The sequence below is a fragment of the Pinus tabuliformis genome, chromosome 7 (assembly GCF_031772625.1).
Source record: "Pinus tabuliformis cultivar Carrire ecotype Pingquan chromosome 7, CPIR1, whole genome shotgun sequence".
NCBI classification, from domain to species: domain Eukaryota; kingdom Viridiplantae; phylum Streptophyta; class Pinopsida; order Pinales; family Pinaceae; genus Pinus; species Pinus tabuliformis.
The window spans coordinates 1,501,431,663-1,501,503,751 of NC_142293.1; the positions used below are offsets into that span (position 1 = coordinate 1,501,431,663).

General features: G+C 39.1%; 1 protein-coding gene across 13 annotated transcripts; it reads left to right on the forward strand.

Moving 5' to 3' along the window:
* Positions 1-17,695: 17,695 nt before the first annotated feature.
* On the forward strand, positions 17,696-56,191 carry KAI2 (alpha/beta-Hydrolases superfamily protein). Of its 13 annotated transcripts, XR_016267095.1 has the most exons (6): positions 17,696-18,289; positions 52,971-53,412; positions 54,207-54,324; positions 54,797-54,865; positions 55,080-55,141; positions 55,414-55,921. XR_016267095.1 is itself a non-coding variant. In XM_089459942.1 (4 exons), the coding sequence occupies exons 1-2, from the start codon at positions 17,925-17,927 to the stop codon at positions 53,407-53,409; spliced, it is 804 nt and encodes a 267-aa protein (XP_089316068.1). In that variant the 5' UTR covers positions 17,696-17,924; the 3' UTR covers positions 53,410-53,412; positions 53,730-53,768; positions 54,207-54,659. The 13 variants fall into 13 exon arrangements, 5 of the variants coding, with proteins under 5 accessions (XP_089316068.1, XP_089316069.1, XP_089316066.1 ...); XR_016267094.1 differs by having other exon boundaries at positions 54,797-55,141; XR_016267092.1 differs by lacking the exons at positions 54,797-54,865; positions 55,080-55,141 and having other exon boundaries at positions 55,859-56,191.
* The last annotated feature ends 15,898 nt before the right edge of the window (positions 56,192-72,089 follow it).

A 72,089-nucleotide genomic window follows, 5' to 3' on the forward strand; every position in this document is an offset into this window, starting at 1 on the left:
AAGGGAACAAGGGAATAAATAACACACTATTTGTTTCTTGTAGATGTTATTAAAGTGTTTGGTTGTTATTGAGTCACTACTATTTTATCGAGTACATAGTTTGGCCCTAAATCTTTAGCAACAAATTGCCAATTACAAATTCTTTTTGAGATGGAGGTATCACATATTAACATAAAACACAATGTTGTAGTAGACAAAAGATCAAAGGAAGCATTGCTCTAGCTAGTAAGACATTTAATGATTACAAAAAAAGTCATTAATATCCTTAGGATGGATGCCACCAACATTTTCTAAAATAATATTGTTATATTTATTTGGCACTTTGTAAAGTTTCCATTGGCTAACTATTTATATTTTGACTTAATGAAATACCATAACTATTAACAAATTAATATGAGAAAACAATAATATATATAATTCAATTTCTATGAAATAACAAAATATATATATATATATATATAATAAAACTTTAACCAACAAAAAAAAACATACACGTGTGAGTATAATATAGCAATGTCATAGTTAACTATAAACCATGTATTTGCATAGAATATAAAAACTAGTTATCTAATTCTATTGTATAATGATAATCTTAAAAGATATAAGATTGACATTATAAACTTTTTTTTTTTTTTTTTCCCTTTTCTTTTTTTTTTTTTTTTTTTTTTGCTTTTTTCTTTTTTCTTTTTCTTTTCCTTTTTTTTTTTCTTTTTTTTTTTTTTTATCCAAAGGTGGCAAAACCTATCAACTCAGGTGTCAAACCAACAATGAGGACAACCATCTCTGGCTGCTATCGGCGAGTGTTAGCTTGACTCATCACTCTTAAAAAGGAAAACCATGCCACCTGTAATAACCTGCTAGGCTTCCACTCCTGCCAGATGCCTCTGGGTCTTGGGCGGTTAACCTGTTGACATTATAAACTATTACATCTTTAAAACGCGTAGAAAATTAAATATACTAAAAATTAAAATACAATAATTTTTTTGTGGATGTAGACTTTTTTTCATAAATATTATATAAAATTTGTTATAATAGTGTAATATTTTAAAATATTATAAATAGAGGTGACAAATTAATACTAAAAATGGAAAGGCTCATAATTATTTAATATTAAATATTTATTGTTAAAATAAAATATTTAGAATTTTAAATATTTTTTTTTGTTGTAATTAATTTAATATTGAGAACGTTGTTTATTCAGGCAACAAATTTGTTTGGATGACAAAAAGTCTTTGGAATTTGGCAATTTTATTTTAAAAAATTATGTCAATAGAAGTGTTTCAATTGGGTTTTTGATGGTGGAAATGGATTCAACACCATAAAAAATTTCTAGAACACCCAAACTCTTGAAGCATGATTGCTGTAGCTTGGATTTACAAAAAATTCTGCTAGATTTTATCAAAATTTTGTCGAAATTTCAATAGTTTTCTAAGCAATTTTGAAGCCTCAATAGACTACGACAATATTGAATATGACGAATTTTAATAGTTTTCTAAGCAAATTTGCAGCCTCATTAGACTACGGCAATATTGAATATGACACGATCTAACTTATAGACGAAATAGACTTTTCTAAGCAAATTTGAAGCCTCATTAGACTACGGCAATATTGAATATGACACAATCTAACTTATAAACGAAATAGGCTTTTGGCCAAAGCAATTTCAAGAAAGAATGTGATTTTTTGTTTTTTAAAATGCATTTTTGAACCATGGAAAACCTCTAGCTCAAATTTTTAAAAATCTTTGCCACATTTTGATTAAAATTAACTAGAAAAAATGTTTAAGATTACATATAAATATTTAACATTATTAAACATATTTTGATAAACTCTTTCGGATTAATCACATATTGAGTTGTTGGTAGATATTTGGACACATCTAACGTGATTCATCTTCAAGACAAAGGTGAAAAATTCAGTTAGTAGAGTTAATTATTAGAAAATAGTTGTTAGGAATTAGCCGTTAAAAATTAATTGAATAAATTAATTATTATTTTGTTATGTTTTATTTTATTTTATTAATATTTTTAATTAAAATAATATTGAATTTAAATTAATTTAATAATAATATAATAAAAATGAAATATTTGTAAGTATATCATGTTCAATATATTTATCAAATAATTACTATTAAAAAAATTATTTAATAATTAAATTTAAATATTATTATATTAAAATATTGAATAATATTTTAATAAAAAAATAAAAATAAAAATATATTTCCATATAAAAAAATAAAAAATAAATTAAATTAATATTGAAGACTTTTTTTCATAGGATGGTTATAAATCCTAAAAATCTTCGACTCTTTTTTCATGGTCATTGTTTCGGGAGAACAAGTTAAATTAATGTTAAGAAATTTCCCTTCGATGGTGATGTAATAACGGGTTTGAATTCTAAAATTCACTTGCTGTCTTTTTCATATGACGTGACACTTGCTGACTATTTGAGTGGGTTGGTAGAGGAAAGATCTCCCATGAACGATCTATCAATGATTATGGGAGAAGCAGCATTCCATGATGAGAATTTTGAAAATAATAATTGTATTCCATTCTCTGGATGGATAAGAGACACCTATTTTAAAATATTTATTTATGTATTTATTTTTAAAAAGTTTGGTAGAGTGATTATATATGTGTGGGGGGACAAGGAACATTAGTGATTGTTTTAAGTGATAGGTGATATATTTTTTTGCATATAGTTTATTTTAGTTTAATTTTTTTTTTATTTAAATCTTTTTAATATTTATATGAATATTGGTTTTACAATTGGTAATGTTGGTTTTGGAATTTAGATTTTAAGAATTAAATTTAATTTTTAATGATTTAAATTTTTTAATATTTATATGAATATTGATTTTATAATTGGTAATGTTGGTTTTGGATTTAGATCTTAAGAATTAATGTTTATTTAATATTGACCGAGTATATAGTGTTAAATTTTTCTTTTAATTTAGTATTGGGTAATCTATTTATCTAGTAGATTATAAATTTACTAAATAAATATACAATTATATTTTTAATATAATTAGTGGAAGTAAAAATTATACAATTAATTTCAATCACAAGTTACACAAACAAATTCTACCCAATTAACAATTATTAATTAAATCTAAACTTATCTGGGTCTCGTCATGGGATAATGGTCCAACTTAAAAAATTACAAATACAAAAATGTTCTGGATTTGATCTAGTAGATCAACCCCTAGATTTGTCTGTGATCTCCTTAGTTGATCTGGAGTTCCAATACTGTACTTTTGTACTTCCTCAGACCCGACACACTAGAGTGTCACACCCCTCACTTGAGAAAATCTCTCTCTCAATGCCTAGTGTCATTGTATGGATGTGTCTTTCTCCTCTCCTTAGCCTTGCTTTTGTAACTTTACATTAACCTAAATCCCTAACCCTAATATCCAAAGTGATTGATGACCAAGATTAGATCTTTCCTCACTTGAGATTAACGACTGGGACTAAAACATAATCACTAAAGTAAATTGATTTTTCCTAAGTTTCTTTAGCTCAATTAACCAACATAATAATTATCTATTTTCTCCTCAGTTTAAATTTAAGCTAAGTTACATTAGCAACATGCTCACACTTGACCAAGTGTCTTAAGGAGATCTTAGACAACTTCTACATGCCTAGACATAGGCATGTGCAAAGGTACCTTCTCGAGATACAACCATCAATACTCCCTCTTACCAAGGGAGGTACTTATGCCCCTTGGAACTACATCTACTGCAATGATTTCTCCCTCTGAACTGGATTCCTTCCCTACCACCTACTCTAGACACATCCTCGAAGTCCTACTCCCCTTGGACTAGCTCTTAGAAGTCTCCCATTCCTGAACACCATGTAAGGTCATCTCATACCAAGAGACCTTCTTGAAAAACTTGGAGGAATTTATTGATTCCTCCTCTCCACTTGAACCTAAAGGTTGACTCCCTCTAAACAACTCAACCTTCGAAGCTTCCCACTCCTTGTTCTTTGTCACTGCCATGCTTCTTTTCGTTACTCAAATAGGTTGGTCCTTTAGCCTATAAAGGTTGCTCTCTCTAACTCAAATGATGTTTCCCTCGTCAAATCCACATCCCATGGGTTTATTCGGTGCCTATTTGTCCTAGAATGCTACACAAAACCCTTTCTTCTCTATCATAGATACTAAGACTAAAATCCACTTGAGTTTTGGCACCCATAACACGTCCTTCACTTCTAATCTACCTCCTAACTCAAGTTGGAATATCATTGTTCGATCCCCCTTCATTGCATGTTTGGTATCAACACCAAAATCCACATGTAGTTTTGAGTCACACTAGGTTAAGCTATCAAATTGTTTGTGTTCCCATGTCATATGTCGTGTGGCTCCACTATCTAGTAGCCACACACCAACTAGTAAGGTGCTTGAGGAAAGGTAGGAAATAAGTGAGAACTCCATTTCAAACTCATTAACAAATTTCTCCCAATATTTTGTCAACACAACTATAGTTGACTATGTACACTTTCCACCCTTCTTCCTCTATGGACACTATGAAGCACAGTGTCGTGTCTTATGAAAAGAAAAACACTTGACCTTGTTCAAGTCCTTCTTCTTCTTTGGTTGTGAGGTTGACTCCTCACTCCTCTTACTTGAACCTTTTCCTTTACTCTTTGTTTCCTAATTGGCAAGAGTAAGATTCTCATCATCCTCACTCTTATGTTGTCCGCCAAACAATAATTTATCCTTTGAGTGAACTCATCCCATAGTCTACTCCAATTAGGTAGCTTCTACCATGCTAGAACACTTGTCACAAAACGTATCCCATTGTTCTGTGAACCTGCTTAAGCCCATTCTTACAAGCTCATGATGTAATACAACTATCACAATAGCTCCAAGCTCATCTGGAACTTGTTGAATCCTAGTGAGAATATCATGCCATTATGTCTAATTCTATTATCTTATTGTCCCTTAATTTTTCCCTCAACACCATTTTATAGTTCTATTTATCACTATGGTACAAACTCATCAGAGGGGTCCACATCTCATGGGCATTCTTCTTTCTTGATATGTGAGAGATCACATGATCCTTCACTACATCCATGATGATACTTCATGCTCTCACGTCCTTCAAATTATGGGAAACCATTGTCATAACATATGTAAGAGGTGTAACCCGAGTTTCTACAAACTCCCATATGTTATTCTCCATGAGAACCAAAGCTATTCTCTCTTTCCATGAATTGAAGTAATAGGCATCCTCCAACTGATCCTCGCCTCTAAAATTGGTTGCTTCCATCTCCAAATCAAATGATTAAAAGTTATGCCTTAGTGTCTCACCCTTGATTTGTATAGTCTCCCTTTAAATAGTGACCTCTACTAATCACTAGCAAATCTAGTAACTTTGTTGATTTTTATACTACCATGTTGCACGTAAACCTTGTCATTATGACTGGGGTTCTGCCAACACTAGTATGTTCACTATCATTTTCCCTACAAATCTGCATACACTACCAATGCACCATCTATGGCCCCTTTCTTTGTGGCACCCCTAATTCACCTTTGAAGAATTGTTGTCGCTTCTTCCTATCGTAACACATTGTTGTTGTCACAACTAAGCTTCGACCTATGCTTGGTCAGTATGTTATGTTGGCTACTCTAACACTTTGTAGCCTCTATAGGAACTCTCACATGCTCGCTGGAAGTGTTTGTTTGTTCCAAGGGCCCAATTGCAACCTATTCTCTTTGTTGCCTCCATAGCCTCCTTGTTGGCATTATGGCTCAATTGGTTGGTTGGCCTTGATGTCAACCTAGTAGTGTTGGTGTTGGAGGATGCATTGGTGTTGGTTGGAATTGATGTCAACCTGGTTGTATGTGTCTATGCATATGGTTAATTGGTTGCAGACCTTAGCTTGATGGTTGCAGTTGTTAGTGCAGGTTGTTGGCTTGTGTATGGATGCCTTGGCAGGATGTGGAGCTCCTACACCTAATTGACAGTATTGGAGACTGTCAAGTCATGACTATGGTACTAGGTGTGTGTATGGATGGTTTCCAACTTGTATGATTAGTTGCAAGGTCTTTCATTGATGGTTGCAAAGGTTGGAGTAGTTGTGGTGAAGTTTGATGGCTTGAGTGTTGAAGTAGCTGATGGATGGCATAAAAGTCAACCTAGTTTGATTTGTGATGATGATGTAGTTGCTATAGTGGATTGATGGAATGTTGCAAAGGCTACAATGGCTTCCTAATGATGATCAAGCAGTGGAACAGGTCTGGTGCAAGTTTGAAGGCAGATACTTATGTTTCAAGCCAATTTCAACCCCAGTCGCATGGAAGGAAGGTCATGGGAGCGACTGGAGCTTGCCAGTCGAATCCTTACAGTGTAGAGAGACCAACTGAGGAAGAACAACCCCAATTGCATGGATGGAGGCTCATTAGAGCGACTAGAACAGTCTAGTCACTTGGAGGATGTGTTCATGTGAGCGACCAACCTCTCCAGTCGATTTGGATCAATCTTGTCAATGCGACCAGGACTCAGAGCGAAAATTCCTCCACATTCTTCATGCTCATTGATTATTTATTTGCTCTTTTGACATGTATTGATTGGGACTCATCCAGTAAAAGGTTGAAAAAAGGTTATTGTGCTTCTAGAAGTTGGCTAAAAGGGAATATTCATTAGTAAATGAAGTTAGTGGATTGATTGAGTCAAGAGGCATTGAACCAAACCACTTTCAGCATATGGACAAAGCTCCACTACAGGATTGGAATTAATTGATTTAATCATTTTCAAAAACTACAAATATGTGGAGAAAGGTTGCTCATTTGGTTGGTTCTCTTGTGTGAGAAAATTGACATAGTGTGTTGGAGAGCCATTGGTGAGGAGAGTGAATTTGTTGTAGCATAGTGTGCATGGAGGTATAGTTGTAGCTGAGACAGAAGTATGCTTTAGCCGAAGATCTTATGCAACAGTATGGTGTAGATTAATTGTGTGAGTGTATGGATGGAGTGAGTGAGTGTTGCAGTACTTTTGCTTAGATAATTATACATTTGTAGCTGTGTTGAGTTGTGTGTATACTTCAATTTATCATTTTCATATTCATATCAAAAATAGGTTGTTGGGTTGCTCATGTTGAGCAGGTTGGAGAGCCCAATTTGAAAATGTATGAAATGTGGTTCACATGGAGGTGTTGAAGGCGTGAGGTTTCATTATAAACAATGTGTAGATGAGGTGGGACTATTCTAGCAAATAGATCATAATGGACAGCAGATTTCTCTAGATTCCAATCGGAGTTGGGCAAGGTTTGTTGGTGGTGGTGGCCTCCAATGAATGGTGGTTCGTAGAGTCATGTGAGAAGAGTCTTTTTGTTTGATGTTGCTAGTAGTCTGTCTTAGTAGTCGAGTCTTCCAACTACTGGGTGGTATCTCCTCTATGTAAAACTTGTTTAGCATAATAGAATATTTGAGCAGCAAAGAAGCAGGTGGTTTTTTTCCCTGGAGAGGGTTTTCCACTAGAAAGATATGGTGTTATTTTGTGCATGTTTTCCTTGATTATCTCTTATGGTTCTCATATGTTTTTCTATATGTTAATATTCTAATGGGTTAATGAAGATTGTGTTGCAGTAATTGAAAATTAGTTTAAAATTTAATAAACATAGTCACTACTGATTCACCCCCCCTCTTAGTAGCAAATATATTTCCAACGCTCCTCTGCTAAGATCGATTTCCTCTGCCAAGCTTGATTTCCTCCCTGTGTATAGATAGATAGGTTTAGTCAGCCATGTCATGGTTGTCAATTGTGTTGTTTATGTCATATTACACAATCCTTCTGACCAATGTATGTTGTTCCAACCGATTCAATATCAGTCTCTACCTCTTGCGCATGCTACTTTCATGTTCCTTAACAACAACGTCGTCTTAGCTTGATCTCCCAATTGATCATTCTATTGGATTTGTCTATGTCGTTGAGCTCTTGTTGTTGTGCACACCCTTGTTAGTTAACAACCATTTGGCGTTTTTTATGCAAGTTGTCTCAACCCCACGACAATACAATCGTTAAACCTAGATCTCATTCGCATGGCGTAACAGGTGTGACTTCCCTATCACAACCTCCCATTTTCTGCTCCCATTGTTTATCAACCACTGTAGGGTTGGTTGGGGTTAGCATGTTGGCCACTATGACTAGTAGTTGGCACAATTCCCCCTTATTTTATTTATTTCAATTTAAATTTTGTTTGTTAATCATACCATAAGACCTTTTTTTCTCTCTGTCCATTGTATGATCACATCATACAATATCATACCTTCCATTTAAAAAATATTTTAGCTTCATAATATTGTGATTGAACGCAGCCTCGACGATCCTTGTACGAACCTAGCTTCCTTTGTGATTCAAAGATCTGTTTTTAGAGTTTCTCCCTCTGATACGATGTTAAATTCTTCCTTTAACCTAACACCCAAAAATCTGCATTAAGTAAGTCATTCACGTATGACCATTTCCATGAGAGGTAGTCGTAACTGGGTAATTTCTCATGATTTTTGAATAGTTCACTTAGCACTCATTGCATTGGGTGATGCTCACAGGGGTGAAGGAATGGGATTGAAACTAGTGAAATGAATCACATAGCATCAATCATCACTTCCGGGGCTTGCACCCGGTAACCAGGACTTCCCGGGAGGTCACCCATCCCAGATCGCCTCTGGCTCAAGCGCGCTTAACTGTGGAGTTTTCCCCACAATAAAGCCCACTTAGCTTGCTACCCGATTTGCAAAACCTTAGCAAGTATTGTGTCTCATGAACCATTCAAGTAGAGATCCCTTCACTCTTTTTGAATTTAAGTATTAGGGGATTTACGCAGTGCATTAGATTAGATATCATTTTGGGATTCAACTGCGTAAGTAAGTCATTCATGTATGACCATTTCCATAAGAGGTAGTCGTAACTGACTAATTTCTCATGATTTTTGAATAGTTCACTTAGCACTCATTTCATTGGGTGATGCTCACAGGGGTGAAGAAATGGGATTGAAACTAGTGAAATGAATCACATAGCATCAAAAATCATGAGAATTATAATATTTTTTTTTAGAGGACAAGGAGGTAAAACAATGCAGTACTTGTGAGCAATCTAAAGTAAGATTTAAATTCCATAGAATAATAGAAAAATCCTTATAATTCTATTTTTTTCTTGGTCTTATTTAATTCCATAACTTATATTTGGCCATTTATTTTTCTTTTAGCTTGAAATTTGTCATTAAATGTTAGGCTTAGTTGTGTATACCATTTATTTTCTGTTCTTTCTTGAAATATTTGGTTAAACACTAAGATGAGATGCATAATTCTTTGGATCATTTTGTCAAATGACTCGTTGCATCAAACTTAACTTGATTTTGTTCTTAGTTGCACGCATTACAATAGTTCAAGTTCCTTAAATTGTGTAAAAAAGTAGACACTGTTTAGAATGTTTGCTTTTGCCTTTGAGACTAAATTGTTGTAGCTTGGGTATTAGGCATTTGGGACTTAACAAGGATAGTTACAAACTTGAAACATATTGAGTAGATGATCAGATGGATCGGGTAATACTTTTATTAGGCTACATAGAGGTTTTATTGATAGTTTCCCCACATCATATCAAACTCTAGAGTTTAGGGGCATAAGTACCAAACATAGAAATCATTTAGAGGTGATATGGAGTATATCCCAGATCATAAATACTAGCACCATCTCACATATTGAGTCTTCTTAACTAGGTGTAAATGCCCAACCACGCTTAGTCATAAGCATCTAATAAGGGACTTGCATTAGACATTGACAATGCCTAACTAAACATTAATATGTAAAGTAATTTTATGTCATCTTTGGCTTGATATGATTGTTATTAGAGTTGTGACTTACAACTATCTTGGTTAGCTTACACCTAGGTCATGCTTTCTTTTTAAGTAACGTTGAATGAATTTATAGAGCTATGGGTTAATGGAAATACTGAGATGAGGAGTATTCATTGATAACCAAGAGGAAAGTTAACATTATGGAATCACCAGTTTGTTGTATCCAAATATTGAAGCAAAATAGTATCTTGATTCAGGAACTCATTTGCCTCCAAGCCAATGAGGAGAACTATGGCTTTGTAGTCCATTTGTCATGAAAGGTATGCTTTTCTCATTGGATTTCTTTTGTTCACGATAAGTTAATGATAAAATGAATTATTAAGATATTAGACAAGGCACAAATTTAATTGCAATCCAAAGTTTAAAACATTTTGTAGACTCGTAGAAGTATTTCATCAAAGTTGTTACCAACAAATAGAACTATGAGATGGTAGAATAGAATTATGTATGGGGAAAATATCCCAATCCAATTCTTGAGCATCTCAATTAGCTATGGTGGAGCAAGCATGGAAACTTGAACTTAATTTCTTCTTTGAACCCCGAGGATACATTTTTTTTACTTTTGGAAAATAAGGATTGGGGATTTATATCATTGCCTTGAATAATTAGATATTTTAAAGGTTGGTTCGAGGATACATTTTTTACTTTTGGAAAATAAGGATTGGGGATTTGTATCATTGCCTTGAATAATTAGATATTTTAAAGGTCGGTTCCAAAAAATTCAAAATCCAATTTTACTCTTGTTGTAGGCTATGTTAGCACTCTACAAGATACTACAACTCTAGACACAAATGGTTAGCTATGAATAGGTGACCTACGTTACATTAATGGAGAAGGCTACATGTTTGTAGTGGACAGATTGAAAGAGTTGATCAAATATAAAGGTCACCAAGTATAATTTGCATCTCTTTAAGAAGTATGAACTTATTAAAGTCTATATTTTGCAAATGTTTCAATACTTAATCTCAACCATAACATAATTTTACTTGAACATGTCATCGAAGGTTGTTCTTGTTGAACAAGAAGCACTTCTACTTTCTCACCCTAGTATTACACATGTTGTAGTAGTTATGTAAGTGCAATGTTTCCTTATTATCTTCATGTATTTAATATAGGGAAAATTTATCTATGACACTCAGTTTTTAGCATGCACTTACGATTAATTCTTTCCCTTTGAAACTTTCATTTGCCATAATTGTCATTCGAAAGCTATTGTGGAAACTAATTCCAAGAGGTTAGCAAATTCTAGAATTTAACTTTGGGGCTTCATCATGAAGTCTCGACTTAATTTCTTAAAATATCTATGAGGTGTATTTGTAACCAACTGATCTAAACTTCTCAAGTCACTATGAGGATGCAGATGCCTAATAAGCACAAATTGGCACATGTACCTCCACTTCAATAAGATTGAATTAAAATCATGTCACATTGAGTTCATTATTACATGCTTATGATATATATAAGGCATGCTTTAATAAAACCAACAATCATGATGCAATTGATCCACTATCTATCAAAGGTACATAAATTACAATTATAACCCCAAGTTGTATCAACCACAAATTGTCATTCATGCAAATTATGGTATACTTTATCATTACTCTCTATGGTGTTGAAGAGTCACTTTAAAATTATTGTGCATAGTTGTAAGTTGCCACACAAAGAAGCAATTAAAGTTCCAATGGGATACATTGTAAAGAAAGTGAGAAACACACCATTTGAGACCAATTTTATCAAATTTGTAGCTGAACTAATTTTGTTTTTTAAAGTCTATATAATTATACCATCATTAGAGTTTTTGAGAGTTGCAAGCTAGCAAAAGGACAAATTTTAGTTTTTCAGTTATTTCATAAAACTTCTCAAACGGTGTCACTGTTATCACTAGAAACACTCCTTAATTATTCTTGGTATGGGTTTGTCTTCATAGGTGGCACCATAAAAGAAGGTTAATCGTGTGGCTTTTGTGTGTGAGATTCTAAAAACTATAGCAAGAAAGATATTGAGAAATGGCTTAATTAAATTAACTAATGAATACTATGAAAGGCTTTGTCCTCTCGTAAATTATAGTGGTAAAAACTACCTCTACGATATGTCTTTGTCCTCTTGTAAATTATAGTGGTAAAAACTACCTCTAGGATATGATGACAGAAAACATTAATTTTGTTATATTTAGAACTCTGTTGGAGTAGAGCCACTTAGAAGGATCTTATGCATGAAGCTTGTAAATTGTATGAAATGGAAATTTAACACCTTACCATTGATCATTGAAACCATGGGATGTTAATAACCCTTTTATACATAACAACTTGGTGGTATAATTTATTGCCCACTATATGAGGCATCAAGTCATTGTTGTTAACTCATCTCTTATTTCTTTAAGAATGATAGTTATTTATGATGAGCATTATATCCCATGTACAATTTGTCACTACAACTTTCTCATTGGGGAGCATGAAAAAAACTATTTTGTAATGATTTTTATCATGATAATTACATAACTCAATAGTTAAATTTTAGAAGTACTTGTCTATTGTAAATATGTGGTTTGATAGCTTTATCTTCCACTAGATTCTAAGTTGTCTTTCTTTCTAATTACATTTTCATTTTTCTTCATCCATTCCATTTTATATCATCTCTTTTACACTATCATATCATCAAGGAGCAAACTTTTAATGAACAAGAATCAATTATGTAGATATTTGATAGATTTATTTTGGCTTCAAAGTTTGACTAATTTAAATTATCAAATAAAATAAAAATTGAACTAATTATTGCTAACTAAATAACATTAGGAATTATAACATGAATTAATATAATCTTAATTGACATTAATCATATATTTTGAGACATGCATTACATTCAAGGATTATATTCTTTAGATATAAATCATTAAGCGCTTTATGTATTGTTATTGCTAAGTATAAGTATAAATGAAACAAATGAGATAAATTAGATAACATATTAAAGTGAAATTTAAAAAACATAAAATTTATGTCTTGAAGGTGTACTTTTATTTAAAAGGTGAATTGTATGTGAGGATTTAAACTCTATGAGGATATACAACAACAATACCAAGTTATTAGTTTTTGTTTATGTTTACATATGGCATCAATGCTTTGATATGTTTTTACATTGCGATTCTAAACTCATTCCTTTCCAATGAACTAAGGATTGCATTATCAAACCTTAGAAACCCTTGTGGTGAAGATTGAAATGTCAAAACGTAAAATATGGTCATGCTCATCATCAATCTTTACAAACTCTTAGAGTGTAATTTTAAACTTCCATTGGTCAACAACAACATAGCTAGGATGTTGGAACATAATATGTTTGGCTTGCAATCCATTAGGGGTTCTCTGAGTATGCTCATGGAATAATTGTTAATGTAAAAATGGAGAGTAGGTTTCAAGGCTTTATTAATAAATAAGAAGTTTAGTTAGGGATTCACAATTCCAGTTTATACCTAGGCACTACCCTAAAGACTACTAAGACAAATTTCTGCTCATTTACTTTTTGATTACTTCAACTTAAAGATGCCAAGGACTTTGCCATATGCTGCTCTAGACTTACCCGTTACTCAAATTTCTATACGTGATCAAACAATTCACAAAACTATTAATTCTTAGTTTTTAGACATATAGTAAAGAAAATTGAGACGAATCCACATGCTTTCAACCTAATCTCTACTTCCACATACCAACTAACCCATAATCCTTTTATTGCATTGGCATCTCAATGCTTGGTTTCCATTTTTGGTAAGAGAAGATTTTTGTTAAGAAAGTTGATATAGCTAAATTGAGTTGTAGGGAAGTTTGTGTGAAACACATTGTGTAGGATGGTACATACTAATTGCCCATACTCTTGCAAATTTTGAGAATATGAATAAATGAAGTGGAGATTGAGAATAGAACTAGGTATGCAACAATTATTATCAATAGTCACAATATAATGGCTAGCCTTTAAAACAAATTGCAAATATATTTGATGCTAGTCTTTGAAACAAAGTGCAAATATATTTGGAAATGTTTTCAATTTGGCCAATATGCATGGTTTTTAATCCAATCGGATTGTGTTTGAAGACTAAGACAATTAACAACTCTTAGAGCATAGAGCATATTCTAGATCGTTTAAAAACTTATTCAATTTAATAGAAAAATTAACTAGTGAGAATCATTATTAGATAATAATCTGTAGTTTTTAAGTATTTGAACATTATTAGATTAAAAAAATAAGGTTGGATGAGAGTCCTATGTCAACAATTGCTCAAATGAGCCTTAAACATGGAGCCAAAAGGAGGCATGAAAAACAAGGAAGGTACTTATTAGCTAATAGAACAAGAGTACTTTCATATGCCTAGAGTTCTTTGATTACTCGTATTCAGCCATGGCAAACACTATTTTACAAAACAAGTCCATATTGTAGTTTTCCATAAATCAAATGATGTTAGGAAAACATGAGCAAATTTGAATAGCGCTAGTATTTTGCTAGTCAAATGTCCTAGTGTTTTTGAAATTTTGAAATTAAGTGTAGATCTCAAACCCCTCAATTGAAAAACATTTGGTTTGTTTTTTTGTTTTTGTTTTTGTTTGTTGTTGGGGTGGGGTAACTCCTCCTCCATTTATTTTTGGGAGGGAAATGAGAGAAGAAACTAGTGAGAATTGAGATTCTTAGATTCTTTTTGGGAGGGAAATGAGAGCATCTTAGATTGTTTTTGTTTGTTTGTTCGTTTGTTTGTTTTTTAGTTTTAGTTTTGTTTTGTTTTTTTGTTTTGTTTTTTTTTTTTTTTTGTTTGTTTTGTTTTGTTTGTTTGTTTTTATTTTTTATTTTTTTTCAGCAATGAATCGTTGGGTACCTATTCACTCAAGGCTTTCTAGAGAGCATCTTAGATTGTAATGTTGTTGGGGTGGGGTAACTCCTCCTCCATTTATTTTTGGGAGGGAAATGAGAGAAGAAACTAGTGAGAATTGAGATTCTTAACCTATAGCAGTAACATCAAAAACATAATTTATGACGAGGTGTACACAAATCGACTAGATCTCTAATAGAAATACAATAAATGACATTCCATGACTCGTTTGGTATACAAACCTTGAGAATTTCTTTCTCATAATATAATATCCATTGGCATAATTAAAATCCATAGTTGGATAATTTAACTTGGATGGTCGGGCAAAATAGTGGTTATCCTCTCCACCCAAGTTTAAATCCCATAAATTGACATGTTAAACCATTGAAGCGAGTAATTTATGTGGCATTGGCATGGTACCAATAATTTCACTCTTGGCTTTAGGCTAAGAGAGAGACCCATTTCTTTCCTTGAATGGTCACCAATGACCAAAATTTTTGTGTGTGTGTGTGTAAGTATTGAGACATGAGAAAAAGAAGCTAAGGAATATTTTATAGTTGTAGAAGTTTATTGCATCATATTTTAATGTGCATATGATTACTATTATTCTCACACACATAAAAGGAGGGGAAGTGTGAACAAGTATAACAAAATGAGAGGAAAAATGAGAAAGGAAGCATAATCACTCTTCCACCAATCAATCAATATATTAGTAAGTGGCCCACCACGTTTGTAGATGCCTCCACTTACATAAGGATCATGACACACACAAAAGAGATATATAGGGGAACATTGAGAAAACACATCACCTCACAACTAATCAACTATTATGTCAGCAAAGAGGACCACTCCACTAACGCAAGTATCATGGTCCATGACAGAGAGAGAGAGAGAGAGAGAGAGAGAGAGAGAGAGAGAGAGAAGGGCTAAACAAACATATCACCCCACAACCAATCAAACATTATGTTGGTAAGAAAGGCCACTCCATTGGCATAAGGATTATGGTACACACAAAAGACAAACACACAAAGAGAGAGAGAGAGAGAACAAACAAATCACCTTTTGACTAATCAACCATTGTGTTAGTAAGGGGACCATTACATATGTGGATGTGTCCCCATCAAATTATGTTAATAAGGGGGCCACTACATATGTAAATGTCCCCATTTAACATAAGGATCATGATATCTTTATGGAAAGTATGTAAAAGTTGCATAAATAAGCATAATCGTTCCACAAGTAGTCAAACATAATATTATTAGTAAGAGAACTACTACATTTATAACATCTCCTTATGTTACTTTTAACCATTATATTAATAAAATGTCACTATCACTATCTTTGTGATTGCTTTCATCTTTATAAAGACAACGATATGTTGGAACTTACATGTTTTTGTTCACTACTTTTCACAGTTAAATATAAAATAGAAAAAAATGATGATATATTAAAGATCATTTTTCACACTAATAACTCTTACAATAATTTTATTATTGTATGCTAAGAATTCTTTCAGTGATAACCACATCAGAGATAATATGTTGACGCATTTCGAATCATACAATGTGGTTCATCTTCAGGACAAGATGGAGAATCAAATCATGACATCCGTTTAAATAAAGAGGGTGATGTGTAGACAATTGCTTATGACGGCTAAAATCTAACTACTATTTTTGAATAGAGATTTTTTATTAATTAATAAGGAACAACAGAAGAAGAAGAAGAAGAAGAAGAAGAAGGACCAATCTATTATAGGTCAAACAACAGATGGTCAAAATTAAATATTAAAGAATCAAAGGAATCAACAAGGTACGAATAAACAACTAACTAAGGGGGAGTAAATCAAGGTCGAGACTAATAAATAAATTAAAAATAACAACTAATTCATGATAGAGTTAAATTAATATTCAAAAGAGAAAGTCACACACAACTAACAAAACAAACACAAACCTTAAAAATATACTAATAATTCAAAAAGAAGAAGAAGATTAAAATAATAAAGGGGTCTAAAACACATAAGTAACTTTAAAAATAAAATATAAAAGTTGATTAGAATAAATATACTAAAATAATAAGAATAACTATCAATATTATGAACATCTTTATATATATATATAAATAGTAAAACAAAATGACTAAAATCAAACCAATAAAAAAGGAAAAAGATATTCATTATAATATTATAAAAGAAGGAAGTATAAAGAAAATAAGAATCAATAGTAATTATATTAAATAAAAAGAGACCTATAGGAAATAAAAGAAATTAATACTCAACATTATAAGAATTATATTCTAGCCATTAGAAGCAATAATTTCCACATCACTCTCTTTATTTAATGATATTATGATCTAATTCTCCATCTTATTTTGAAAATAAACCACATCCACATATTATAAAAATAAACCACATCCACATATTATAGGATTATCATTACAAAAATTCTTAGCATACAAAATGTAGATAGCAGAAACATATGGATTTTACTGTTGTTATGTAATTATTTAATATAAAACAAAATCTAAAAAACATAAAATATACCATAGTCAATTTTAATAAATAATAGCAACAACTCTAATATATCTGGCAGGAGTGATGACCCTGCTCCCTTACGGACCACCAGCGGGTTATTTCAGGTGGCGTGGTTTTCCTATCTATCTGTGATGAGTCAAACTGAGATTCGCGGATAGCAGCCAGAGATGGCTGTCCTCACTGTTGGTTTTGACACCTGAGTTGATAGGTTTTTCCACCTAGGTGAAAAAACAACTCTAATAAATAATCACATCAATTACAGTACAATTTTAATAAATAAATAATCGCATAAATTATAGTAACCACAGCCTAAGGTGTCACACTCAAAGCAGAAGCTCATAGTATAGCGTGACAAGAATAACAGAGGAATCCAAAACTGAAAAATAGAACCAATGATGTAACGACACGTGTGAGGAAGTATGATTGAGTTCTCTCAATTTTTTATTTGTATGGAATCCGCAAAGAAAACTGATTTGCTCGCTAATATTGAGATCCTGTCCCGAGGTGGGAGCAGGTGATGATTCAACCTGTCGTCTATCTTTGTTCTCTGCGTGGCCATGTAGCAGTCAGTCATCTTCGCCATGAGGTCGTTCAGCCCATAATATCTCACAGGTTCGAGAAAGATAAGCCTTCCCTGCACTTCAATCTTGATGGTGGTTGTCTATAGTTTTGGGACCTGCATCTAAAGGAAAAAATGTATTTAACAAATGCTCACAATGTTCATGTACTGGGATCCGGCCATGAGCTCATTGTATTGGCTCATGGATTTGGCACAGACCAGTCTGTGTGGAAGCACGTGGTTCCAATTCTTGAAGGCAGATACAGGCTCATCATGTTTGACAACATGGGTGCAGGGACGACCAATCCGGAGTTCTTTGATTTTGAGCGATATTCGACTCTTTATGGCTATGCTTATGATCTTCTCGCCATTCTTGAAGAGCTTCAAGTGGATTCCTGCATCTTCGTGGGGCATTCGGTCTCTGGACTGGTTGGCATGTTGGCTTCCATTGAAAGACCGGATCTATTTTCCAAGATAATCACAATTTCAGCATCTCCCAGGTATGTGTGTTGCTTCTTCTTGGAAGGTTTTCAGAGCTTTATTGATAGGCTTGCTTCTGGGATTCGTGTTGGTTTTCTTTTCTGTGATAGCGGTTTCTCAAATTTTGGGAGGTTTTAGTTGGAATTTTATTTATCTGCATCCAGAGAAGCGAGGTGCTCTGTAGCCAGGGTGGCATTGGTGTCCATTAACACTTTGTGTCTGAACTGTTGCATTGAATCTAGAAGAAGCATTGGGTTCTTTGAATATGGACAATAGCATGAACCCATCCAAATCAGGGTTTGCTATCCCCCTCTTACATATCTCAAGTTCAACCCATGTATATGAATTTCAAATATGGAACCACAATTTTCGCAAAAGGTATGTACCAGACCCGGGATCAGATAGGTCTGTGCTAGAGGTGTTGTTATATTAGCCACTGTAATTTTGGTGATTGTGTATCAGACCCGGGATTATATGGGTTTGTGCTAGAGGTGTTTGCTATATTAGCCTATGGCTCTATGCCCTCTTTGTTGGTTTCAGGGAAATGGTGGACAATATCCTTATTTGAAGGGTCTAAGATGCGTTCTTTTGGTGAGACAGAATGGATGCGGGGATGCCTTCAGTGAAGTTGAGATTAATGGCAGATGATTATCTCAATTTTTGAATGTGGGTGGCTTTGGGTATTGTGTTCTTGGTTACATACACGACTTAGAATGTTCTTTTACTAATTTATTTGCCTTTTCCTTTCCTTGCATTAAGTGGGATCTAAGCGGGATTGATTAGTGGGCAGTCATAGTCAAGACAAGAAATTGTTAGTAGTGTAATGCCCTAGATGGGTGCTCTATTCTGCTAAAAATAAAGAGGGTTAAGATAGGATAAGATGGCTAGAATCATTAATGCTATCTTGAAATTTAGAATGAGGAATATTATACCGGTTAGGGAATTATGAAATAAAGAATCAGAACCGACATATGGCAAGGAACGAAAGCCAATGTTAAGAAGGAGATGCAAGCATTTGCAATTATTGAGATGCCAATTTTAAATGAAGTCATTTTGCATATGTTGGATTGGTCGGGTCACCTGGTTGATTTTGATGTGGTATGGGCCGAAAACAAATAATCTGGTCAGTGGGGGAGCTGAGTCAGCATATGACTTGGCTTGATTCAAAGGAGGTAAAGTATGCCTTCATTGAGTCTGTGTCATTCATGTTAAGTGGCTAACAAGATTCTACATACCACACAAATGATCAAAAAATAGAAAAAAACATAAGTTCACTTACCCCATAATAAACAAAGCTCACCTCATTTTACACTCACAGCTTGCATTTGGGGAGTTTGGCTGCAGTTAAACCAAGACTGAGCCAGGGTACCTAAGAAATAGACCAATGATTATCTTCATGGCTGAGTATTTACTATTTAGATCAGACATTGATGAGTTTTGGTCTATGGAGGCCTTTTAGAGCGTCAATGTATTCCATTATGTCTTCGTCTCTCAGAGACTCAAATTATAGTATGTTATTTTATGCATCTAGCTGTGATTTGCCTATTTTCACCCCTGAATTCAGTGGAAACAAACAAACTTCCATATTTGGTTCCTAATTGTTTGTTGTTCAATTGTTGTGCATGAATTTATATATCTTTTCAAAATTAAATTTCGAATATATTATGTATTTTTCTAAGTTGCACGAAACGGGGAAATGGGTATGAGTTTCCGAAATGGGAAGCGATACGAAACGTGACCTCCCCAAATTTTGGAAACGGGGAAACGCGAATATATATATATATATATATGTGCAATCATAAAGCATAAATGATACATCATAATTTATTACACTTAAACATTAAGATTTAATTTACATCACATTTACTCATGAATGATCACATAATGAAAATAAAAATATCGGAATATCCAAAAGCAACCTTTATTATATATCCAAATCTCAAAATCGGCCTTTATTTATATTAATATATGAGGTTGCAAGTACAATAAAGACTATAAGGCTGCAAGAGAGAGATCCAAATCAGGATTTTCTGCATCCACATCCCATTCTTTAGAAGGACCACTGTTGTATTGGGAGTCTCCTCCTACATAGTCGAACGACCTTAGTGCTCTTGATTTACACGTTTCATACCCTAGTACCCTACATGATCTTGATTATTGGGAGTTTCCCCTGCATAGAGGGCTTGGTTCTCTTGATTAAATACAAGTTCCATACCCTAGTACATGATAAAATCCAATGGAAACATTGCAATCCCTCCAATCCTGAAATCCTGAAAAACAAATAAGTCTGTTGGATTTTGAATGAGATCTAAAATTCTACTTTCTCCATATGAAACCCAATGAGGGCGAAACCACTCTCAAACACCCTGAGTCATTTTATGGTAATGTTAAAAATTTAAGTAAAAGTGATATTCTCCTTTATTTTTCATTTTCATCCTTTTACTTTAAGAATTTAACATTACCATGAATTGCATATCCCTCAAACTTCTTGATGAACTGCATATCAACACTAGGGCAAAAATTCACTTTTATAACTTTAGACACGCATCTAGAAGCAACAAGAAGTCACTAACATACCCTAAAAGTAAATTAAAAAACAAATTAAAAAAAAAATTAAAAAAACACAAGTTAATGAGGAAACGTGGGTCGTACGGCCTTGAAACGCGTTTCTGGCCGTACTGGCCACGTTTCCATTTCGGGAAACGTGGCAGTACGGCCAGAAACGCGTTTCACGGCCGTACCAAACGCGTTTCCGCGTTTCGTACCCGTTTCCGTACGGAAACGGACCTCTATACCACGTTTCCTGCAACATAGGTATTTTTTAAATTTTCTGAGTTTTGTGACCAAGTATTAGTTGCAGGGTTCATTGAGTTTCATCTTATTCCAAGTGGTGCAACTTTGATGCAGCGAGACACTTGTCATACCATCGAATTCCTTGTCAGAATGCATTGAGGATTCTTTATTTGAGAAATTAGCTGTATAATTTGAGGATTGGTTAAGATGCTTTGGCTACAAATCACATCACCAAACTTAAGTTTAAGGGATTAGGTGATTGCAGTAGGGGATAAGATTGAAAATGGGAATTTTATTGCTGTTGCAACTATTATGTTACCTCAAAATGTTTGTTACAAGCCCAAGATATCATCCAAAGTTGAAGTGTTAATGTTTGATAAACTGGAGGGTTACCTTTTTCTTTTTACGATGAAAAAAGAAAATAGTATCTATAATAATAGGAATTTTGAGGATATGTTTGTAGCAGCGTAGAAAATAAAATGAAAACAAAAACTTGACCAACAAGGAGACAAAAGTGAGAGGAAAAACCTAGAAAATTATTTGCCGCTGAAAATCAGGAATAATTAATCAAGTAAAAAAAAACACTCCAAGGTGTACTTGCTCACTGATCGAGTCTCAACATCATAGGTCCATTGCATAGCTTTATTCATCATGCTAGTGTCATTTTTACAATATCCCTGTAGGGTTGCAAAATCTGAGGACTGAATGAAGAAAGAGAGAAGGAAAGGAGCTTAGAAGCCCTGTGAAATCTGGAACTCTGTAATGTTGATTTGTGTAGCTTGGAAGGTACTCCAAGCCCTAGGGTTAAGGGTTTGGAGGGCAAAGCACCACAAGGGTCACTTGTGGGCTTGGAACCCAAGGATGAGGTTATGCACCCAATCATGTTTGGGCCAATTTCGGGAGCACATTTCTACATGTGATGGCATGAGATGATATAGGGCGGAAAGGAGAATCCAACGCTGCGAGAATCGTCGAATCCCAAGTTGTGGAAGTGGAGAAATAAATTTTTGAAGTTGACAATTAATTATTGGTTTTCAAGTCATGTAGGCTTGATGTAATTTTCATCTATTCGTTGGAGCTCCTTTTTAGGCTATAAAAAGAGGGTGATGGCATGTTGTTTTAATCATCCAAGTGTGCAACATTTCTCCAAGAAAGAGAACTCGGTGGAGAGGGATAACTCTAGCCTAGTGTAGCCGCAACGCAGGAAGTTACAGGACAACGAGGGTTTGGGTGACTGTTTTAGGGCCAAGACAAGATCCGAGGTGTTGTTCTCAAGTGCGGAAGAGGGAGGCAGCTAGGACGAGTACAAGAGGAGCAAAACGCTACTGTTTGGGATTGTTTGGGCACCATCCTTGGAAGCCGAGGCTACAAAACAACTGTTGTGCTAGGTCGCAGGCCATAACACACAACTAGGGACTGCGTGAGGGTTGTCAAGGGTGGACAATGCCCTAAGGAGTCAGCGTGGCAAGTGAGGAGGCCTGCCAAGGTGGACCGCATGTTGGGTAGCGGAGGCCCCGCGTAACGGTTTTGGGACCCAAAGTCCACAATTTTGGGAAAAAGTATGGTAAAGACTCCGCGAAGTGCGCAGAGCGCGAATTGTAATGAGTCAAGTCAAAGGGTTGTTTGCCCGAGAATAATGTAAAATAATAGGAAGTGAGTCGGCTTGCCCATGGTCCGCAGACCATGGGAATGTATAAATAGAGCAAGGCTCTATGGCTAGAAGTCAGTTTTTGAGAAGTTTTTGTTTTGGATCTTGGTGTTATGGGTTTGTGAAGACAATATTATCTGCGTTTGTAAGTTCGAGTCAAGGGTGTTGGTAGATAGATAGAGGCTCTGCAGTTGTGTGCGTAGAGGCCTGGTAGAGTCCGCAGCTGTGTGCGCGGACCCCTGCAGCTGAGTGCGCAGGGTGGATCTGGTTGTATTGACGAAAGATTTTAATAAAGATAAGTGGTTTTTGAAGTATCGCAGATCTATTGTGTTTTGGTTTATGCATCTGTTATATGAGTTTATATCTTTTTATAATTGCGTGCACTGGGTTTTATTGTTAAATGTTTGCTTAAAGACTGTAACAAGAAGATCAGATCTATAATAATTTCGTTAATAAGAAATTACACCCACGCGGATCTACGCGGAAGCCCGATAAGAGTACCGAGTGGTGCGAGGCCACAGAACGGTTCACAACCCCTCCAAACCACATCAAGACATCCCAAGGGTGCGGAAACTTGGTTCCAACACCCTCCCCTGCTACCTCGGGTGAGACCTCAGTTCGCGCTCTGCGGGCTGTTGCCGAAAGGGCCAGTAGTTGCGAGATTTGTTTGGCTAATCATTCTTCCGAACCTGAGTTAGGGCCCAATAAGCCAACAAATGGTTCCGTTGCCAGGATCGGGATTTGCCTGAGCGATGTTTCATGTCGGAACATTGGAACCCTACAAAGAAAGAGCTTGAAGATTGGTTGGATCAGAAGCTTCACGAGTTCGTGGTACAGGAAAACAAAAATCCGCGGATATCTGAGGAAAGGTGGCTGGATTGCTACATATACATAGAAATCCACGAGATCTTCTTCGCGTCTTTCTCGACAGAGCTGTATGAGTGGATCGCGAGGCTAGTTGACAGTTAGGGAAGGTGCAGACTGGATCAACCCATCGTGTGGACTCCAGAGTTGGTGCGTAGGCTGGAAGCATCTAAAGACAAAATCGCACGGGCAGTAGATCACTGGTTGGATCGAATAATAGGAGGGTTTATAACCGAGTTTGCGATAGACACAACTGTGAGTTACAGCGAGGCAGAAAGGCGCTTTCTCCAAGGACCGCGGGGTAAGTACATCAAATCGTTGAATACTTGGATTAAAATGCTGTTATGTGAAAAACGGGTTATGCGCATCCATTGATGTCTGGGGTAACAAGGAGCAGAAGAGGCTACCGAGGGATCGAAGGATTAGAAAACAGTGCTCTGATTTCACTCTCGCGAGAGAGTGAGGAGGAGTTCGCAGGGTTCTCTCCGAGAAGCGCAATCCGATTAATAAAGTAGCGCATTCCACTAATATCATCGCCATCCATGACATCACTACTTCACCCACATCCAACCTATCTTCACCTACCCCACCGCTGCCACCACTGAGGGTAGGGATGGCAGGTGCGATCAAGTTGCCGGTACTTAGAGGCGTAGGAAATGAGGAACCAGATCAGTTCTGGTTCGTGGTAAAGGCTGTATGGGAAGCCCAAGGTGTAACAGATGAGAACATCAAAAAGGCTTCTCTGGTTAGCGCACTGCAGGACTGCGCGTTGACGTGGTATATAAAGTACTCTAGCGATCACCCGAATGCGGGAATAGTGGCGATTCAGGACGCGTTGAACAAAGAATTTAGCTGACCAAAATCGGAAACGCAGTCGATCATCGGGTTCAAGGAGATTGCGATGATGCCTGGTGAAACCCCGTGGGATCTGGATCAGAGATTGAAAAGTACAATTCGCGAGGCCAACATGATGCTAATGGATCTAGATCAGCGATTGAAAAGTACAATCCGCGAGGCCAACTGCGCGTGGTTTGTGGCGTCATTGACACCACATCTGAGGATGGCGCTATCACAGCAAAAGATCTCAACCCAAGCTGAAGCATTGGAGACAGCGATGAGGTTGCATGAAACTCCAATACAGGATCTGGGGTTGGGAGTTCAACAAATCCATGCGCAACTACAAAACCTGTGCTTAGAAATGCAAAGTTTGAAGCAAGAAAGGGCACCCCGACCGGAGGTGCGTACAGAAGTAGGATGCATCAAATGCAAAGGTCAAGGTCACGAAAAAGACCACTGCCCCGTATTCACGAACTATCTGGCGGGAGGGGGGCTGATGCCATTAAGGCTGGAGGTACAAGCAGGGCCAAGTGCGGCGCCTGCCCTATGGTGCGCGATTTGTCAAGTAGGAGGAAAGCACGCAACAGACAACTGCCACCTGTTGCAGAAGTATACCCAGACTCCGCAGCAGCTGTATTGCAACTTTTGTAGGTCAGTGGGTCACGATGAGCGAACTTGTCGAAGCTACGAGCTAATGATGGAGAGGACCCTAGCCTATCGAATGCAGACTGAGGCGCGGGGTTTTGACCCAGCCGCAGGGCCCCGCGGGGGATTCCAAGGATGCGGATGAGGAAGAGGAATGGGGCCTGGACGGGGCCGCGGACAGTTGATCTGTTATAATTGCGGCGGGCCGAGGCATTACGCTCGCGACTGTACTAACCCTACGAGAATATCTTGTCCATACTGTGAGTAGTTTGACCATGAAATGGTAGACTGTCCGACGCTAATTGCCCAGATGCGCGAAAAGGGGGTATTGCAGCCCACTCCAACTCAAAATGTCCAAATGATGAAGTCGGAACCGCGCGAAGAGGACCCCAGCATAAACATGGTACTAAGGAGCGACGCAACTACAGGGGGAGATGTGCGGAAACAGCTTGGAGAAGATGGGAAGGGTCGTGATGCCCCTACAAGGGAACCTGACTTTGAGATGGAACAGGTGAAGAAGACGTCTAAGGAAGCTCAGAAGAGCTTCACGGAAGTCTCTACTCTAGGTAGAAGGGATCCAATTGAGCTGGGAATGGATCCCTCTATGCTTACCACCTTTTTAGAGACATGTATGAAGTTTTTGCACGACAATAGAGCCGTTAAAGGACTGCAAGAGCTGATCACTAAGTGCGCAGGGTCAGGGGAGCTGCGCGTAGTCCGGAAACTAGGAAAACATGCTCTGCGCACCGGACGGGAGATGCGAATGATGACACAAATCGATGAATACGAGATGGACCAGGTCATTCTGGATTTAGGGTCGGATGCGAATGTGTTGCCTAAGCAAACGTGGGAATGCATGGGTAGGCCCGCACTACAGTGGTCTCCTATTCAACTACAGATGGCCAACCAGCAAAAGATCTTACCGATGGGACGACTGCAAGGGGTGACAGTGGACATTGAAGGCGTAAGTACACAGACCGACTTCGAGGTAATAGAAATTGTTGATGACAGTAATCCATACCCTGCATTGCTAGGAATAGATTGGGTCATCAACTTAAAAAAACGGAAAATGACATTCGAAAAAAAGTCACTCCGGGTAATAGTTCCGCTAGACCCAGCTGAAGGAGCGCGCTACACTGAACCGGTGCGCAACGAGGACAGTGACGATGAACTGGACTGCATCTACCAGATAACAGCGCAAGACCAGGATCGGGTGAATCCCACAGTGGACGGGAGAATCTCATGGGAGCGCGATAGTTCCTGCACCTCGGATTCAGATGAGGAGATTGAACGATGGCAGAACCGATTGCATGAAGTCACAACACTCAACTGTAACATGATGATTAGATCGCTACGACGCGTGACAACCGAGGTACGACAACAGCCAGCGGACAATGGCGCAACAAAGGAGGAGGATTTTGTCAACCTTTGCGGAACTTCAATCATAAGGCTGAAGCCGCAGGGGGTGACGGAAGAGGCACCGCGCACGGCAATCACACCAGGGTGGTGTGCACAAAGGAAGATGAGGTGGAATGAGCGCGGAGGTAGAAGGCGGTTCCGGGTACAGATTGGAGGATGTGTGCGGTGAACGCAGCCAGGGCAGCCACGATGGAGCAGGGAGGCCACCCATCTACAACGGCGGGCACGGGGGTATGTTGCGCAATCATCGACCTAATTGAATTTGCGCGTAACAAGGGTTCGCAAGGCCGATAAGACTGTAAACAGAGCAGGGTATGCCAAGAGAACTCTATCCATGATCGGACGGGAAGTAAAGAGAATTTCCTCGACCACTGCCCCTGCCGTTCGACCTGAACGAACAGACCTGGACGAAGGGATCCGGCGGTTGCAGGAAGCCATTCGGCGTGGTAGCCTAAGACTTCGCGAACTGGAGGAAGTAGGGGCAAGGCTAAGAAGGAAAAGCACGAGGCTAGACGAAGAAATTGACAAAATAAAAATAGGAGGCACACAAACGGGCCGCGCGAACATGCGAAAGAAGGGACCGGACCTGGCCGGCCCTCCTACGATCCTAGCACAAGCCGTGACCCTGCTATCATGGTTGCGACTGCACCCTACTGAACAAGGGAGTACAAACCACAATAAGCTATTCAATTCGAAGGTACGCGAAGGGTGCCCGCAGCCCAGGCTAGCAGGGAAAAGGAAGGCTTGCACGAAAGGTGCGACCACTTGACTATCTGTAGGAGGCCCAGTCTTAGCACTCCACGCAGTTGAAAGAGGGCGTGGGACTATAAAACAAGCTACAGGAAAGTTGCGCAATTCGACCGTGGCGCACAGGGCCAGTAAAAAGCATAGAACACACCCGCGTACCAGGGGCTGCGCTGCCGCGTGGGAGGGATGGAAGGCGACCGTTGCAGTTACTGTTCATGATAAGATGTCCCATTTAAGGGGCGGCGGGCAATTAAGGCATAGGGGTAACCGCCAAAATCGCATTAATGAGCCACGAATAGGGAGAAAGGCCGAATTTGAATTCGAAATCGTATATAACAAACAAGTGAAGGGGCACACAACAAAGCTTGATCATTCGAAGAATAGGACGCCCTGGGTTCAAACCAAGAGGAGCAAGATGAATGAAAAACTGATGAAAGAAAGCCCGTGGTTTCAGGAATTGCCAAAGGAATTACGAGTCATTACTCAGGTCGATAACCCCCACCAAGGATGTTCCACAGAATCCTACACCGCAGGCAGCCGAAATCCCTAAATCACCTAGGACGCCACAGACCAAGAAGGACCCCTAGGTACCAAGACCAGTAAGGATGTCGCCGCGAAATCCGCGATTTAGCAAGCTCACAATGGAAGAAAAGGGCAAAGCTGTTACTATTGAAAGCGACGAGGAGGAAGAGGAACCTCCGACCTATGTTGAAGAAATAGAACCAGACGAAGAAGGCGAAGAAGATATCCAGCCAGTAAGATGACCCAAGTATGTTCCTCCAAGCAAAGGGAAGGCCAAGGTCCCTACAGATCTGGATGACGTTGACAACATACTCATCACCCCGTCCCTCCCTAAAGGGGTTCCGCTCGAAGGAACGGCGACCGGCCGCATCTCGACTATGAAGTTTGAAGACTGGGACCTTGCAGATACCGATAAGTTTCCCCATTTGGCGACCAACGAACTAATGGAGCAAAGCGTGGAGGGAACTGTTACGACACTTCAGCCGAAGGAGTGGTTGCGAAAGGTGGAGGAAGCTGGGTTACTTTGTCTCCTATCCATTCCACATTTTCACCGGCCCCCATCACAATATTGGTCATCCGACAACTGCTCTGTTTGGTACATGATGGATACTTATGGATAGACAAACCCGTTCCCATCACGACCGAACTTATTCACAAGATCTCACAGCTTCCCTGTGAAGGCAGGGACCCCATGGAAATAGTTGCTATGAGTGGTGATGTGACGATGACGGAAACCTTGAAAAAGAAATACAAATTGGAGAAGAAGCAACGAGGGTATGCTATTGACAGTATTTCGAACAAAGGGGTCCGTGCTGCTACCCAGTTGCTGGTAGGAAAAGTGATGCGGAAATGCCGTGCCAACGAGGTCCCAACAATAGTCGTCGCGCTAGCGGAGCAATGCACAGAAGGGGAACGATTCAATTGGGCGCAGTTCCTCTGTGACGAATTCCTAACCAACTGCAGGGAGGCCCAAGAGGAGGGTAAGACCTTCCACTATGCATGGTTGCTGTTATCCATCATGTTGGTTACAAGTGAACTACCCGAAGACAGCCAGTTCCCTTCCTTGGACCAGGATTGGCCAGAAGCCACCAAATATGCGTCGCTCTGGGCGATGAGGGACGCTGCAAGAATTCGGGGCATCAAGATTTTTTGGATACTAATGGAAGCAAACGTCCAACAATGGATCAACCAGCAACCCCGTCTGTCCGACGAGACATATGACAGTGTGAAGAACATTGCCGAGTTTAAGGTAGACATGCACCATGTATACATCCGGGCGCGCAAGGACCTAGACCAGATGTGGTCCACACTTCCCTTCATTGCCATTGACGAGGCTGTCTTTGCGGTATTGGATACCTGGCCACTAGAGTGGCGCGGACCCGATGTGGTGGGGCGCGATGAGACCACTATCCAAAAACAGAAGGCTGAAGCTAAGCGCGTAGCACAACAAAAGAGGAACAACAAGCACACTGCAGAAGTACGGGTGGCCCGGGAGGCAGCGCAGGCTTCTACAGGTAAGGCACCCGCAGAAGGGGTTGCGACGACAAAGGATGAAAGCGGTCCGAAGGTGACCACAGAGCCGGCCACAGATATAGGGACGGAAGGAACGATGCCAACCACCACGGGTTTGCCCTTAAAACGACCGCGGCCAACAGAACGGACGAAGCCGTGGAAGAAGGCCAAGGTGTCTAAATGGGATGGAGAACTTACCACATTGACCGAGGGTGACCTAGGTGACATAGGGGACACAGTTTGCGAAGTCACCTGGGAAGCAATCGACGAGGCCATGTCGGAGCAACAGATTGTGTTGGGGCACGGGCCTCGCAGTCGGGAACCATCGCTACTTGTGGAGTTACAGGTATGTCAGCGACGGAGCAGCTGCTAAAGGCCCAAATGACTAATATTATCACGCTCCCAGCAGGAGTGTTGATAACAAAAAATGCAGCGGACAGAGCTGTGGTGGGCCGGCTTACGGGGCTTGGATTAAATTTGGCTGCCCTCCTACGTGAAAGCTTGTACCAGCTCTAGGACAACGCAACAATGGAGCTCCGCGCCAGGGAAGGACGCGCGGTACAGGTACTCAGCGAGCAGAGAATTAATATAGAACAGTTGAGCCTCCAACGGGACGAAGTAGTCGCACAAAATCGGCAGTTGGAGCAAATTGTAGGGGAGGCATGTTCGCGTGCCCCTGAGCTGGAGATTGCGGCCGAGTTGCCTGTTGGCATACGAATCCACAAGTTGGCTAGTGGGTTCTGTGAAGCAAAGGAGGAGGCTGCGAGGATTCAGTTGGCTCTCAGCTTGCAGATCGCAGAGCTGAAACTCAAAGCACAGCCTTCTACACCACCGGAGGTCACCGAACAACGGAGAGGCATCATTCAATCTGGACGGGAAACAATAGCATGTGCTATGTAGGAGTGCTCTGACGTGTTGGATCAATCACTTATTATGCTCACGTCCCTACAGGAGGATCCAACCTTACAATGGTTGGAAACAGAGGCAAGGGAGCTACAACAAGCCTATGATAATGTCAAGGGGACCGTGCAGATGGTTGCTATTATGCAGCATTTGGCCAAAATGAGGGAGGCTCAGGCTCTTAAGATACAGGCTGACACCGCTCGGCAGAAAGCGGCAGTGATTAAAGAACGGATCCAACCTTGGCTTGATGAGGCGTTTGCGGTTTCCACCACCATCGAGCGAAAGGTGGCCCACATGTAGGCAACATATGCACCTGGACAGGCGACTGAAGTAGATACTGATGCATCGATGGCTCACGTAGAACAAGTACAACAGATGGCGGAAGAATTTGTTGCAAGTGTAAGCGAAGCACAAAAGTTGTTGCATGACCTTCGCGCAAAGATTGCTGCACCAGCCGAGTGACTCGGGACGAGTCACGTTGATTGTGTTGGGGGCCTGTTGGGTAGCAGAGGCCTCGTGTAATAGTTTTGGGACCCAAAGTCCACAATTTTGGGAAAAAGTATGGTAAAGACTCCACGAAGTGCGCGGAGCGCGAATTGTAATGAGTCAAGTCAAAGGGTTGTCCGCCCGAGAATAATGTAAAATAATAGGAAGTGAGTCGGCCTGCCCATGGTTTGCGGACCATGGGAATGTATAAATAGAGCAAGGCTCTATGGCTAGAAGTCAGTTTTTGAGAAGTTTTTGTTTTGGATCTTGGTGTTATGGGTTTGTGAAGACAGTATTATCTGCGTCTGTAAGTCTGAGTCAAGGGTGTTGGTAGATAGATAGAGGCTCTGCAGCTGTGTGCGCAGAGGCCTGGTAGAGTCCGCAGCTGTGTGCGCGGACCCTTGCAGCTGAGTGCGTAGGGTGGATTTGGTTGTATTGACGGAAGATTTTAATAAAGATAAGTGGTTTCTGAAGTATCGCGGATCTATTGTGTTTTGGTTTATGCATCTGTTATATGAGTTTATATCTTTTTATAATTGCGTGCATTGGGTTTTATTGTTAAATGTTTGCTTAAAGACTGTAACAAGAAGATCAGATCTATAATAATTTCGTTAATAAGAAATTACACCCACGCGGATCTACGCGGAAGCCCGATAATAGTACCGAGTGGTGCGAGGCCACAGAACGGTTCGCGACCCCTCCAGACCACATCAAGACATCCCAAGGGTGCGGAAACCTGGTTCCAGCACCCTCCCCTGCTACCTCGGGTGAGACCTCAGTCTGCGCTCCGCGAGCTGTTGCCGAAAGGGCCGGTAGTTGCGGGATTTGTTTGGCTAATCACTCTTCCGAACCTGGGTCAAGGCCCAATAAGCCAACACTGCAACCCTTGGGGGGCTTGTTTGTTGACTGTAAGGTGGATTGAGGGCTGTAGTATGTGCCCTAACCAGGGTTGTCACAAACAACAAGGACAAACATATTACAACTGTGTTTTGGGAGGAATGTTGGGTCAAAGGAGTTGACTAGTTTGGATCGTAATCATTGTAGCCTGTTGATGTCGTGTGGAGGGTCTTCCAAGGAGGTGAAGAGTCTTCCTAGGAGCAGAATCAACAGTGATTGGATTAGGTGCCATTGATCTGATTGGAGGGTAGTGTGTTGGCTACCCAAAGTAGCCCTAGAGCAACATACAAGAAGGACATTTGTTGATGCGTGATTGGGTGAAGTTTGCAACCTAATGAGTAGCTCTTTGATGGACAAAAGAGGCTACTAGAAGGCAGATTACTGCTCGGGAATTAGGCCTACCTAGAGAGCAGATTTATGAGCACACGTACATGCAACAAAAGTGACATGCAACATTGTTAGGTGGCAGCCCTCCTAGAGTCTCGATGTGTAGTGGCCTTGATGGACTAAGGCACTACTAGTGAGCAGTACGGAAGCAAAGGACCGACAGGACAAGATACGACATCGAAGCTGCAACGAAGTTTGTCATTGTATCTTGTATACCATAGACTGTTGTATTATTCAGATTGGTTTAATATAACAAAGATTGGTGACTGTACGATATTGTACAATTTTGTTAAAAAGTGTGTATATTTGTGCATATGTGATTTACTGCTTTATATTTCCGCTGTGCAAAGTAGTTTATGGTTGAGATTCTTGGTTTGGTAGTGTCAATGATTTTAAGACTCTAACCTAGACCCAAGGTCGTGGAAATTCAACAAGTAAGTGTAGGAATGCTTTGACATATCCTTGGGCATGGAGTCTTCAAGTGCAATTTTAGTGGTCAATAGGGGCCAACCCCTAGTGTATGATTTTTGGAGCCCTCTTCGCTCAATTTGGCACTAGAGGAGCCCAACTCATGCCCTCAAGAGACCTACACATGCATGATGTCAACATTTTGACCCTCTTGTGGGTGATATATTATGATTTGAGATTAGCTATGAGGTTGGCTTATAAGGTCACTTAGTATTTGCCCATTATTTTATGGCTTGAGGGGCTCTTAAGCTAAAATTAGAGATCATTGGACATGTATATACTAGAGAGAGATCATTTCATCTCTCATCATCATCACTTGGAGAATTCAGACCTCTTAAAGGAATTCACATTTGCTGCTTCTTTGGTTATTGGAGTATCTTGGACACATTTTGATGTTTGGAAGCTATTTTGGATTGTCTTTGGAGCTATTTTCTTGGTGAATGGATAGATATACTACATGTTATCTTGTAAGTGCCTATTGTTGAAGATTTTTATTTTGAAATTGTCTATTGTATGGTTTTTATCTTGAAATTGTCTAATGTATGGAATTGTTGCTTCTAGATTATGCTTATTTGTGCACTAATTTGTTGAAGATAAATTTTAAAGGCTATATAGTTGAGAATTGCATATGTTACTCATTGTATAACATGTAATGAATATTCGTAATAGAGGAATTCTTCATAACTCTCCATCAAATTCCATCTCCCTTAGAAGTGGGTAATTGTTGGGAATCGATACATAGGACATCAATTTTTGGCCTCCTTAGAGACAAATTTAACTTATCTTGAGCATCCTTGACTCCATATGCCCAAAGGACAAGGCACTAGTCCATTTCCTTGGTGATCATTGTTAGTTTTTGGTAGCATCGGAAGTGCTCTAGCCTTGAAAATTGGTGGAGAGGCTAAGGTACATGAGTTCTAAAGAACCCAGAAACCATTTGGTGAAATTCCATCCAGATTGTATTTTATTAAAATAATTAATATTTTTAATGGAGTTCCTAAGTCTAAACTTAGGGAAATTAAAATATTAATGGGTATTAATCAAAATATGGGTGAGAATGATCTAAAAGGCGGATCAAGTCATGTTTTAATCTTAGCCATTGATTAGAGACTTAATCTCGGTTGTTGAAGACTCAACAAGAAAAGTATAAAATGGAGGCTTGGGGTTCATTTGGAAACACACAGAGAGATTGAGGAAATCGATTTTCTGAGGTGAGAAGTTCTTAGGAGGAAAATCAATTGGGGAGATCTTGCAGCTGAGGAGCAGAGAGAATCCAGGAGAAGGACTTTCTGGAAAATACAGAACAGAGAGGCGGAGAGAGCTTGCAGAGAGGCAACACAGTAGTCGGGAGAGCTGACGCAGAGCCAAAAGGGCCAGTGAAGAGCAGAAAAGCTGCTTGTCACGCAAAATCCGGAACAGCTGGAATAACCGGGATAGCTGATGCGGAGGGCAAAGAAGCAGACGCAGGGCTGACACAGAGCCAACGCATAAATATTCGGGGTTAGCCAGTCTTGTGCCGGATTAGCCGGAATTCTGCTGGGTGAAGTGAGGTAAAACTCACTCATATTTTCCTTCAGTATTTTCTCTGTAGAGGATTGCTAAATGAGCATACTAGATTGTATTAAGATATCTACTACCAATAATAAGAATCCTCAGATCTGCTTCACCAATTTTCCCACATTGGGTTTTTTCGGGGACGATTGTCCAAAAACAAGTGTGTCAATGTGATTGTTCATATGTTGATGTTTCTCTTGCCATTAAATTTTCAGTTCTAGTTTGTGAAGTTTGCAACTAAATTTATTTTGGTATTTACTGAAGTATTGGTAAATAATTTATCATAAATAAGTAGGAGAAATAAATCAATTATTGCAACAAATTTTCACATGGTATCAGAGCAAGGTTCAGGCAAAATGGAAGCAAAGAAAAAGGGCATGGAAAACAGTAGGGAGCAGAATATTTCCGAATTAGCTTCCAGGCTGGAAGAGGAGTTTGCTTGCCTATCAAGTTCTACATCAGCGAAGGACTGGTACATTGATAACAGGGCTTCAGCTCATATGACTAGATAACGAGAATATTTCTCGAGCTATTAGGAGGAACAAATGAACTTTCAAATCACAATGTGTAACAGGACGAAGTGCACCTTAGTAGGAAAAGGAATCGTTATATTCCAGATAGCAGTAGGAGATAGTCTTTGGGCCACGAATGTTGTGCATGTGCCAGGTATGGGAATGAATTTGATTTCTGTCTCTCAATTACAAGATAAGGGATATGATGTATACTTCACTGGTAATAGAGTATATGTCAAGCATCGATGGTGGAAAAAGAGGGCCCAGATTGGAACTCAGAGCAATAGATTGTACAAGTTGCAACTCAAGTCTCCTATGGCACTGATAAGTAGTAATGTCGATGGAGAAAAAGAATTAAATGAGTTGTGGCATAGGAGGATGGGACACTTACATCATGGGGCGTTACGAATGCTCAAGGAAACTGTTACGAGGGTTCCCATGCTTACGACCAAGCATGATGATACATGCAGAGGTTGCGTGCTAGGTAAGTATGCCAAAGCAGCATATTCTAGAAGCAACAATAGAGCTAATAGTGTATTGGGGTTAATACACTCAGACATTTGAGGTTCGATGTCTACAAGGGCCACTAGTGGTGCTGAGTATTTTGTTACCTTCATAGATGACCATTCCTGGAAAACTTGGATCTATTTTTTGAGAACTAAGGATGAGGTCTTTGATCGGTTTAAAGAGTTTAAGGCTCTAGTGGAAAACTTGAAAGGAAGGAAGATCAAGATATTGCGCTCAGACAATGGCGGAGAATACACGGATAAGAACTTCACTGGTTTCTGTGCAAGAGAAGGGATCCAAAGAGAATGGACAACACGCTATAATCCAGAACATAATGGAGTCACATAAAGGAAGAACAAACCTATTGTTGGAGCAACAAAGGCGATGTTATATGACCAGAATCTACCCAAGTTTTTATGGGCAGAAGCATGCGTCACGACTGTACACATTTAGAACAGGACTCCTCACAGGGCTTTAGGAAATAAGACACCAGAGGGAGTTTTCACGGGAAAGAAGCCAGAAGTAAGTCACCTCAGGATATTCGGAAGTGTAGCTTATTGCCATATTCTAGAAGAGAAGTGGAGCAAGTTAGAGTAGACTGTTGAAGTTGGGTATCTAGTAGGTTACAATGAGACTTCAAAGGCATATCAGATCTACATTCCGAGCAACAGAAAGATTGTAGTAAGGCGGGTTGCGAAGTTCATGGAAGATAGAGCCTTCAGGAAATCTAGTGAGATGCCATTTCAAGAATAGGATGAGGATGTTCCTCTAGTCCAGCGACAAGGATCAGGTCTGGCAGGAAGCAAGCATCTGATTCAAGCACGGTAACTAGTACTAGCATCTCCTTAAGAGAAGAGGAGCCAGGAATGTCATAGCAGGTACATGAAGAGGAACAGATGGAACCTCCCACCACTAGTGGAATAACTAGCCGAGAAGTATGACAGACTTTGAGGGACACAAAGGAATTCGTTGGAGCTCCTAGAGTCGAGAAAAGGCAGCGTAGACAACCTGATAGGTACCAAGCATTGGTAGCTTAGGTCAAAGAACCCTGTAGTTTTCAAGAAGTCGTACAACACTAGGTATGGGTGGATGCCATGGTAGAAGAGTACAGTTCTATCATGACAAATGATGTCTGGGAAATTGTACCAAGACCAGAGAACAGATCAATTGTAGGTTCGGGATGGATCTACAAGATCAAGTATGCTGTAGATGGCAATGTAGATAAGTACAAGGCTAGGTTTGTCGCAAAAGGATATGCGCAAAAGGAAGGAATAGACTATGAGGAAACCTTTGCCCCAGTAGCATGATATACCTCTATCAGATCCATTATATCTCTTGCAACACAGATGGGATGGGAGATTCACCAAATGGATGTCAAGACAACGTTCTTGAATGGGGTGATAGAAGAAGAGGTATATATCGAACAACCAGAAGGTTTTGAAACACATGAAAAGAGAACTCATGTGTGCAGGTTGAAGAATGCTTTGTATGGTCTAAAACAAGCACCCAGAGCTTGGTATGGTCGAACTGACAGCTACTTACAGCAGTTGGGATTCATCAAGAGCGATGCGGATCCCAATCTTTATTATTTGCTGGTAGAAGGGGAGCCGTTGATTCTGGTATTGTATGTGGATGATATTTTTTTGACAGGATCATCCAGACTCATAGAGGATTGTAAGAAGAACCTGGAAACTGAGTTTGAAGTATTTGGGGCTAATGCACTATTTTCTGGGATTGGAAGTTTGACAACAGGATCGTGAGATCTTCCTTGGCCAAGGAAGATATGCATCATAAATTTTGAAAAGATTTTGAATGCAGGATTGTTGACCTATGGCTACGCCTATGATTACCAATTGGAAGAAAGTAGATGCTTCGGGAGACAAGGAAGTGGACCCCACCTTATACAGACAACTCATTGGGTCACTTATGTATCTGGTCAACACCAGGCCAGACTTGTGTTATGCTGTCAACACCCTTAGTTAGTTCGTGGTGGAACCAAAAAGGGCGCACTGGGCAACAACAAAGCACATTCTCAGGTATGTGCGTGGAACAGTAAATTTTGGATTAAAGTACACCAAGGGCAATGATATCGAATTGAGTGGATTCACTGATGCAGAGTGGGCAGGAAGTTCAGTGGACAGGAAAAATACCATTGGTATTGCTTCGGTATTGGATTTGGGATGACCTCCTAGTGCAGTAAGAAGCAGAAGTCTGTAGCTCTGAGCTTTGCTGAAGCTGAGTATATGGCAGCTAGCAAAGCGACATGTGAAGCTATATGGCTTCAGGAAACTGATTGTAAATCTATTAAGGAGAAGGATGGAAGCGTCAAGGATCTTCTGTGATAATCAGAGTTGTATCAAGCTCTCTGAAAATCTAGTATTTCATGATCGCTCCAAACACATTGATATTCGGTGTCACTTTATCAGAGGCTGTGTTCAACGTGGAGCGTTACAGTTGGAGTACACTCCCATAGGAAATCAGGTGGCAGACATACTCACCAAGAATTTAGGAAGAGCCAAGTTTGTTCAATTTCGGGAATAGATGGGTATGTTGGAAAAATCCCTTTCATTAGAATGATGCAGCATTTGAGAGGGAGCTATAGTACAGATGCAACAGTGGTAGTGGCAGTGTCATGGGAAACAGTACAGTGGCAGTAGTAGCACAGTGTTGGTGGCAATAACAACGCAGAAAGGAGATGCTTCAGAAACAGAGCAGCATGAAGGTGGACATTGTTGCTAGAGCACTTTCCTCGCTAAGAGGGAGTGTTAGTTTTTGGTAGCATCGGAAGTGCTCTAACCTTGAAAATTGGTGGAGAGGCTAAGGCACATGAGTTCTAAAGAACCCAGAAACCGTTTGGTGAAATTCCACCCAGATTGTATTTTATTAAAATAATTAATATTTTTAATGGAGTTCCTAAGTCTAAACTTAGGGAAATTAAAATATTAATGGGTATTAATCAAAATATGGGCGAGAATGATCTAGAAGGCATATCAAGTCGTGTTTTAATCTTAGCCGTTGATTAGAGACTTAATCTCGGTCGTTGAAGACTCAACCGAAAAGTATAAAATGGAGGCTTGGGGTTCATTTGGAAACACACAGAGAGATTGAGGCAATCGATTTTCTGAGGTGAGAAGTTCTCAGGAGGAAAATCGATTGGGGAGATCTTGTAGCTGAGGAGCAGAGAGAATCCGTGAGGACTTTCCGGAAAATACAGAACAGAGAGGTGAAGAGAGCTTGCAGAGAGGCAGCGCGGTAGTTGGGAGAGCTGACGCAAAGCTAGAAGGGCCAGCGCAGAGCAGAAAAGCTGCTTGTCACACAAAATCTAGAATTGCCGGAACAACTGGAACTATTGGGAACAGCCGGAATTGCCAGAACAACCAGGATAGCTGACGTAGAGGGCAGAGAAGCAGACACAGTGCTGACGTAGAGTCAACATAGAAATAGTCAGGGTTAGCCAGTCTTGTGCCAGACCAGCCGGAATTCTGCTGGGTGAAGTGAGGTAAAACTCACTCGGATTTACCGCCAATATTTTCTCTATTAAAGATTGCTAGATGAGCAACCTAGATTGTATTAAGATATTTACTGCCAATAATAAGAATCCTCAGATCTATTACACTGGTTTTCCCACATTGGGTTTTTCCGGGGACGATTGTCCAAAAACAAGTGTGTCAATGTGATTGTTCATATGTTGATGTTTCTCTTGCCATTTAATTTTCAATTCTAGTTTGTGAAGTCTGCAACTGAATTTATTTTGGTATTTACTGAAGTTTTGGTAAATAATTTATCATAAATAAGTAGGAGAAATAAATCAGTTATTGCAACGAATTTTCACAATCATTATTTCTTTTCATCCATAAATTCTTCTCTTAAAATTTCGACCCTTTTAAGGCTAGGATGTCAAACTATGGCTTAGAGCGAAATCTTTAGGGAGAGGTTTTGTGGAGGCTTGAGAGCCTAAACATCAAGTGAAGAGTCTTGGGTACTTGACCTACAAATTTGGTGCAGATCCACTTAAGTTTCCTCCATAAAATCTCTTTCCCTAAGTGTTGCCCTAAGAGGGAAACCCTAGTTTCTCTTCCTCAACTTGAGGGCTTTCTTGAAGGTTGTATGAACTTAGTACTTGTTGAAGTATATCTTAAGAAGCCTTTTCTCTCCATTGCCTTGATTTTGGAAACTCCTATATTCCAGCAAACTCAACAAACCCTAGTTCTTGTGCATTTCTTTCTTAGGTATCTCATAGAAAGCATATCGCTTCTTAGTGAAGCCTTATACTTGAAATTTGAGTCTTTGTTGAGAGATTCTAGCCTATCATCTTGTACCTTAACCTTAGAATACCTTTCGTAGGTGATCCTATTCCACTGGGACTCCTCACATTGGTGAAAATCCGTAGAGTAGGGGGCCTTGGCTGTGGTGACAGTGGGCCATTGCCCCATTGTTAGCATTTAGTCTAGCTTTTTGCCTTATAGGGTTTCCCTCTCCAAGGCCTACTAGATATTGTGGTAACATTTTGGCGCCATTGTTGGGGAGGAAGCGAGTCTACCTTCCCTTGGTTGAAACATTTGAAGAGGTGGTTTCTCTAATGACAAGATAGATCCTCTTCTGGCGACTCCTAAATTGCTTGAGTGCGACTCCTTTGAAGACAACATAGCTCCAAGAACAAGAGCTGCCACAAGGAGGGGTGAGCATACTCCATCTTCTATTAGACAAATAAACAAAACATACATCCTCTAATGAACCTAGCTACATATTCTTGTATTTTGGGTTAGTACACATGATATATTGTACCTCTATAAGTTGGCCACTATCTTCCCTATGTTGGAATAGTAACTAGGTTCGGTCTTCATAATTGTCATTATATCAATATGTGTTTTATGTAAAATCAAAAGAAGAAAATTTTTTATTATTTTCTAGCATGTGCTTCATGCTTTGTTTTGGCCTAAAGAAAATGTAAAAGGGCATGTTCTTCGTGACCCTTGTGAAAAGAAGAAAATTTAAATTTTTGTAAGTGTCATTTGTCCCTCCAAGTTGCCAAGTTGGCCCTCCAGAAAGGCAAGTCGGCCTGCCCAAAGGACGCGTCTCTTCACATGAATGAACAACTACATAATGGCATCTATTCTCCATATTTTGGGAACTAATTCGAACTTCATCTGTGGAAGAGTAATTCGATATCTAAGGCACACTTCTCCGTGGTATACAAACTATTTAAGGCACCAATCTTCTCTGGTATGCGAGCTATATGTAAGGCACCGGTCTCTCTATAATGCGAGCTTGTGACAAATCTCTCTGTGATGCGAAGTCTATTTGTGATGCGAGCCTGTGACAGATCTCTCTGTGATACGAAGTCTCTCTAGATGCGAGCCAGTGAAAGATCTATTTATGATGTGAAATCTCTGAGTAATACGAGCCTGTGACAGACGTAATGGTGTGAAGTAGGAGATTTGTGGCATGTGATAGAACAAAACATGGCAGACTCTGCAGGGCTGATTTGGCACTTGGATCATTGGTTAGTTTGACTTGGATTTCTCTTATTGATGAAGAATCTATGAGAAAAGGATTGATGGGTTTTGCCCTTGCCGCTGGCCTAATTTCTGGTGTTCCTTGTCTTTTTGTGCATTGTATCTGTATAATTGCTTGATGACCTAATGAATGAAGTAAACATTAATGGAAACACACACACACACATAGTCACAAGTAATTATCATGCTTAGAAATTCGATCATCCATTCGAATTTCAACACCCTACACCAAAATGCCTTGCAACCTTGGAGGTTTGAGCCTATTTGATTAGCTGTAGTTGCTCACCTTTAGGAACACATAGCTTGTCCATCCTGTAGAGTAACTCATTCTGCTCCAATGGAACTCCTAACTTCATAAACATTTGTAGGCACTAGCCACTTCATGATGGCTCCCATCTTTGTAGGATCTATCTGAAGCTCCTCTCCACCAATCACATAGCCTAAATACACCAATAACTGTTGTGCAAAATCACATTTTTTTGAGATTTTCTAGTAGCTAATGTTTCTTCAAAGTTTGTAGCCCTTGCATCAAGTGTGAGATGTGCTCCTCCTAGGTAGCACTGTAAACTAGCATATCATCCAAATAAAGAATAACAATGAATCTAGATAAGGGCATAGTGTATCATTCATTAGTCTCATGTATATAGGTGGTGCATTGCATAGACCAAATGGAATTACTAACCACTCATACAAACTTTGTTTGGCTTTGAAGGTAGTCTTCCAAGTGTCTTCTTCCTTGTCTCACCCCTAATGATACCCTAATTTTAAATCCAACTTGTTGAAGTTTTTCGCTTGATGCAAGTGATTCAATAGATCCTCAATCTTGGGTAGGGGGTACATGTTCTTGAGTGTAATTTTGTTTAACACTTTGTAATCGATGTGCATTTGCTAAGTCCCATCCTTCTTTGGCACAATGATGATAGGTGACTCGCAAGGTGAGGTACTTGGTCAAATCACACCCTGCTCCAGGAATTGCTACAACTGCTGCTTCGCTTCACTTGCTTCCAGAACACACTGTTTGTACAACCAAATATTTGGCAATGGAGAGTCCAACAACAATTGGATCTCTTTCTCCACTTCCCTTTTGGGTGGTATCCTTTAGGGTCTTGGAACATTCCCTTGTATGCCTTTCACAACCCTCCCAGTTGTTGTTTCTATTTTTTAGCACACCCTTCTAGGGATACCTTTACCCTTATTGACTCCTTGCTAGACTGATTTTCTCTCAAAAATAGTAAAACATACTTCTTGCTAAAACTGATCAATTTCTTGGCTTGGTCGACACTTACAAAGGAAATTTAGACTTGCGTTTATGTGCGTTGTTGATGAATGATCTCCCATTTTGATTAGGCGGTACTGGTTGGTTCTTCACATGAAGATTACACCTCGCATATAGATATAGGGGTTCCCAAAAACAAGTCCACATACATCAAGTGGAACTACATCCAATTCTACTTCATCAATAAAATCAACATTGATAGAGAATTTATCCTACTGTTTTGTTACCTTGATTTTTGTATCCTTATTTACCCATCCCAATGGATATGGTTTAGGATGATCTCAAACCTCCAATCCACATTTGTTGACCAGATCCACTGATATGAGATTAGCCTGTGAACTTGAGTTGAACATGGCATCAATCTTGGTTTTCTTGACCTGTATCTTAATGTGGAAGAGCTTGGTCACCCCTCATATTCACCTCCTTCTGAAATAAGGAACAAACAATCTTATCGTCCATGTTGGAGTTGCTTTCCACTTGATTGCTTGAATTTGTGGCAATAAGATTCTTTTTCTTCTCATCCTCCTTTTAGTTCTTTGACTTCAACTTTGGGTGCTCCTTTATGTGACCATTGATATTGTAGCGATTTCAATGATTGGTAGGATCCTTGCATTGATGTGCAGTGGATGCTATCCTCTTGTCCTTCCCCCCTTTCCACTTCTTCTTCCCTTCCTTGGAAGCTTCTTGGTGCTCTTTTTGTTTCAAACCGCTTGACTGCCCTTTCTTTTGGCCCTTGTTTTCAAGGTACTATGCCTATACACAAGCCTCATCCTCTGTTCTTGGCTTGGAAAAGATCACTGTTTTTGTAGATGGCTATGTAGACCCCAAGATACTTGAGAATTACATTCGGGTTTAGGGAGAGATACCTATCATGATGGCCATCTTCTTGAACTTAGTGGTGTACTCGTGTACACTCTGCCCCTGCCTCTGCTTGAAGTAGTGCCATCAAAGCCACTGGTCCTCTACATACTTGTTAGGTAGAATTGGGACTTTGTGAGGGTTTTAAAGTTCTCCCACTTAGTTATTGGGGGATCACCCTCTAGCCTAAGTGTCTCTGTATAGCTTTCCCACCAGTTTAGAGCATGGCCCTGTAACTTCAATCTACCAAATGATTTTTTTTGTTCCTCATCTATGTGGTTAACTCTAAAATAAACTTCTAGTTGCTGCAACTAGTGATTTAATTTTAAAGTATATATCTCACCTTGATACGATGTCATGTCAGCATTTGCTTCCATCTTGGATAGGGACTGTGAACGGGTAATAACACTTGAACTTGACTGTTCTTATTTGGGTTCCTTACTGGGCTCTTTCTCTAGATCTTGTTGATCCCTTGATTTTCCCTCTGGTCTAAACTTTGAGTTGTGTTACCCACCAAAATGGGTAACCCCCATAGGAGGAAATTTTTCTTCTACATTTGACAGCCATCTGGTTAGCCAGATAGCCAACAACCCTTGCCATCCACCATTGGATAATGATATGCCATGTGCCTCTCACCATCCAACATTAGCACTTGGATGAAGGTGGGTTGTTATTCAAAAGATACTTTGATAATTTTGCAATCGGGTGCTTATACTTTTTTGTTTTGGGCAATTAGTATGGATAATGGGGTGATGTGGAAGATTGACGGACTTTGACCATATTCTCATTCTCTCGCTTTAATCGGGGGTTAATCTTTGACCCTAGTTTAGTGGGACCTCCTTTAAGGCCCTTTAGGTTATAGGAGGGGCACTACCTGGAAGGCCGTGATTGAGATAGCATGTTCCATTCTCCCTATATCATACTTAACACCTTCCAACCCACATTACAAGCCCCGTATCTCACCTCCATTCTTCAGGTACAATTTGTCATTGGTTCTTGGGTATTTGGCACTCATATGTTCACATACCTTGAGTAGGGCTTGGAAACTTGGCCCTAGGAGGTTGATGCAACGAAAATAAAAGGAAAGAGCATATCATGGCCACAATAAAACAAAAGAAAGAAAATCAAAATGCAAAAGATGGCTGGGACATAAAGATTAGCACGTGGGCAAAATCTTAGCATGAGCTCTACCTACCTCATATGGTTGTCACCCAGTTCTTGAGCACATGATGCTCCATTACATAAAAAAGGAACCCTTACATGTCCCAACCCCGATGAGTGATAAATTGACTCATTTTTAAGGGGTCATTAAACTGCTACATCACACAAATCAAGCTCTAACCCTTGAGCTATAAGCGGTAATATAAGAAATAATCAAGAAGAAGCAAAAGATTCTCAAGAGGGATGGAAAATTCAAGGCTGAGCTAGTAACTCATGCATCCATGAATGCTCCCCCTCACATCTATACACTCAAGATGTGGAAACCCACATTAGTTGGTCCCTTTGACCATGGCACTTGAACATGAAGTCTTCTCCCCTCCATTTCCATATTATACTACACTAACACCTATTAATAGAAGGGTGGACCAGGGAACTGTTACTTCCCCGCAGGGGTTGGAAGCACCTAATAGGGTTGACCATTAGCCACCCCCACCTAGGGAGAAAACACTTTTGTGAGAACTTGGTCTTGAGTTTGGAAGAGGATCTTTGTTGGAAGTATTAAATTGCCCTTAATATTCAAGTTTGGTTCACTAAGATGCATTACTGACCTTAATCTCCGATGAGTGGTTGCTTTCACTAGAATCTATGTTGTTCTTGTTGGGTGGTTTAGTAGCCCAGGCTTTGGGCACCCACTCCACAAGTACCCAAGCCATCCAGAGAAGTACATTGGCCTAAGCAGGTGCAACGTTGAGATATTGGAGCCTCCTAACAACACTAGCGGATGACACATGTCCCAAAGTACCTCCAGGACCTAGGATGTTTGTCAACTTTAACCTGGTTTTGAGGATTCTTCAAGATGACAACACTGGACCTAATATGCCCCCAGGTTGGCCTTGACACAACCTGATGGAAAGGAGTTGATTCAGAGCCCATATGTGGATGGTCTCCGATTGAGAGACTAGGGAGGGCCTATTGCACTAGAGGAAGCCCTAACACTAGAGAGAAGGAGGCCTCATGTAGCAGTTGGATGGCCATGGAGACCACTTGATGGCACCTCAGCTTGATCTTGGGACCCAACAGGAGATATTGAGGTGGATTTGAGGGCCAACCCTCAAATCTGGGATGATCTAGGCATCTACACATTCTTTGACACCTCTTCACCCTTGGACATGGAATTTGGAGCATTTATGATGGATGCCGTCAACGAATTAGAGAATACGACTCATGCGTGTGGGAAAATTAGGCATGATTTATTGTTAGCTAATGGATTGGCTTGTAACCCTAGTACATTTAGCAATCAAACTTGTTTTAGGGGCTTTGTAGACCTAACTACGAGTCCTAATCCTCATATAAATAGAGGATAGGCTCATTTGATTTCATCATCATCACTTGTGACTATTTTGGCCCTCTTAGAGATTTGACCTAGTTGAATTGTGATGAAAAGAGATTTTGGGGTAAGGCCAAAACCCCTTTTCTTTACAATAATTCAATCCTGGGACCTGTGGGTTATGGGCCCACTTCATTATTGGAAGCGTTTTATAAGGCCTTAAGCCTTTAAAACCTTTAAAACTCGGACCATACAACTTTATTGGATTTCTTTATAAAAACCCGGGTCCTTCATTTATCGAAATACATGGGAAAACAAAGGAAACCTCGCTTCGAACCCATGGGCCGGACTTCAAAAAGAATACACCAGCACCTATAATTATTGCCGAGTCCGCTCTTGGTCCATCGCAAGTCTGCTTCGCCACTCCTTCGACCTCCGATAAGCGATTGCTTTGATCTTCGATCGCTGATCGATGCTTTATCGCTATCGGCGTATCAACATATCGCATATCCATTGCCTCTGCGCTGCGCTTGACCTCTGCGATGCGCTTGACCTCTGCGATGCGCTTGACCTCTGCGATTAGCGATCAACGATTAAGATCGCGACCGTCGATCTGAATCTCGATCTGACGGTCCACACTTAATTGCGTGATCGTGATCGCGCTGATTGAAAGGCCCGTTCCGATCAGTCTTATGGACCCGATATGGATATAAGCCACCCTTTATAAGATTTCAAGTCCGGATTTTGAATCCTGCTTCTTAGTGTAAACTGGAATTTTGAAAGGGTCGGTTCCGATCTCGCCCAAAGGTTTCCCCCGACACGATATGACTCCTGTGCATTCATTCTTCATCCATTCATTCGCTTCTATTGATGGACTCTTCGTTAAACATAGGTCCTCTACCATACTCTGTTTAATATTGGATCGCCATCGATCCTTTCAGTGATCGATGGTTGATCAACAGTGTAGCAACACAGGGTTAACTCGATATATGAAACATACACACAGGCGTACACACTGAAACACACTTTATATTATAAACAATATGATTACAGGTCTAAGGCATTGTAGCCTTAGAACAGTTTCTCCCTCGACTACATTTGAATACTATCGGTTTGACACTTTCTATCTATCACTCTATATTCCTCTCACACACATAGACTCTCTTTTTATAAGAGATTACAATAGTCGTGGATCATTTAAGATGCACCATTTCTCCCCACAATTACTCAACAACCTTAATTCTCTCTGTACGCATACATGCATATGGCCGATTACATTTAATTAAGTCTTCGAGAGACTTTATCCATTCCATCATTTACTCTGTTTTAAACAGAATTGTCCCCTGTTTTGCTCGATGGTCCACGTCTCCTCCTTCTCCGCTTGGGATTCCTCCTTTAATTAAGTGGGGGTCAGATGCTCCTGCATCAGACTCCCGAGGCACAAAAATGTATGACCTTCTGGTCATATGCTTCTTCTTGTCCTTAGCAATTCTACCCACTTCTCAGTGGAACTGCTTTCATGATCTTCTGTGAGCTGCAACCAACCTCTGCAGTAACAGTGTTCCTCTGCTACACGATACCTCACCAATCGCTCCTCACTTGGTCTTTTGGCATCCTTTTGGTTCTCTTCTCTGGAACCAATTGAGCACTCCTTGCTCTAGGTTGCTGCAAGTCTTCTCACCTTCTGTTGCCGCTATCTGCACGACAGTAAGACTGTAAACTCACCATACCTCAACACAACTGTATCTCTTCTCCTTTTGCTTGCAAACTCTTCCTCTCGCAGGAAATCCTTAACCTTCTTTTGCACGCAGAGTCTTCTTCTGCTCTGACACCACTTGATGAAAAGAGTTTTTGGGGTAAGGCCAAAACCCCTTTTCTTTACAATAATTCGATCCTGGGACTTGTGGGTTATGGGCCCACTTCATTATCGAAAGCGTTTTATAAGGCCTTAAGCCTTTAAAACCTTTAAAACTCAGACCATACAACTTTATCGAATTTCTTTATAAAAACACGGATCCTTCATTTATCGAAATACACGGGAAAACAAAGGAAACCCCGCTTCGAACCCATGGGCCGGACTTCAAAAAGAATACACCGACACCTATAATTATCATCGGGTCCGCTCTCGGTCCATCGCAAGTCTGCTGTGCCACTCCTCCGACCTCCGATAAGCGATCGCTCCGATCTCTGATCGCCGATCGACGCTTTATCACTATCGGCGTATCGGCATATCGCATATCCACTGCCTCTGCGCTTGACCTCTGCGATTAGCGATCAACGATTAAGATCGCGACCGTCGATCCGAATCTCAATCTGACGGTCCACACTTAATCGCGTGATCGTGATCGCACTGATTCAAAGGCCCGTTCCGATCAGTCTTATGGACCCGATATGGATATAAGCCACCCTTTATAAGATTTCAAGTCCGGATTTCGAATCCATTCTATGTTTTCCGCTGCTTCTTAGTGTAAACTGGAATTTTAAAAGGGCCGGTTCTGATCTCGCCAAAAGGTTTCCGCTGACGCGATATGACTCCTGTGCATTCATTCTTCATCCCTTCATTCGCTTCTATTGATGGACTTTGCATTAAACATAGGTCCTCCGCCATACTCTGTTTAATATTGGATCGCCATCGATCCTTTTAGTGATCGATGGTTGATCAGCAATCTCGCAACACAGGATTAACTCTATATATGAAACATACACATAGGCGTACACACTGAAACACACTTTATATTATAAATAATATGATTACAGGTCTAAGGCATTGCAGCCTTAGAACAGTTTCTCCCTTGACTACATTTGAATACTCTCGGTTTTACACTTTCTATTTATCACTCTATATTCCTCTCACACACACAAACTCTCTTTTTATAAGAGATTATAACAGTCGTGGATCATTTAAGATGCACGATTTCTCCCCACAATTACTCAACAACCCCTAATTCTCTCCGTACGCATACATGCATATGGCTGATTACATTTAATTAAGTCTTCGAGAGACTTTACCCATTCCATCATTTACTCTGTTTTAAACAGAATTGTCTGTTTTGCTCGATGGTCTACATCTCCTCCTTCTTCGCTTTGGATTCCTCCTTTAATTAAGGGGGGGTTAGATGCTCCTGCATCAGACTCCCGAGGCATAAAATTTTATGACCTCTTGGTCATGTGCTTCTCCTTGTCCTTAGCAATTCTACCCACTTCTTAGTGGAATTGCTTTCATGATCTTCTGTGAGCTGCAACCAACCTCTGCAGTAACAGTCTTCCTCTGTTACACGATATCTCACCAAACCCTCCTCACTTGGTCTTTTGGCATCCTTCTGGTTCTCTTCTCTGGAACCAATTAAGCACTCCTTGCTCTAGGTTGCTGCAAGTCTTCTCACCTTCTGTTGTTGCTATCTACACGACAGTAAGACCATAAACTCACCATACCTCAACACAGCTGTACCTCTTCTCCTTCTGCTTGCAAACTCTTCCTCTCGCAGGAAATCCTTAACCTTCTTTTGCTCTGACACCACTTGATGAAAAGAGTTTTTGGGGTAAGGCCAAAAACCCTTTTCTTTACAATAATTCGATCCTGGGACTTGTGGTTTATGGGCCCACTTCATTATCGGAAGCATTTTATAAGGCCTTAAGCCTTTAAAACCTTTAAAACTCGGACCATACAACTTTATCAGATTTCTTTATAAAAACTCGGGTCCTTCATTTATCAAAATACACGGGAAAACAAAGGAAACCCTGCTTTGAACCCATGGGCCAAACTTAAAAAAGAATACACCGGTACCTATAATTATCGCCGGGTCCGCTCTCGGTCCATCGCAAGTCCGCTGCGCCACTCCTCCGACCTCCAATAAGCGATCCCTCCGATCTCCGATCGCCAATTGGCGCTTTATCGCTATTGGCGTATCGGCATATCGCATATCCATTGCCTCTGTGCTTGACCTCTGTGATTAGTGATTAGCGATTAGGATCGCGACCGTTGATCCGACGGTCCACACTTAATCGCGTGATCGCGATCGCACTGATTCAAAGGTCCGTTCCGATCAGTCTTACGGACTCGATATGGATATAAGCCACCCTTTATAAGATTTCAAGTCCAGATTTCGAATCCATTCTATGTTTTCCACTGCTTCTTAGTGTAAACTGGAATTTTAAAAGGGCCGATTCCGATCTCACCAAAAGGTTTCTGCCGACACGATATGACTCCTGTGCATTCATTCTTCATCCCTTAATTCGCTTCTATTGATGGACTCTGCGTTAAACATAGGTCCTCCGCCATACTCTGTTTAATATTGGATTGCCATTGATCCTTTCAGTGATCAATGGTTGATCAACAGTCTCGCAACACAGGATTAACTCTATATATGAAACATACACACAGGTGTACACACTGAAACACACTTTATATTATAAACAATATGATTACAGGTCTAAGGCATTGCAGTCTTAGAACAGTTTCTCCCTCGACTACATTTGAATGCTCTTGGTTTTACACTTTCTATCTATCACTCTGTATTCCTCTCACACACACAGACTCTCTTTTTATAAGAGATTACAACAGTCGTGGATCATTTAAGATGCACGATTTCTCCCCACAATTACTCAACAACCCTTAATTCTCTCTGTACGCATACATGCATATGGCTGATTACATTTAATAAAGTCTTCGAGAGACTTTATCCATTCCATCATTTACTCTGTTTTAAATAGAATTGTCCCCTGTTTTGCTCGATGGTCCACATCTCCTCCTTCTCCGTTTTGGATTCCTCCTTTAATTAAGGGGGGGTCAGATGCTCCTGCATCAAATTGTGACTTGTATCTTGTGGAGATGTGATCTATGGTGGATTTTTGCTAATGGAGCTATTCTTTGGCTTTGGAGATGTCATTTTGGAGCAATAAAGGACTTGTTCATGCATTCTATTTTGTAAGTGTACCTTGTATTTGATAAATCTTTGTATTTTGTGGCTATTGTATGGAATGGTTGATTATCTAGGGTTTCTATGTGCAAGTTATTGTTGAAAATTATTCTATGGACTCTTGATGATAGTATTGCATGCATTACCCACTTATAGAATGTGAATGACAATCCCATGGGTGAACCTTTCAACTAGCTCTCCCCATTGACTTTGCTCCCTCACAAAAGTGATAGTTAGGGTTTGAAACCTAGGGTTTCATATTCCCTTACTCTTTTGCCAAGGTTTAGTCATTTTTAACCATCCCCTAGACTCCATCACCCAAGGTCAAGGCATTGGCCCTAGTTACATGGTTGATCACTTTGAAAACCTTCTTAAATTCACCTTCTTCCACCCTAACCTAGAATTTCAGCCTCTTAAGGTAAGCCGCTAGCTAGGGCTAGGGCACTTTTCTCAACTAGGGTTTGAAACATTCCTTGATAGAGGGATTCAACACGTGGAGGTGAGGTATTTGCCTCAAAATCAAGTCATTCCCGTGGCTAATTTCTCTATTTTAGGGAAAATGTCCTTTGCCCTAGGTAGATTTTGCCCTAGAAAATCCCTAGTTTGCCCTAGGCTTCAACTTTGGGCTTATTGAAGGCTTCTTCAACTTGGGACTTATTGAGGGCTTCTTGTTTCGTAAATTGAAGGTATACATCTATTGGAAGCCTTTTCTTGGCGTTGTGACCTTAGATAATTCTATTTACCTTGCTAATTCTCATGCCTAAGGTCACTCTGTGCCCTAATTAGGCCTTTTGAGGGATGCAAATTGATTTGTTGTACTAGCTAAGCCTTGTTCTAAAGTAGAGCATCCCTTCTTAAGCTTGTCTTGTCACCTTATCCCTTGTACTTGATAGATCCTTTAGGTGACCTAACATAGGGGTGTCTCCCTTGTGGTGAAAGTGCTCTAAAGAGCAAGAGGTGGTGGCTACAATGACAGTGGGCCATACCTCATATTGTTGTCCCCTAGTCTGGTTCCGAGCTTGTTTGTTAGAGCTGCCATAAGGAAGTTCATAATATCATATTACGGGCATATATCCATGACTTGTGCTTCCAGCATTGAGAATATCTCCTTTGTCGGATATGGAGGGTTATTATGAACAAATTCGTTGGCCATGACTGGGGTTTTTTGACTTCCTAGATCCCTTGCAACTTCTCATGAGATTCCCCAAAGAAACTTTCTTTGATCCCATTATGATCAGTAAACTATCATGGATATTTTGCTGGATAGTTCATCTCAACAAATCTGATAAAAATAGACTGAAATCTATACTATGAGGGTTAATTTCCTTAGATTCCAGATTTATTAATTACTGTTTTTCTGCTTATGCATGTAATGGATAAAATGCAAAAAATAGAGAACAATAAAATACTCAACCACGATGAACACAAGATATGCTCTGGGAGACCCTTATGGGAGAAAACCCAACTGTAAGTTGAAGCTGCTTTGCTCTCTCTTTCTCTAGAATGGAAATAATGCAAGTACAAAGGAGAAGGCACTCTCTATGGAGTTACCTGAGACCTGTGGCCTAATAGGTTGCTATAGACACTAAAACACCTTTGTTATGCTCTCTCATTCCCACTCTCTGTTGCTTTGGCTTACTGTGGAACTAGATACAATTGAAAATCAATGGAACCCCTTTTCCTCCTAGTGGCTCAATTATAACATAGCTGGAACCCCTTTTCCTCCTAGTGGCTCAATTATAACATAGCTTGATAGCCAACTAGGGGTTAGGTTTGACTCCTTCAACTCTCAACTAGAGTTACAACTTTGACTCTTCTAGAGTCTTCTTCATAGTCTTCACATGGCTAGCCTGTCTTCCATGATTAACGGGGGATGATGTGGCGTCCTCTCGAATTATGGTGATCAATCACGATAGGTCAACTTCCTGAAGGCATAACTTTTTCATACAAACTCCAATTAATGTCTTTCTTGCACTATTGGAAAGTGGTCTCTGAGTAGAATAATGTCATGGGTTATGCTTATGCGGGAAATTTTTACCCCCAAAAAAGATCATATAAGGTTTCAATTGGCCCCATAAAGGTTTTAGACCCCAATTACCCAAATTTGGTACCACTGATAAAACTGCTTCGGTAAGCTGATTCCTCTAATTTCTCCACTCTAAAAGCATCGAGATGGATGACAAATTATATAGTGATCCAATATGGATCACATTTAGTGGTTATTCCATTTAATTTTTCAGCAAATTAGATTACGAACATGGCCATGAATGTTTGGAAGGTCCCAAGAGCTTTTCTTGCATTGAAATTTTAGTTACATTTGTATGCCTTTCTTCATTAATTCCCATGGTCTCAATGGCTGGGTTTTATGCCTTGACCTTTCAAATTTCAGTTATTTTGCACTGTTTATGGTCATATGATTTCTAAGTATTTCTACATGAATATTTGGGATCTTGCAAGCCATGAGAAGGCCCTTTCAACTTAAACAGTTTTACTTCGTAGACTCCTCTGGTATGCAGATTACGATTTGGAGGGAATTCAACATACAAGCCTTATAGCTATATTTTATTTTGTCTATTCAGACTTGTAGTTTTCCTGAAAGCACGTTTTGTTATTTCAGACTTGTTTTCCTCAAAGCACATTTTGTTTATTCATACTTCTTGTTTCCTCAAAGCACGTCTATGAATGCAGGGAGGGTTTAACTATTTAAACACCTGATATTGTATTCTATCAATGTTCTAAGATCTGAGTAATAACTTGCAGGAAATCTTAATTATCATTTCTGTTGTTTTTTAACTGTCACTATTGTGGATTCTCTTCATTTCCTTCATGCATTGAGCAAACAACACTAATCTTACCATCATTTTTTATTTGTCATGCATATATCTAAATGATATAGATTATTCAAAACAACACTAATCTTACCATCATTTTTTCTTTGTTATGCAGATATCTAAATGATATAGATTATTTTGGAGGATTTGAACAGGAAGATTTGAACCAACTTTTTGAGGCAATGCAATCAAATTTTAAGGCTTGGGTCTCAGGATTTGCACCGTTAGCTGTTGGTGCTGATTTAGACTCCATTGCTGTCCAAGAATTCAGTCGAACTTTGTTCAATGTTAGACCTGATATTGCACTGAGTGTTGCAAAGACAATTTTCCAGAGTGACATGCGGAGCCTGCTGCCTCATGTTACTGTGCCCTGTCACATTCTGCAGAGCAGCAAGGATTTAGCAGTGCCTGTTGCTGTTGCAGAGTATATACATCAGAATTTGGGAGGCAAGTCGATTGTTGAGATTTTACCTTCAGAAGGGCACTTGCCTCAGTTGAGCTCTCCAGCTATAGTGCTTCCCGTTCTTTTACGTCATATTGAAGGATACATCTAGCAGGTTTGTTCTGTACCATTGTTCAAGGCTTATTATTTTTTCAGAGGGCTTGATATTCCACACAATGTGGGCCATTTTCCATCTAGATTTCTTCGTTGCACTGAAAGAAACGATGTGCTTTTGCAGCCCAGTTGGATGAGATGTGTAACATGTGTATGCCTGTCACACTAATAAAATCTAATGGAAAAAATATGTTGTCTCAGATCAAATATTAAAAGGACAAAAGAAAACAAAGAAAAAATGGATGAATATTAATAATAATAATAACAATAAAATATACTAGCATAGATCCATCTTAACCCTGTATCTTTATTGTGCAGAAAAGCAAGGTGATCTTACAGCCTAGTTGGAGGAGAAATGTAATATGTGCACATCCCTTGCACTCATAAAATAAAATAGAAAAAAATTGATGGCCAATGTCAAATGTTAAAAAGAAAAAAGAATGGGTGAATATTAATAATAAACAACAAATAATAATAACTAGCATAGATCCATATTAACCCCTGATTCAAGCACAAAGAGGTTTACACTTTTTTTTTTATCCCTCTTGGTGTTTAACAAATCTAGGCCCCAACACGGACTGTGTTGGAAGAATTGGGGCCTGTGTATTCAAGAGGGTATTGGCATACGGTGGTTCATTTTGCCAGAGTTTAGCATGTTGGCTAATTTTGGTGTTCCCCACCCCTGCAAACAAAATATAATCACATGCGCAACTGACCAGAAAGTAATCATGAGATTTTTTATTTCTGCTTTGATTAGTTGCCACAAATTTCTGACGAGTTGTAGCTGCTACGCAGAAATGGATTTTTGAGAATTTTTTCCTGATAAAAGCTTGGAATTCTTCAGATAACCACTACTGGGTTTGGCGGGCAGGTCTGCTGAAATTATATTGCTTATGGATTGAGCAATAAAGAGGTTGTGAGCCTGCTACCCACCTAATTTATCAGCCTTGAAGAATAATTAAGACTTTGCATTTGAGATTCTTTTTGTAGTGCCTCAAATTGTAATTTTGCAAGATAATAATGAGGGAATTATATTGTAAACTCAATGGTGGAGAATGCAGACAATTTGGTTGCTCTGGAATATTTGGATGAATCCTGTGATTTCTCAACTCTGATTCTTCCATATATTTTGAAGGGTTGCATGATACATATTATTTTGTGAATATGTTCATGGGAATTGCTCAAATGACATTCTACGCTTGACATTCAGGGTTACACGATATATATTTCTAATGTTCTTTCATCCCAGTAGTTATTTTTGTTGTTGTTGCAATGCATCTTTGTTTATTGCTTTCCAGGTCTCTTTAGTTTCACTTATTTGAGCCAAGCATCTCATCCCTTTCCTTTTTGTAACATGTAATGCATCTTTGTTTCTTGCTTTCCAGGTTTTTTTCAAGTTTGTCTTATCGGAGCCAAGCATCTCATCCCTTTCTTATTTATAACATGTTGTCAAGGTGGTAATGTTTTGGAATTTCTTTTCTCAACAGGATGCTTCTTCTATTGTAGAATCCTATTGTGTTTTCCGTGTACTATATTTGATCTCAGATTTATTTATTTATTTGTAAATCTGATATTTGCTTTTACATCATTCTAAATCTATTTTCATTTCTCATCTGTGTCTCAATCAATTATACATCTCTGTGAACTAAGTTTTTTTCTTGCTTTCAGTTACTATATTCTACTGTCATTCTATGGCAGGCTGTTAGTGTGTCAGCATTTGCCAGTATCAGGTTTGCTTCCTTAATTGTATAATAGATGTGTTGGACTTCCTTTTATTTCTATAGCGTTAATCACTACCCTGGGGTTGATTTTCTCCATTATTTACATGAGACTATTGATATGAAGAAAGTATCAAATGTATCAAATATTAATTTCTTCTCTATTAAATTCCATGTGAGTCCTTCGTTATTAAATAATAAATTAAAGTATTCTCTTCATTGTAGCTAATTTGATCTTGTACTCTAGTTTTCTGAGATTTGCTAAATATGTTTGTTCAATTTAGGTTGGACAAACCACTGGAGTATGACTGGTTGGTAAAGAGGGGGCGGGGGTATAATTCCCCACCACCCTCTATGGTTCAGTCCCCTCCCTAGAGTGGTATGTTTTATTCCATGAAATATCAGGGTTGTCATGGACTCATGGCTGTTAAGTTGGTCCCAACGTGGCTTTAACCATACATCATAACATGGCATCCCACACTATTGATAGTTGTTGGATGCCTGACTCTCAAGTTGAGAGGAAGCATCTTGCCAATTCCTCCAATATACGTTGTACAAGAAACATATCCCTATTGAATTCATTATTGTGTAAAATCTGAGTCTGGAGCTTCTTTTCCAATTTTTGTATTTATCAGCAAGAGCTTTGCATTGTTATCAATCAATCCTCATGTTTTGTTTGTACATTGTTGAAAATTTATAATATGATATTGTATCCCACTGTTTTTGTAGATCAGGGAGAGGCTGTGGATGGGAGGAAATTGAACGGCCAACAAGCAGCAAAATGTGTCTTTATCTTTAAACCTTGGGACAACACTCTTTTTAGATTTATGTGCTTCTCAAAAATAAAACATAAAGATGACATTATTAACAAAGATGTGGAAAAGTATCAAAAAAATTTGTTTGCATTACAAATAAAGAAAGTTCAGCCACATTAAGAACCAGATTCATAAAAAATTAGAAATAAGATATGGTTGATTCTTTTTCTATGGCATATGAAATCTGAAGACAATATTATTTTAATTCTCAAGAAGCACAGTTGGAACTGAGAACTCTGATATTTTATGTGGGTTTGCCCATCTATATTCTGAAGAATGGAATGGACGTGTGTTTATACTCTTAGAGTTAATACAATAGAAAGAGAGAGAGTGGATGTGTGTTTATACCCTTAGAGTTAATAAAATTGAAAGAGAGAGAGTGGACGTGTGTTTATACCGTTAGAGCTAATACAATTGAAAGAGAGAGAGTTTAATTGGGAGAGCACATGGTATACTTGGTAGGGCCATCTTAATTATTATTAAAGGACTGTCCAACAACTGATTTAGTTAAGTGGATTCATATGGCGCTCTTCAGTTATGCATAAGCAGTATTTCATTCTTCCTGACCTAGATGAGTTGTGGTTTCCGTAATAACTTATATGGGTTTTAGAGGTACAAATTGTCAGTGAATTTTATTTTAATATGCTGTTAAATACTAAGATCTGTAGAGATACAAATGATTGGGCTATTATCAAAACAAGAAGGCTAATCATTCTATGTTTTTAACCTTTTCCGGTTTGTCATTCCTAAAATCCAGCTGGGTAATCTTTGCCAAAATTGAAATTTTGTGATGAAATTGCTGTTTTTAAATGCAGAAATGGATTTAGCACCCTCAAATACTTCTAGTGCAACTGGATTGTGCAACATGAGGATCTAATTTATACAATTCTGTCATTCCAAAATGATTCTTGCTAGATTTCACACCCAAAATGCCAATTTTCCTTTTCGTTATTTTGGGCCACTAGAAAAAGAATGGTTCATAGCACTTTTAGATCATGACATCATCAAAATTCCTAGGAAATATTTGACAGGCTTTAGCAATAGTATTTTAATAAAGTCGACTTAGAAGACAAGCTATAAGTGAACATGTATAAATTTGCTTCTAAAAGAACCATCTAAACAATGGAAGATTGTTCCTCTTCATAGGGCTATACTGGTTGTTGTCGCCCAAAGTGTACACCTAAGGCGCAACGCTTAGAGTATGGGTTGTCACCCTAATCCCTACTCACTCCGTTCTAGCTCTCTCCTAGACAAGCTAACGGGGGTAGTCCCTAAAGATGGATGAAAGGGGGAAAACTTCTTGGAACAATAAGTTCTAGGAGATTTGCGGCATAACAATCACTTTTCTAAATAGCTTGAGTTAAGACTGAGCAATGAGATAGATATGTTCAATTAGATTAATGAGACAGATAATGATGAAACAATAAGAGACCACTGTCCTAATACAATGCTCAAAGAGAACAAGCTTGCAATTACAAAGTAAGTCCACAATACCAGTTATAATAATCAAATGCCAGATGAGGATGCAAATGCAAGATGATGACCAAGTTAGACAGCTTCAAAGAGAGGAGATAATGACAATATGCTTCAATATAAAAATCTAAGCCACTTATCAAGTCTTATGATATGTCACTTTGACACAAGGTTACAAGATTCCACTAATAGATCAAATGAAGCAATTCCAAGATTACTTGATGAAACCAAAATGATGATGAAGAAATGATAACCGAATCAAATGCCTTCAGTTAGAGTGTTTGATAGAGTGCTCTTCACAAGGAACATGAGCCAACAATCAGTTATGATATTAGGAGCACTGTAAATTCAGATTTCAAAATTCTGTAACAAGATTGCACTCTTGAAATTTTTATACCAGACAACAGAAAATGTCACTGTCAAACAAAGATGAGCTCACTATCAAGCATATATCAGTCCAGAATATCGTACATCAGGATGCAAGGAACAATGCGAGCGCTCAATTACTAACCTTAGTGCTAGATGCCATATAAGGATGCCATTGAGATATCACTGCTGTAGCTGAAAATTAGTCAATATCAGTCCTCAATAAAACAAAATCAGTCAACCAATTTAGATTGCCCTAGATCTTTTTATTATGCTTGCAATATGATTAAGGTTTGTAATGTAGAGTCTTCAGATCTGGTTACTCTATCTTAGTCCACTGCATAAAATGATAGCCCCAAAACCTTGTGATTAACCAAGCAATTTTTTTACCTTTAATGTGATTAAGGGCTGCCACTAAATGAGTTTTAGATCTGTGGTTTTGCTGCAGTGTTAAATTAGTCACAAGATCTCATGAAAGGAAAACTGAGACAACTGATTTAATCCTCATGGCTGATATACAATATTTGAATGTTCTTAGATTCAAAATTCAATGACAGCCAACAACTTATATGCAACAAGAATGGCCCTTTAAAAATTACTGTCAAGTGAATTTTCCAATGGTCATGCTGAAGGAAGGAGGAGCCCTTGAGAGCAGATCAGAGGTTGCATTAGGGAGAAATGGAACGCCGCTGAGGGATGCTAGTATGATGAAAATGAGATGTAAGATGCAATGGAACAAGCACTTACTCAAAATCTTTTTCAAAGATAATGCAGTCTTAAAAGAGATACAACAGTCATGAAATAAGCTCAATAACTTATGCCCAAATAAACAATGCAATCATTGTTACGATGAACCTTAAAAATTAAATCTGATATGCAATGTTAATGACAGTCAACTTTTTAAGTATAAATTTGGTGGAACATGTGTAATTGTTGAACCAATGATTATCAGATTTTCTTATCTTCCCTCCTTTGTACTTGACATGGTAATGAATCAGATTTTAATATGTATTCCCAGAATTTTGCAACAATCATAAATTTAGATTGATGCCCAACTTATATGTCAATGCCACCAAGGTTTAGAGTGCCTCATATCTCAAAAAACCTTGCTGCAATATCTCTTACCTTAATGTATTGGTGGAGAAGAGCCCCAAGGAAGATTGCTCTATCCTTTTCAAAAAAAAATGCCACTGTGCTTAGGGCAGAGACCTCAAAAGAGGGTTGTGAAGAGGATGATGAGGGATAAGGGAAGAAGAGGAAGGGAACTGAGGGAGGAAAATGAAAGAGGAGGTTAGCGGCAAGGGTTTACAGCCGCTACAGGTAGCGTTACGCTGTAAGAGAGAAGGAGAAAGGAGCTGGAAAAACAACAGGGAAACACTGCCACAAAGGATGGATAAGGGCTACAGAACCTAGTAGGGTGAGCAGGGATGTCGAGAGGAGAAGGTAGTGGTAGAGATGCAGACAGATTAGGAAACGGAGGCTTAGGTAAGGCTGCGTGGAGGGTTTCAAGAGGGCTAAGGATTGAGCGGAGGCTGCCTTCAGGGCTCAAAAAATTATTTTTTCCCTTTTCTTTGAAAAATTTGATGAAGATCTCGAATTGAAGTTGAAACCTCAAATGCGAATAATTTTCTCAATAATTGGATCTTTCCCTCCAAGGTCTAGATTTGGCTTCAAATCAATTTCTTCTTTTAGACCTACACTTGCAAAACAAAAACAAAAAATACCCAGATCCCATACAAAAATGAATAAAAAACCGGAAAACCCAAGTTAAAAAGACTCCAGATCTATACAAAATATAATAGATCTATACAAGTAATTTATAGATCTATGCAAATAATTTATAGATCTATTAGATCTGAAGAGTATGAGCCCAACTCCACTCCTAGATCTGATAATTTAAGACTCTAAGACTCTTAATAGCCAGATCTATCAAATTTTCCACAAAATTAGATTTTTAAAATTTTAAAAGGAGTTGCTAACTCGAAACCCTCTGTGTATCACCAACAAAATCTTATGATAAGCCTAGAGCTAATTTAGCTAGGCTCTTTAGGAAACACAGATCAAGAGTTGGCTAGTCCAATTGAAAGCTTTCCCAAACGTCCAAGGATCTAAAATCAAGATTTCCTTGCAAAACTTGATCCAACCATTAAAAATAGAGCGAGAAAATAATAATAAAACTCAAACAAATAGAGATATCTGCTATTACGTTCAAAATTTAGATTATTATTAAAATCCTAGCAACTGAGCAAGATATCTGTACTCAAATCACTTTTCAGAAGCTATCAACAATGGCTTCAGAAAAAATTATGCATGAAAACGACACATCTTACAGTGTTCCCATGAAGAGTAACACCAACAGAAATTAACCCCAAAGTCTTTATTTATTATCTAGAAATAAAAGATTACACTAGAGCTTTTGCTAAGCACACATTTCAAAGGTTGGATGTATCGACTGACAAATGACTTTCTATTTAAAGATAATTCCTCCAACGGCTAGTTCGAGTGATCCTCGTTAAAGCAATATCGACCGTTGATGAAGATTAAAATTTCTTTTAATTTTATCAGTAGTAATATTTAATTTTTGAGGAAATTCGAAATTTTCATTTAAATGCATTTTAATTAACTCAAAAATTAAATTTTTGAGTTAATTTCCTCAAAAAATTGACTTTGACTTAACGTTAGGGATCAAAGGTTTAAAATTTATCAAAATAATTAATTTACTTTAGTCCCTAGACTTCTTAAAATTAATATTTTTAGGATCGACGACTTTTCCTTTTGGAGAATTTAAATTTACCTAAGACCTATAATTAATTAAATTTCTGGCTTAGGGTTTTAATTAAATTTTGGCCATAAATTTAATTAACTAACATATGGAGGGATAAATTATTTCTTCAACCCTCAAGACATTTTACATCATGATTTTCATATTTTTTATATCATAAGGGGGAAAACCCATTTGGAATAGAACCCTCACGGACCACCTATTTTTGCGACACAAATATAATTCAACAGACCAATCAATTTGTAAAAAAAAACCTAACTAAATACTTAGGATTATTTTCAAATCATTTTTACATAGACTCGATTTAAAACATTAGGACTCGCATAAGATCTTAGCGACAAAATCCATTTCAACTTTGGTGTAAGACTAGAGGAAAATTTTGCGGACCATTCGAGAATGGACCAATGAGACAAAAAACCTCCCAAAATGGAGATCATCACTAGAAAAGTAGGTTTACCTAGGTCGTTACATACATGACACAGCTCGCTGAGATTATTTACATTATACACATGCATAAAGGGTTTGCATAACATTTTGGAAGTCAAGTTAACGATGATAGTTAGACGTCACAGACACATCGATTAAGTGATATCCCTTTTGCAAAAAAAGGCGGTGTATTGCTATTGGTCGTTGACACGTAGTGGTCAACATTTGGCTCTACTTGGGGACACGTTGTTGCACTGGAGGAATGTGAGAATCCAAAATCTGCATCCATGCAACACATAAGATAACATAAGTAGCGTCCATCCAAAAATCATCATATAACGTTAAGCACAAGAAAGATATAAACTCTTCATTTATTAAATATCCTAATAACATGAACTACCTACAAAAATAAAATATTGAAATAAAAGGGTGTAAGGTTAGGAATATAATACAAAGGATGTCCCATGGCATCAAATGCGTTCAATGTAGTGCACGCTGAGCATTTCCCTGCTTTCAAGAAAATTTGTTCGCTGTTTTTCAAATGTGCCATGTCCAATCCTGCATATGATAAGACTTTTTTCTTTCCGAAAGTCAAGCTGCTTGCGGTTATGAGATGGATCAAACCGCTCTCTCTTTCTCTCTCTTGTGCTTTTTCTTTGTGGAATGTTGTGATGTTGATGATGATGTGGTCGACGCACAACTTCTTTCTTGATCCGAAAAACAATCATATGGAAAATTTGGTATGTTCAAGACCTTTGTGACCTGCACTTTATGAACCTGATCTGTTATGACTGGTGGATCAACCATGTAAGCATCAACCTGATTCTCATCAATTTCCATTTTATTCGGGTCACTTTCAATTAGCCACTTTTCAATTGAACAAATGACCTCTTCATAATAAGATGGAGCTTTGCTGCAACAGACATGGAGGCTTATGATCTATTGACGTTTCCTTGTTTATTTCATCCTCTGATCGATGCTAAAATTTCTGTACATGTATCTTTTCCATTGTTATGGCATCCATCTGGTTAGAGTGTTCAACCTTCATAGCATTGACTTCCTTGGCATGGTTTTCCTCCATGGTCAATAACTTACTCTGAAGACATATCTGACCAGCTTCAATGTCCTTTATAATTTTATCATTTTTTGCTTTCATGCCCATGAAGCAGTTTTGCATATAGTTTATTTTTTTCTTATGATTTGCTTGCATGGTAGCTAACTAATTATTATAATCGAATCTCATGATGGTCATTTCTTCATCTATAGTTGACAATTTGTTCTGAATCAAACTTATTTTTTCTTGATAACTTGCTTCCATGGCAGTTACTTGATTTGAATGATTGAATTCCATGATTGTCATCTTTTCCTCTAGGGCTAATAACTTGCTTTGCATAGAATTAATTAACTTGGCATGATTAGCTGTTAATCTTGTCTGATTAAGTTCCATACATTTAATAAGTGGAGCCTAATTAATGTATGCATTCTTGGTTACTTGAGCTTGATTTAACTGTATGTCTTTAACCATTTGAATTAACTCCTTGAAATTATTTTCAAATTCTATAGTTTCCTTTACTTCAGCTTTCGCTTTGACTTTTTCTTTATCTCTATATCTATCTTCAAAGGAATCAATGATTGATTGTAGAGAATCAAAAGGTTATCACGGAACTTAACAAAACAATCTAAAGCATCCCTAGATAAGGTGATAACGAAAATATTCATCTTCGCATATTCATATTTAGAATATGGGCGACACTTGCTTATACAGAGGTTGGCATTATGAAGGTGAGTTTCGACAGTAAAAACATTGTTACCTTGAAAAGGAGGAAATTCATCGATGGCTTCACCCAAAACATAAGAATAACATGTGGAGCTCCCTGAATGTTAGTAAAATCACAAGGAGCAAACAAGTCGAAATCCATGATGATTTGCTTAAAGGGGAAAAGATGGGCCAAATGGAATATCAGAGAGAGAGATCCCTACTTAAGAAAATCAAAACATCTACAAGAAGCGAGCTTCTAGCAAAAATTCTTGTAAGAAATGGAAGAAGTCGAGTCGCCATTTGAGCATGAATCTCTCACAAAGTTTCCAAAGGCGAAACTGAAAATTTAGCGGATGGACGCAAATGGATATTCTGGGAGGGCTCCTTGTCTGGGATTAAATGAATGAATAATTGGAGTCGCCACCCACACAGGAAACCAACTAGAATGTCTAGGTGCAGAGAGTGCAGATGACAGGATTAGATGAGAGAGATGACGAGAGTAAGGATGGCGAGAAATGAAGAGACGAAATGATGCCAGAAAAATGAGATGAAATGTCGTAAAGCCAAGGTCCAATAAATTGATCCTTGGTGGCAATGCGCGTTGAAAATAGCAACAAGAAATGCTAAATATAGAAGTGCTAAAAATAGCACTGTTATAAATAGCATTTCGAGATACATTCCAATTTTAGTTAGTCCCTGAACTAAAATTCGAATTTGATCTTAGCAGCTGTTTGAAAAATAATTAATTAATCTATCTTGAGTTAATTAGTTGGAGAAAATCAAACATGAAGTCTGTGTGAAGACATGCAACAATTTTCCCTTTGATTGAGGAAGTTATCCCTTAATTAAAGTGATCAGGATGAGTTGTACTTTGAGTTGTAATTAGTTAGCTCAGTTAACTGAGTTAAGTCCAGTTAGATTAGTTCCAACAGTTTGTGGAACTGATTGTGAGTTTAATTAGTTAATGCATGCATGCATGTAACTACTGGACTTCAGATAACTGCATATTCTCTCATAAATAACTCATGCATGTCAGTTTAGTCATAGACCCAATTAAGATCAGAGGATGGGACAATGTACTAGCAGTTACAGGAATATTCCATTGAAGATATCTCTTGCATGCAGAAGGAATTCATTCCTTGGAGATTGCGCAGTTACTTCTGAGTTTAGTGTTGTGTGCGAGAGGAGAATTCACATAGGTGGTAGCCAGAGGACCCAGGAGAAATTGCGCAAGGAAATAGGAGGCTTGGAAGACTGAGGGAAGGCATATGTTATGTCTATTCAGTCTATGAGCAGCATTGAGGGCAGTTTGTGGAACTGATTGTGAGTTCAGTTAGTTAATGCATGCATGCATGTAACTACTGCACTTCAGATAACTGCATATTCTCTCATAAATAACTCATGCATGTCAGTTCAGTCATAGACCCAATTGAGATCAGATGATGGGACAATGTACTAGCAGTTGCAGGAATATTCCATTGAAGATATCTCTTGCATGCAGAAGGAATTCATTCCTTGGAGATTGCGCAGTTACTTCTGAGTTTAGTGTTGTGTGTGAGAGGAGAATTCACACAGGTGGTAGCCAGAGGACCCAGGAGAAATTGCGCAAGGAAATAGGAGGCTTGGAAGACTGAGGGAAGGCATATGTTGTCTATTCAGTCTATGAGCAGCATTGAGGGATTGTATTGAGAGCTGGATAGCTTGTGAGCTGAAGCTTTCTGTAATCCAGACATATTTCCACTTGTATGATAATACAGAGATCGGGGTTTTCAGCTAAGGCTTTCCCCAGAGTATTTTTCTGTGTTCATGTGTGATTGATTTCTCATTCTCTGCTATATGTGTTCTATTTGATTTTTGCTCAAATCAATTAAGCTTCCGCAAGTTTGTTTGTAGGAGTAGGTCAAATATTTTTCTTTAGTATATTGCATTATCTGGTGATCTACAATGAGAAATTCTACATGGTATCAGAGCAAAGGTGATCAAAGTAGAGAACAATATACAAAGAAAGGAGAAGTTCGAAGTTTGAATTTCCTGATTATAAAATTCGAATTCTTATCACATCTCAAATTTCACCAATGGCGTTCAACGATTTGAGACTCGAGTATGCCCTTGATGGTAGCTCGAATTATATAGCCTGGAAGGATCGCATGGAAGCAGTATTAGAGGACAACGGTTTGAAGGACTTCATTGATCAAGAAGTCCCTAAAGCAGCCGCTGCTAATGCCCAAGAATTGGTGGAATGGAAGAAATGTGTGGCTAGAGCGAGGAGGATTCTTTTGGTTCGAGACCACATAGTCTCGAGTCTCCATGGGAAGGAGACACCATTTTCAATGTGGAAAACATTGAAGGATCTATATCAGAACAACGTCGATCAGAGGAAGCTGGCGCTGAAAGACAAGCTTCAGAAAATCAAGTGTGAAAAGGGCGACACGATCTCTACATGTCTGAACAAGCTCACCACCTACAGGGATGAGCTTGGAAGTGTAGGGATCACAACAACCGATGGTGACATGGTGAGTCTTGCTCTCCTCGGTCTTCCTAAGAGCTGGCATAGCTACCAAGACTCAGTAAATGGAAGAGAGGAATTGCTAGATTGGGAACGACTTTGGTCAGATATGATGCAAGAGGAGATAAGGAGAAGCACCAGAGATGGATCTTCATCAAAGTAAGATGATGAAGAAAATCTAGCCTTAGTGAGTAAGGCGAGGAAAGGGAAGGGGAAGGCTTCCCATTCCAAATCGAGTTCTTCCCATGGTGGGAAGAAGATTGACAAATCGAAAGTGAGAGGCTTTCATTGTCACGAGGTGGGCCATTATGCTACGAATTATCCACAGAAGAAATCCAAGAAAGGATCCTCGAAGGGATGAGATGGTGAGGCACTGGCCTCACAGTTCGAATTGGATTTCACCCTCATCGCATGCATGGTTTCATCGATGGTGGGATGTGTTTGGTACCTGGACAGTGGAGAAGAAGGACCTCCAGATGTGCATCGAGATGGGCAATGATGGAAAATACTGTGTTCCAGGTGAAGGTACGGTTGTGTTTCAGAGGGAGCATGAAGCTCCTCTCACCTTGATTGACATAAAGTATGTTCCTGGTCTGAAGAAGAATCTTGTGTCTGTCGCTATGCTGGAAGACAAAGGCTCTGATATAGTCTTTAGTAAAAGAAAGACATTCCTGAGGCATATCGGCACTAGACAGACCAAGAGAATTGGGATTCGTGTAAAGAATCTCTACAAGCTGGAGGTAGACGACTGTGCTGCCTTGAGTTCTAAAGCAGAGTTGGTGCAGAGCCAAGATGTTGGCGAGCTATGGCATAGAAGATTGGGCCACTTGCACCATGGGGCCTTGAAGATCATGTAGCAGATTTCTACCAGACTTCCCAAGGGAAAACTGGGGCAAGTGGATACATGTAAAGGTTGTACCTTAGGTAATTATGCAAAATATTCATTTCAGGATCGAGACAGTAGAGCTTGAGCAATCCTGGAGCGAGTTCATACAGATGTTTGTGGACCATTCTCTACAGCCTCCATCACTAAACAAAGGTACTATGTTATTTTTATTGATGATTTTTCTTGTAGATGTTGGATCTACTTCATGTAGAAGAAGGATCAAACCTTCTCAAGGTTTTGTGAGTTCAAAGCCTTGGCAGAGAAAGAATCTGGAAAGAAAATAAGGGCATTGCATAGTGACAATGGTGGAGAGTATGTCTCCCAACAGTTTAAGGACTTCTGTGTTGCAGAAGGAATTAAACGGGAGTTGACGACATCCCATAATCCACAACAGAATGGGGTGGACGAAAGAAATAACAGATCGATTGTGGGAGCAACTCGGGCAATGTTGCATGACCAAAGCCTACCACTTCATTTGTGGGCTGAGGTATGCAATATAGCAGTATACTTGTAGAACAGAAACCCGCATCCTATATTGGGAATGAAGACACCAGTGGAGGCATTTTCTAGGAAGAAACCAGATGTGAGTCACTTCAGGATATTTGGATCATCGGTTTATTGCCATGTGACCAAAGATGCCCAGAAGAAGCTAGATCCAACAACTGAGTTGGGGATACTTGTGGGGTACACTGATACACCCCACAACTATCGGGTGTTCTTGCCTACCAGTCAGAGGACAGTGGTACGCAGAGATCTGAAGTTCGACAAGCAGAAAGCCATGCGAGTATCACTTGAGAGGGAGCTCAAGTTGCATGCAGAGGAGGAACTTTTGGTTCCTAAGGAGGAGGAGCCTCAAATTGATGCGGAGCAGCCGCATGCAGAGGATCCGGGAGTGGAGACATCCACTCATGCAGAGTCTTCCAGAGATGGGCGAAAACGCTCAAGGGAAGCTGACAGGTTGATGCTGGATGTGAGAGAGAATGTGGGACAACCATCTTCTTAGCGCAGACAGAGGAGGTCACCCGAGTGGTACACTGGTTACATGGCCCTGGTTGGGGAGTGTGTAGAGACCGAACCTTCTTCATTTGAGGAAGTAGTGCAACAACTAGTCTTGGTTGATGCTATGGTGGAGTATGACTCCATCGTTCGGAACAGTGTTTGGGATGTTGCCCCAAGATCGGAGGACAAGTCAGTGGTGATTTCCCGATGGCTTTACAAGGTAAAGCAAGCGGCTGATGGCAGTGTTGAGAAACATAAGGCAAGGTTTGTTGCTTGTGGTTTCTCACAGGTCGAGGGGATCGACTGCAATGAGTATTTTTCTCCTATAGCAAGGTACTCATCTATCAGATTGATGTTGGCACTATCAGCTCAGATGGGTTGGAAGATCATCAGATGGATGTGAAGACTGTGTTCCTCAATGGCAAGATTGAGGAAGAGGTGTACATTAAGCAACTGGAAGGTTTTGAGACCTTCGATCAAGAGTCGCATGTGTGCCGACTCAAGAGAGCTTTGTACGGGCTGAAGCAAGTACCTCGTGCTTGGTACACCAGGATTGACAACTATTTCACCGGGTTGGGCTTCACAAAGAGTGAAGCAGATGCGAACCTTTACCACATCATGGTAGAAGGTAAGCCATTGATCATTGTTCTTTATGTTGATGATCTGATATTGACAGGTGATGATTAGTTGATCAAGTCTTGCAAGGAGGACCTTGCAAGAGAGTTCGAGATGAAAGACATGGGTCTTATGCACTACTTTCTAGGCATGGAAATGTGGCAGAAGGATGGGGAAGTGTTTGTGTCTCAAGGCAAGTATGCCAATGAGATACTCAGGCGATTCCACATGGAGAAGTGCAAGCCCATGCAGACTCCTCTAGCTGGTAACTGGAGGAAGGAGGATGCTACTTCAGGTGAGGTAGTAGCTGCTACTGTTTATCGGCAGCTTGTGGGTTCATTGATGTATCTAGTGAACAAACGACCAGATGTGTGCTTTGCGGTGAACTAGCTGAGTCAAGCTATGGTTCATCCTACCACGCTGTTTTGGAAGGCAACGAAGCATGTGCTAAGATACCTCAGAGGCACATCTCAGTATGGATTGTGATACAGACGGACAGAGGGAGTGAAGCTTTAGGGCTTCACAGATGTCGATTGGGCAGGGAGTCCATCAGACCGGAAGAGCACTTCAGGAGGAATTTTCAACCTTGGTTCAGTTGCAGTTTCTTGGTACAACAAGAAACAGAGGTCAGTTGCACTTAGCTCAGCAGAGGCTAAATACATGGCTGCCAATGAGGCAGCATGTGAGGCCATTTGGATGCGGAAAATTCTAGTTGGATTGTCTGGTCAGAGGATAGCTCCAACTGTGATCTATTGCGATAATCAAAGTTGTATCAAACTCTCTGAGAATCCAGTATTTCATGACAGGTCCAAGCATATCGATACTCAGTATCATCATCTTCGAGACTGTGGTGAAGAGGATCATGTTGTTGCTGTATGTTTCGACCGAGGAACAAGATGCAAATATTTTGACTAAGGCATTGTCAAAATGCAAGTTCGAGTTCCACAGAGATAGGATTGGGGTGAAAGATAATCCCTTTCTTGTTAAGAGGGAGTGTTGAAAATAGCAACAAGAAATGCTAAATATAGAAGTGCTAAAAATATAACTGCTATGAATCTCATTTCGGGATACATTCCAATTTTAGTTAGTCCCTAAACTAAAATTGAGAATTAAAATTCGAATTTGATCTTAGTAGCTGTTTGAAACATAATTAATTAATTCATCTTGAGTTAATTAGTTGGAGAAAATCAAACATGAAGTCTACGTGAAGACATGCAACAGTTTTCCCTTTGATTGAGGAAGTTATCCCTTAATTAAAGTGATCGGGATGAGTTGTACTTTGAGTTGTAATTAGTTAGCTCAGTTAACTGAGTTAATTCCAGTTAGATTAGTTCCAACAGTTTGTGGAACTGATTGTGAGTTCAGTTAGTTAATGAATGCATGCATGTAACCACTGCACTTCAGATAATTGAATATTCTCTCATAAATAACTCATGCATGTCAGTTCAGTCAGAGACCCAGTTGAGATCAGATGATGGGACAGTGTACTATCAGTTGTAGGAATATTTCATTGAGGATATCTCCTGCATATAGAAGGAATTCACTCCTTGGAGATTGCACAGCTACTTCTGAGTTTAGTGTTGTGTGTGAGAGGAAAATTCACACAGGTGGCAGCCAGAGGACCCAGGAGAAACTGCGCAAGGAAATAGGAAGCTTGGAGGACTGAGGGAAGGCATATGTTGTGTCTATTCAGTCTATGAGAAACATTGAGGGATTGTACTTAGAGCTGGATAACTTGTGAGCTAAAGCTTTGTGTAATCCAGACATATGTCCACTTGTATGATAATATAGAGATCGGGGTTTTTAGCTGAGGCTTTCCCCAGAGTATTCTTCTGTGTTCATGTGTGATTGATTTCTCATTCTCTGTTATATGTGTTCTATTTGATCTTGCTCAAATCGATTAAGCTTCCGCAAGTTTGTTTGTAGAAGTAGATCAAGTATTTTGCTTTAGTATATTGCATTATCTGGTGATCTACAGTGAAAAATTTTACAATGCTAAGAAGTGTTGGTTTTGTTGGCTCAAATGAGAGATGAGAAATGAAAAGAATGATAAGGAAATGTCGTTGAAACGCAAAGAATAAAATATCTTCAACAACAACGCCAAAAAATGTCGTCGCCCAAAGTGTACACCTAAGGCGCAACGTTTAGAGTAGGGGCTGTCACCCTGATCTCTACTCACTCCGTTCTAGCTCTCTCCTAGACAAGCTAAGGGGGGTAGTCCCTAAAGATGGATGAAAGGGGGAAAACTTGTAGGAACAATAAGTTCTAGGAGATTTTCCCCATAACAATCACTTTTCTAAGTAGCTTGAGTTAAGACTGAGAAATGAGATAGATATGTTCAATCAGATTAACAAGACAAATAATGATGAAACAATAAGAGACTAGTGTCCTAATACAATGCTCAAAGACATTTAAAAGTGTTTGCTCAACAATATATGATATCTCAAACTACCAAGTAAGCAATGCTGCAAGGGGAATGTTAGTTTAATCGATCAAGATAACAAAAAATATGAGCAATAAATAATTTAAGAACGTTTTGCAAGTAATTATGATTTACAACAAGCTTGCAATTACAAAGTAAGCCCACAATTCCAGTTATAATAGTCAAATGCCAGATGAGGATGAAAATGCAAGGTGATGACCAAGTTAGATAGCTTCAAAGAGATGAGATAATGATAATATGCTTCAATATAAAAATCTAAACCACTTATAATCAAGTCTTATGATATGTCACTTTGACACAAGGTTACAAGATTTCACTAATAGATCAAATGAAGCAATTCCAAGATTACTTAATGAAACCAAAATGATGATGAAGAAATGATAACCGAATCAAATGCCTTCAGTTATAGTGTTTGTTAGAGTGCTCTTCACAAGGAACATAAGCGAACAATCAGTTATGATATTAAGAGCACTATAAATTCAGATTTCAAAATTTTGTAACAAGATTGGACTCTTGAAATTCTTATACCAGACAATAGAAAATGTCATTGTCAAACAAAGATGAACTCACTGTCAAGCATATATCAACCCAGAATATCATACACCAGGATGCAAGGAACAATGCAAGTGCTCAATTACTAATCTTAGTGCTAGATCCCATATAAGGATGCCATTGAGATATCACTGCTGTAGCTGAAAATTAGTCAATATCAGTGCTCAATAAAACAAAATCAGTCAACCAATTTAGATTTCCCTAGATCTTTATTATTATGCTTGCAATATGGTTAAGGTTTGTAATGCAGAGTCTTCAAATCTGGTTACTCTATCTTAGTCCACTGCATACAATGATAGCCCTTAAACCTTGTGATTAACCAAGCAATTTTTTTTACCTTTAATGTGATTAAGGGCTGCCACTAAATGAGTTTTAGATCTGTGGTTTTGCTGCAGCCTTAAATTAGTCACAAGATCTCATGAAAGGGAAATTGAGACTGCTGATTTAATCCTAAAGGCTGATATACAATATTTGAATGTTCTTAGATTCAAAATTCAATCACAACCAACAACTTAAATGCAACAAGAATGGCCCTGTAAAAATTACTGTCAAGCGAATTTTCAATGGTCATGTTGAAGGAACGAGGAACCCTTGAGAGCAGATCAGAGGCTGCGTTAGGGAGAAGTGGAACACTGCCGATGGATGCTAGTATGATGAAATTGAGATGTAAGATGCAATGGAACAAGCACCTACTCAAAAGTTTTTTCAAAGATAATGCATTCTTAAAAGAGATACAACAGTGATGAAATAAGCTCAATAACTTATGCTCAAATAAACAATGCAATCATTTTTACGATGAACCTTAAAAATTAAATATGAATGCAATGTTAATGACAGTCAACTTTATAAATTTGGTGTGGGAACATGTGTAATTGCTGAACCAATGATTTTCAGATTTTCTTATCTTCCCTCCTTTGTACTTGATATGGTAATGAATCAGATTTTAATATGTTTTCCCAGAATTTTGCAACAGTCATAAGTTTAGATTGATGCCCAACTTATATGTCAATGTCACCAAGGTTTAGAGTGCCTTATATCTCAAAAAACCTTTTTGAAATATCGCTTACCTTAATGTATTGGTGGAGAAGAGCTCCAAGGAAGATTGCTCTATCCTTTGAAAAAAAAATGCCACTGTGCTTAGGGTAGAGGCCTCAAAAGAGGGTTGTGAAGAGGATGAGGAGGGATAAGGGAAGAAGAGGAAGGGAGTTGACGGAAGAAAATGAAAGGAGAGGTTAGCGGCAGGGGTTTAGAGCTGCTACAGGCACCATTAGGTTGTAAGAGAGAAGGAGAAAGGAGTTGGGACAACAACAAGGAAAGACTGCCACAAAGGATGGATAA

What these genes read in the sequence shown, in the direction of transcription:
- KAI2 (XM_089459943.1), top strand. Translation starts at nt 17,925, where the DNA reads ATGTATTTAACAAATGCTCACAATGTTCATGTACTGGGATCCGGCCAT. An exon ending in ACAATTTCAGCATCTCCCAG is followed by an intron (nt 18,290 to 52,970) that starts GTATGTGTGTTG and finishes TTTGTTATGCAG; the next exon opens with ATATCTAAATGATATAGATT.